The sequence below is a fragment of the Hakea prostrata genome, chromosome 9, assembly GCF_041222555.1.
Source record: "Hakea prostrata isolate BN-2017 chromosome 9, UWA_Hpros_2, whole genome shotgun sequence".
Classification (NCBI taxonomy): Eukaryota; Viridiplantae; Streptophyta; class Magnoliopsida; order Proteales; family Proteaceae; genus Hakea; species Hakea prostrata.
In genome coordinates, this window is record NC_142608.1 from 55,904,771 (window position 1) to 55,975,515 (window position 70,745).

Genomic DNA, 70,745 nt, shown 5'->3' on the forward strand with positions numbered 1-70,745 from the left:
TTCGATTGTATTAGATATATGGATTAGGATCGTTGGTTTAGTTTAATTAATTAGTTATCAAAATTTGAATCATTCCACTCTCGCATTACCATTAAGAAGTTGAATTCTATGTGGCATATCTCCCTGAGATCGACCCGTTAGCTACACATTACCGTGCGCTTGCAGTTACTTTTAATTTCACAAACAATGGTGATCAAGCTTTAGCCTCGCTATCATCCTTGACTTATCTCCTGAGGTAGGTTCAGAAATTAGCTTCTTGATTTCTATTTTTAGTTGCTTGTAGTTTTTAGTCAGGTGGCCATGCATAATCCTTGTGGAACTCACAATACTTATTCACGTCCCTATCCTTTAGTTTAGAATGGATTTTTCCAGCCACTTGAGGAGACCCTCACCTTTGATTTGTTTTAGAATCTCTAATTGGCTTGTATTGAGAGAAGTAAAGTTCTCATATTCCTACCTTTTCTTCCAATCTAAACGACCTCTTTGATCCCCATTCCTTTCTTAGTTCTTTGAACTCTGGGCATTGTCATTCCAATTCTTGCTTTCTTTTTCTACACCTTTTTAATCTCTCGCCTAGCCTCAATGACTTTAGAGATGATTGCTTGCTTGTGACACCTTTCTAATAACTCCGTATATGTGTCTGGCTTATCCTAGAGCAAATTCTCAAACAATTTGGGATGGATGATCCCTTGGTATGGGGCATGGATTGCAGCCATTTGTCCAGATCCTCAATCTCAATAAAGGCCTTGTTGAGCTGTGCTAGGTAATCTTTGATCGACTCCATTTGGCCTTTTTCGATTGCAAAGAGACTATCTTCAGTCTTCTTGGTGCTAATTCCACTATAGAATCATGCAATGAATGCTCAACCTTGCTGCTCGAAGTTGGTAATTGACCCTGCATTTAGACTAGTGAACCACTTTTTGGATTGGTCCTATACGAGAGGCCAGGAACACTTGGCATAGAGTGGCGTCATTGTTGCCTACCACAGACATCATTGACTTTAAGTGGATTATATGTTGTTGAGGGTCCTTTCTTCCATCGAACATAGTGAAGGTATGACAGTTGAAACATGCTAGCATATTTACAATGAATATTGCTTGAGAGAATTTGAGAATGGGTTCTAATTGAGAATTGCAAATATGTCATCCTTCCCTCAATCCTTGAGTTTTTTCAACTTCTCGTCCAGTTCCTTGAACCTCGTCTAGATAGGCTGCGTCCCACACACGTCCATCGGGATTGTGGTCACCCACACTTTCTTGAAGGTAAGGTGGTGTCGGGTTGTGTCCTCCATCTCGTCCTCTCAATCCCAATAGCCTATTTGTGTTCGGTTGTTCACTTCATGAGTTTCTTCCTGGACCCTTTAGGGCAGCTCATAGGTCCTTCACAGTGGGTGTTTGAGATGATTGAACACACTTATCAAAGCAGTTCCTCAAGGATGCTCATTTTTGTTCAACTGGGATCCATCATTCCCTTGCTGATGGTCTTGGTTCACCAAGTTTACTGGGAGAAAATGCTCTACTTAATCGATCTGAGATGGTAATATAATGCACCTTGGAATCGGATTCCCAATTATCCTGCCTCTAGGATATGACTGTCCTGTGTCTCCTGCTATGTGAACCAACTCCTCAATGAATGAATTCAAATTGGCTAGAACTCCAACACTTGTCAAACCACATACCATCCCCTGAAGTTAAGTCCGCGATAGTGATAAAGGCTAGGTCCGAGCGACCTGGTCGTAAGCTAGGCACCGGAGTCTCATTGTGGTTTTGTTCATTAAGCATCGGAGACTGTCATGGGGGATGATCCTGGGTTCCTTGTAGATTTTTCTTGTTTTGCTAGCCTCCAAACTTCAGACTTGTTCTCTTGGTAGTTGCCATGGCTTCTTGTATCGATTTCTAACAAACAACACCAACAACAGTTGCGTCCAAAACATGATCGCTGCTCTCATGAAGGATGGGAGCCTAAAAAACAACATGCTTGACTAGTGGTGGTCGGGGGGACGTTTATGATGATCAAGTCAGTTGTAACACAACAAATTGAAGAGTAACTCTGGGCATGTGATGCCTCGAAGCCTGAATGCTAAGAGTGAATTATAAAGAAGGTACCTCTTCATGGTGAACAATAGGGTTTATATTGGTTTAATTGAGTTAGCATAGACCATTAGATGCATTCTTGGTCCTTGATGGGTGATTGTTGGAGGTAGGGCTCTCTTTGTGCCATGGCTGTAGTGGTCTACTCAAACTTGGTAAGTGGCCATCGGATTTGATTGATCCTAGGCTGTAGGGGATTGGTTTCAAAAAGATCTCGGAGTGCTCACCACATTTCCCGAACTCTTTCCTAATAAGAACTCTTTCTTTTTTTTGGCCAAAACAAAAAAGCAGCAATAATATTAAATGAAAGAGTTTAGGTCAAAGGACCTATACAGATGAGAGGAATCCACAATAAACAAAGGTGGTAAACCCCACCAAGATCTGTCTAGAGATAACTTGCAAGCACCCTTAACAAGGAAATCAACAAAGCCATTGCAATTCTAGAAATATAACTAAAAGAAACCCTAGGAAAGAAAGAACAACACTTCAAAATATCTACCACTAAAATGAGACACATCCAATCTAAAGATGAGTGGAGACCCTGGAGAGCACTAACAACAGGTAGACAGTCTAAATGAATATGCAAATCAACCGCTCCTAAAGAGGAACCCAGAATAATGCCATCTCTAATTGCTTCAAGTTCAACTAATATTGCTAAAGCACTATGACCACATCTGCTTTGAGCCGCTACAAAACCACCATTGTAGTCCCACATGATGCACCCTCTACCTCCTTTATGTGAAGAACTATCCCATGATCCATCAACAAAAATTTGAAAGAGAGCAAGTTCTTCCGAAACGATATGACTAGGCCTTGAATGAGGATCCCCATGAGCCCTTTGAAGATCCATAATGTGAGATTGTATATCTGCACATAGATAAGAGAAAGTAGTCATTGTATGAATTATGGAGGCATCAATCCCTCTAAAAAGTGCAGCATTCCTAGTATTCCACATACACCAAGCTAATGCACTCTTCATCTGATTCACTAGGGTTAAATTGTCACAACCATTGAACTTTATTTTGATAAAATCCATCCAATCAAATAAATTTGTCCCTAAAAAATCAAATGTATTAATACGGAGGGGAGATAGTCTCCCAACACTCTTTTGCATGATGACAAAAAAACAAGGCATGACATACATTCTCCGAACCATGACCACAAATTAGACACAGAGGGGTAAGTGAAACATTTCTCAAGAAGAGGGAGCTCCCAATTTCAATAGCCTCATATGAGGATCGCCACAAAAATTGTTTAATCTTTGGAAGAGTAGGAATTTGCCAAAGAATTTTCCAATATATTGAAGAGGAGGAAGAAGAAGCAACATTACCTTGATCATCAGCCATAGCTAAGCATTGATAATAAGCAGACTTCACAATGAACTTACCATCCTTTGTTTTGTCCCATATCCAAGAGTCTAGAGTATTAGGAGACAATAAAGGGATTGTTAAAATAGCTTGAACTTCACATGGAGAAAATAAAGACTGAAGTAAAAGTAATTTCCAATGTCAAGTGTCTCAATGAATAAGCTCTTGCACCCATATTGGACTATGTCCCAAAGGGGCACTACTAATGCCATGGAAAGGCAAAGAGGGAAGCCATGGGTCCTTAAAAATATGCACATTAGCACCATTTTCCACTTGCCTAATAATGACCTATTTGAGAATTTCCCTCCCAGACAGAATACTTCTCCAACCCCATGAACAATTATTTGGGGCACGACATTCAAAAAATGGAATGTCTTTAATGTATAATTATTTTGCATGCATCACCTGGGCCCATAATGAGTTTGGGTTGGTTGAAAGTCTCCAATTCTATTTGCCAATGAGAGCTTTGTTGAAACAATGTATATCCCTGAACCCCAAGCCTCCATCTCTTTTGCTCTTACACAAGGTTTCCCATTTTACCCAATGAATACCCTTTCCTTGATCATTTTTCCACAAAAATTGTCGGATCCTTTGATTCATTTGTTTGCAAATTTCATTGGGTATGAGAAAACACGACATAGCATAGACAAGAAGAGAAAATGTTACTGCTTTGATTAAAATCTCCTTCCCTGCATGAGAAAGCAATTTCCCCTTCCACCCAGATAATTTAGAATCTAGACGCTTCAAAAATAAAAGAGAAAGTCTGCACTTTAGATTTTCCAATAGATGAAGGAAGACTCGGATATGTTCCATGAGAATTGACCTCTTTAATATCAATGGCAGAGACTATATTAGTTCGGAGGTCATGAGGGGTTCTAGTGCTAAACAGAACAACAGACTTTTTAGGATTGATGTGAAGGCCAAAAACTTGTTCATAATCTTGCAACAAAACATTTATTTGTGATGCATTAGAAATAGATGCATGGGAAAAGATCATGCTATCATCAGCAAAAAAGAGATGGTTAATTTCTGGAGCGAAACGGGAAAGCCTAAAACCCAGTAGTCAAGGGATACCAAGATTGGAACTGAGCCTCTGTGAAAAAGTCTCTTGGCAGAGGATAAAAATGTAATGGCTTAAAGGACAACCTTGTCTAATCCCTCTTTGTGGCACAATAGGTTTGGACAGGGCACCATTGATTTTGATTTGATATTCAACGGTAGTGATGCACTGCATAACCCAATGGACCCATTTAGAATCAAAACCTAGATGTCTTAAAGTAAGTTCAATGTATGACCACTCTAATTTGTTATAGGCCTTGCAAAGATCTAGCTTAAACCCTAAACCCTAAGAACACATTCTATTAGTGCATTGTTCGTACCTGCACATGGGTCCATCTGTTCTAGGCCAGGTCCAACGCCAATCACTCATATTTGTACCCTGGTCAAGACTTCTTATGATTTAGCATATCACTCATATTTGTACCCTATTTGCAATGTGACGAGGCATGCTTAATGTGATGACTATGATGATGATCGCTTAAACTAAACCCTAATTATGCATATCATTTTAAGTAAGACTTATGGCCACTAGGATCACCTAGGTTTGATGGATACATAAATTCAAGAAGAATAAGAATTATCTGAAGGTAGAGCATCACTTGAGGCTCTTCAGATATGTAATTTTTTTTCCACCCAAAAAAGAGAAAGATTTGAAAAAAAAAATTATTCTAAAGGAAAGAATCTATCATATTGATTCATTATTAATGGAATAATAACCTAAATGGTTGTACACAAAGTGAAATTTAGAAATACATAAACTAATTCAATATGATTTCCTTATTAAAAGTTGAAAAAGTAACCCTCATAAAATGTATTTGAGTGTAGATGAACTCCCATGAGGAGGATCCATCCACCAACCCCCCTCCAAAAAAATAAATAAATAAATAAAAACACCATACATCTGATTGCGGCCACCTTATCCGACCTCACGAGTGAGGCCCCCACAAGAATGTGTAGTGTGGTGGTGGAGGAAAGGATGAGATAATATCTAGAAGGGGGGAACAAGCACACCTGGAGAGCGCTACAACAAAGAGTTGTATGTTGCATTCGGGAAGGATGAATCACTCCCGAAAAAGAACCTATTGATTCTCTCCCAATTTGTTGGATCATAGGTGCGATAATTTACTTCACAGGCGAGATCTCTGGTTCAATCCAAATTCCATTTATTCATCAAAGAAATATAATCGCAAGTACATCTGCTACTAAGTCGTCAACACACAGATCTACATCTTCTGCAGCCACAGGGTTATGGAATTAACCAAGGTCTAAACTCAAATTTAAAATTTTAAATCACTCAGTAGCGTAGGAATACCAGGTGACACAAGGCACCCCATCCTTGCTCGGCTAGAGGATGTCTGATACATCCATAGCTGCAGACGATGAATCCCTTTTTTATATGGCTGCTCGAGTCTTCCATGTATTAATCACCTCCAAGAGTGACTTTGTTGAAGAACCCTCTTCACTCAACGCCTTTGCTGCATTATCCTTGAGTTCCCTCATCCTATTCCTAATTTTTATGCCTTCATCTCCTTCCATTAGACATTTCACCACTGTTGCAATCTCCTCTCGCCCCACTACTCCATCTTCTCCCTTTTTGGGTGAAAATGCCACCTTCATGTCCTGCACTAGCATAGCTGCATTCATCCTTTGTTCTGCATAGAGTGGCCAAGCAATCAAGGGCACACCATGTACGATGCTCTCCAAGGTAGAGTTCCATCCACAGTGAGTCAAGAATCCTCCTGTCGAATCATGGCTTAGCACTTGTATTTGAGGAGCCCATGAAGGCAATACAAAGCCAATCCCTTTTGTTCGGTCCAGGAAACCCTCAGGCAAAAAAGAAAAAGGATCTTTGATACTTCGAGCGTCAAAGAAGTTGGCTAATGCTCCCTTCCGAGTTGGGCTTCTAGCAACCCACAAAAATCTTTGCTCGCTTAGCTCCAATCCAAAAGCCAATTCTGTAAATTGTTCAGGTGAAAGGGTTCCACCGCTTCCAAATGACACAAACAAAACAGACCCATGAGGTTGATTGTCCAACCACTTCAAGCAATCAGATTCCTCACTTCCATCTCTAGAATCGCTTTGCACGAACGGTCCAACTGGGAAGACCAGTGGCATGGTGGGATCTTTACTTTCCTTGATTGCATTCATAGCATTTGGTTCCAAGTCCAGAAAGCTATTTAACATGATACCTTCAGCTAATCTAAAGCGTTTGCAATGGTGTAGAAACCATGTGTAGTCTTCGTTCTTCCTATCTAGAATTGGATCAAACAAATCTGTCCCATGAAGTGCAACACAACCAGGCAATTTTATTGGCTCTTGCAGTTCTCCAAACTCACAAGAGTACATCTCATCAAGCCTGGGCAAATGAAGATGCCATGACAACACCATCGCAGGCATTGGGCCGAAGATGTAAGGTGAAACCTTGAATTCCTTAGCAACGTCAAATGCATCAGTGCCGAACTGATCAACAACCAAGGCAGTAAGACGAGTGCTGGTGCATAAGACCTTGAACACCTCACGGAGGGAAGGAAGGGACCGACCAACCACGTTAGAGATGCGTGTCAGGGGCCTCGCGCTCTGGAGATCATCAAGGTTTGGAGGAGGGAGAAACACTGAATTGATGCTTTTGGGTATTTTTTGTAGGATTTCTTTTGCCGATTTAGAATGTTTTCCATCTGTAGGGATGATGAACGTGATAGAAAGGTGGTGGTGATGGTCGTGGATGAGTCGCTTTGCAAGTTCTGCTAATGGGATAAGGTGACCCATTCCTGGGGAAGATAGAATGGCGATGTGAGCTGTTTCCATTGAAACTCTCTCTGCAATTCTGTCGAACTCTATCCACAATGAGGAGAGCTTATATAGAGCATTAAGGATGCAATAAAAGATTGCTTGAATATCTTTCTAAATATCAGAATTAATTCTAGCTGGTATACGATTTGTAGAATATTTGATTAAGAATGGAAATCGACCATCATGAGCTGTGTCATGAGTGCAAGATTTGAGAAGATCTTACGGTTACCAGATATGAATTTAACAGGCTCGGTAAGGAAAAACATCCTCTGTGCCAATGCAGGGTTGGTTGGGTGGTTAAGATCCTTATTTCTCAGTAGAGAGGTCTTGGGTTCGAGCTTTGCGATGGCATTACATTTGCAGTATTAAAAAAAGCACCAATACCAAAAAAGAAAAGAAAAACATCCTCTGTGATTAAAGTTTAATTTTGAATTAAAAAAATTATTAATACTCTTTTAATATTTAAGTTTTCTCAGTCACTTGTTTAGCATAGATGTGCACTGCTATACACAGTAAAAGATGTTTTCTATTACTCAAAAATTAAAAGAGTATTGATGATTTTTTTTAATTCAAAATTAAACCTTTAATCACAACCTTGAGATGTGCAGAGTAGAGGATTTTTTTTCCCCCTCGTGTAACATGTGATGGGAAAATGGTGCAATCAAAAAGAAGAGAAAGGCCATAATGAATATATCCACCTACAAATCTGCAATGCAGGAAAGTTTACTCAACAATCATGAGTAGGTGAAGGTTTAGTATCTAAGAAATAAATGTTATGTATCTTTATCCAAAACTTAGATATAGAAAAATGCTTCTAAAAATAATTAGAACCAAAGATTTCTTTGATCTAACCTACATTTTGATCCAGGGTTGACTCTCTAGCTCTGAGAAACCCTAAAGCTCAGGTTACCTTTTGAGGCGGAGAGGACCTGGTGGTCCCCCACCTCTTCTTCTTCTTCTTCTTCCTCTTTTTTCTCCTCTTCACTTCTCATAAATCTTTCTCCTTTCTCCTTCTTCCTCTTACTCCTTTCTCTTGCCGTTCTTCTTTTCTTCTCCCCTAACTCCTTATTTCTATGTTTTTCCCTCAACCGATGTTTTTCTTAGTTTTTCTCTTCAAACCAAAGTTGCACTGCGCTTTGCTGTTTTTTCTTCCTCTCTCTTCATCTTTGATCTATGTTGTTAGTTTGATTAATTTGGTTTGGTTTGTTTGGAAGGACATGCACATCGATCTCTTTCAGTTTCAAAAAAAAAAAGGAAATCGATGGTTCTGAAAATGGTAGAGGTCAAAGATCCAGCTATTAAGCTCTTTGGGAAGACTATCCCCTTGTCAGATTTAGGAGTAAATCCCTTGGATTTGGAAATTCTAATGCCATGAGCCATGCTATAGCCTCAATAATGCTATTGGTCGCCACCATCGCAGCCCCTACAACTTCCTTTGCTAGAACCCCTGCCACAACATCATCCACCAAAAAATTTGGCGAACAAAAAGTCACCGTTGCCGAAGCACTTGCCTATTCACTCGAACTCAAGCGGTGGAACTCCCCTACACATCCAACTTGATCCAATAGTTTTTCACGTTGTAGCTTCTTCGCCCCTGTGGCATATTATTGCTCTGCCCTTGCAACGTGTCAGTCTCTGCCTTTGTGGTGTTTTTTCGCCTATCTAGGTACTTGTAATGGAGGATGCGTATTTTACATCTTTTTAGCTTATTAATTGTTGTTGTATTTACATCTTCATTTCTAAGGTTTTATTGGATTGACCCATACCTTAGCCTGGACGCCCGTCTATTACATGTATGATAGTATGGTAAACTTCCTCTCCTTAGTTTCGGATGTTCTTTTCAAACCTTGTGTTTCCGTGCATCTATCTTTCTGTATTTCTTTTTTCTTTTTTTTTTTATTGGGTGAGTTTTTGTATTCCTTTAAAATTCAACAAATGAAGTTTTTCTTCTTACCAAAATAAGATCCGAGCTTGAGATATACCAATTTTTTTTTTGGTGAAATATATTCCATATAGACCCTTGAAGGAAAAAAGATAGCCTAGTATAAATTCTCAAGAAACCAAGGATTGTTAGTGGGCCAAATTGTCCTATAGGGGTCACTAGAGTTAATTTGCCTACTTTTTTTGGGAAAAGCTTTGTATACTACCATGCATATACTAAATAGAGTTCCCACCAAAGCTATAAATTCTACACCATATAAGTCCTTTTATGGAAAAGAAGCCAGTATTGCTCACATTCGAGTGTGGTGGTGCATTGGTCATGTTTTCATTCCTAATCCTAATAGGAACAAGTTGCTATCCAAAACTAGAAGGTGTGTCATGATTGGGTATCCTCATCTTTCCAAAGGTTATAGGTTATATGATCCTGAAAATCAAGTTATAATTGAAAGCAGGAATGTTACCTTTTTAGAAGATCGTTTTGATAATTGGAGCAATTTTGATTCTGACAAGAGAGTTTTGGAAGAGTTGAAAGAACTATTTGGGTGGTGAGTCCTTAGATCCTATTGTTTCATTAAGTCCAAAGAATCATAAGAAACCTTTTCGTCCAATTAAAAGAAGTGAAAAGATTTCTAAAGCTCCTAATATGTCAGATTATTATTGTGAAATCCAGCCCAAACCTAGCCAAGACTCCCTATCTGTTTTGGGTAAAGAAGGGTTAGTTTCAATGTTACACCTTAAAGTTGGACCTTGATTTGATCTTAGCTTGTTGCTTGTAGAACCTTTTGGTTGATGATTTGGTGTCGGAACCCAAGCCCATGGACATTGTCGATGATGCCCCTCACTTGAGAGCATTGTCAGTGTTAGTTTTGAATCTGCGCACCGAAGAGGGGTGAATTAGTTGAAATACCTAATGAACTCCTGTGACCAATCTAAATATATTTCTCGAAACTAGACTTCTTGATGGACTTGTAGGAGAAAACCTCACTCAATTTGACCCCATATAACCCTCCAAATCCCTGTCCAAAGTTGCTGAACTATGTCTGGCAAATCCTGCTTGTGCATCGAAGAAGGTGAGCCTAGTTGGTGGACCTAATGAACTCCCATGCTTGATCTGAAAGTATTTCTGGAAACTAGACTTCTTGATTGACTCGTAGAAGAAAACCTCACTCCATTTGACCCTGTATAGCCCTCCGAATCCCTATTTGAACTTTGCTTTGTCCTGATTGGTCGATTGGACCAGTAGACCAATCCAATCGACCAATGAGTTCTGTTTTTGCTAATTAGGTCATGGCTGCTCTATTTAAGTCCAAATCTCGGGATTACTTTGCCTCCTATGCCTCCTAAGACTCTGGAACGAGTTAGAACCCTAATCTAATCAATTCCCTTGCATTCCTTGGTGATCTCTCACAAGACTTGAAGAAATCTTCATCCTCCTGCAGCAAAGGTATGTGTATACTCACTCTTTCTTCTATCTCTAATTTTCTTTCTTTAATTCTGTTCTTAGTTGAGATCAGGAAGAAGATGCTGCACTCTTGCAACCATCCACTCCATGATCTCATCTTGTTCCTTGAGATCTATGATCATCATCATGATCTCAACCCCAGCCAGTTGAATTCTTGAAACCCTAATCTTGAAACCCTAACTCTTGAAACCCTAACTTCTTGGATCAAACCAAGAACCCTTAGTTTGATCTTGTTAACATCCAATCAATGTGTTTTCTTTATTAGAATCATAACCTATCATCCTCTAGTTCATTATCCTTGATCCATACTATATTCCCTTCATGATCTATGTTTACCTTAATTTCTTGGATATATGTTATTGACCCTGTTAATAGCCAATCAATGTGTTTTCTTTACTAAATTGTAACCTATCATCATCTAAATTCCTTATCCTTTATCATACTGTGTTTTCTTCATGATCCTTGATTTAACCTAATTGGGTTAACTTTTTGGTTCCAAGGTTGTATCCTGGAAACTTGATTTGATTAATGGTTTGATGTCCTCTATTGACTTGGATTCTTCCATTAAAGTTTCCCCCTTATTTTGTACCCTTTTGAACCACCAAATTCGGATTCATATTCTAAAATTTCTGATTCTTGAAGGCTACTGTCTTTGTTGGTCGACTCATTGGTCGACTGGGGCAATAGACCAATCAGTTGACCAATGGGTACAACAACCCCATTCTAGGTCTGTTTAGATTGAATTGTGATCTTTCCTTCTATGTATCTTTCCTAACTTATTGTATACACTTGTTTAAGACTTTCTTCTCAGGTTTAGTCAAGGTCTTACTTGATTCCCTAAGTTCCTTTTCGAGTTAGAAGGTAAGGACAGTTATCTCCTTAACTACATAGATTGCATACTCTCTGGTTTCTATCTTATGAAACTATGAGTTTGTTTACTGTTTGTATACTTTATACTTCTGATTTACTACTGTGAGAACAGTAGCACTTGTTTATGTAATCTTTTTCATTATTCATACTTATATGAATTGGCTATTACTATACTGTTTAATGATTAGATCATGACTGTATATACTCTAGTATATTATTAACTGCTGATTGTGTATGTCATGTCTGATCTGAGATTGTGTCTGATTAGGTATGGTTTGGGATTGAGAGGTCCTTTTGACACTTCTGTCCTTGGACATTATCGGAAATAGTATGGGATGTTTCCGGGGTTGCCCATCGACGCTTTCCCGAACCATTGATTGTCATACCTATGACTGTTTAGTAGTGTTTGGCTGGGATGTCCACGTTATATCAGACCCGATTCAGAAGGGTATTGAGGCCGAATGACCCGTGGCAGCAATGGGGATTCACGGGCGCTCAAGACCGGTGAGTTATATCTGTGAGAGGACGGGAATCACATTGTGGGGGCCATTTATTGGAGGGTTGTATATGGTTAGACTTGGGCTCATGGGCGCTCGAGACCGGTGAGTTATATCCGTGAGAGGACATGAGAGCTTCCCGTTTACCATATGTGGATAACCAATAGGGTTGATGAGTCCGTATTTGAGAGAGTCGGATACGCTGACTCTAGTGGAAAGGATACCGGAAAGGATCCCGAGAGGGGAGGAATGGAAGTATCTGGACCTGAATTGATGTAACTGACTAGATGACTTGCATTGGACTAGGTACCTTGCTGAAGAGAGTTGAGTTGGAAGGTACCCTTTCACCCACAGCCTTTGGGGCTCTATATAAACTCAACTTCGTGCTCATTCTTGACACACAGAATTCCTCCTCCTCTTTCTCTCTCTCTCTCTCTCTCTCTCTCTCTCTCTCTCTCTCTCTCTCTCTCTCTCTCTCTCTCTCTCTCTCTCCCTGTTATTCTGTTAAGCAGCAGTGAACATAACCTAATTATACCTTGAGTAAACCTTTCTGGGGTGCAACCTTAAAGGTTTGGGCTGACAAATCTTGGGGTGAAGACACTTTTAGAACCCGTATTGCACAATTCGGGGTGTCTAAATACCTTAAAGAAAGTACTTCATGTACGTTTCAGCTCTAAAGGAGTATTGTGATTACAACAATAGTTCTGGTGTGCATGCAGATCCCTCAATCGTTTTACAACAAGTTTAAGGTACTTAGAATTTTCTACTATGGCTACTGACGTAGTCAACACAACCGTTGGAAAAGAGACCAACATGAAGGACTTTGCAAACGTAAGTGCACATGAGAAAGTCATGATAACCAGCACTCCTCTTCCATCTCTGCAAGCTTCACAACCACCAACCGGAAAGTCAGATTTTGACAAAATCGAGCAGTTCAAAGGTGAGAACTTTAAACGTTGGAAGCAAATGCTATATTTCGCACTTATGGAGGCTGGGATAGCATTTGTGCTGAGTGAACCCCAACCTGATAAGTCAGGTGATCCTACATTCGATCAGAAAAGGATCGAATGGTTCACTGCAGATTTCAAATGTAAGAATCGCATTCTAAATGCATTGTCAAATGAGTTATACAATGTGTATAGCTCTTTTGAATTTGCATATGAAATCTGGGAGGCATTAGTCAAGAAGTATACTCTTGAGGATGCCGGTAACTTAAGGTTTGTGGTTGAAACCTTTCTGGAGTTTACGATGGTCGATGGGATTAGCATCTCTGACCAAGTAAACAAGTATCAAGTGTTGGTGGGGAATCTGGCAAAAGAGAATATCATTCTGCCAGATGCCTTTGTGACCAGTGCCTTTATACATAAGCTTCCTTCCTCTTGGAGTGCCTTCAAGGTCTCAATGAAACAGAAGAGGAAAGACTGGGCCTTTGACAGTGTTGTGGTTCGGATCAGAATAGAAGAGAGGAACCGACTTAGGAACGAATCTAGTAGTTCCAATAAGCCTAAGGCCAACTTGGTAGAGACTGAACAGAAAAAGAAATTTAATAAGTCTCTGAAACCCAATCAAGATGCTACCTTCAAAAAGAAGAAGAGAGCATGCTTCAAGTGTGGCAAACCTGGGCATTTCATTAAGGATTGCAAGGTAAAGAAGAAAGGAGAATCAGAGAAAGCAAGGGCTAATCTGATTGATTCTGAAATCTACACTGCAATGATAACAGAGGCTTTTGTAGTTGAAAAGTCAACATCCTGGGTGATAGATACAGGTACTACCAGGCACATTTGTGGAGATAGGAGCTTCTTCTCCAAGTACTCTGATGCTGATGACAAGATCTTCATGGGAAATTCTCAACCAGCCAATGTAATCGGAAAACGACAAATCACCCTGAAGCTTACCTCTGGAAAAATTCTGAAGTTGGAGAATGTTCTCTATGTACCAGATATAAGGCGAAATCTGATCTCTGGTCCGCTCCTGAATAAAGCGGGTTCAAAATGTCCTTTGAAGCAGACAAAGCAGTTCTCTTGAAAAATGATGTATTTATTGGAAAAGGTTATCTAAATGATGGCCTCTTTGTATTGAGTATTACTGAATTAATAAATACTTCTGATTCTGCTTATGTTTTTTGTTCTTTTGATTTATGGCATGGTAGACTAGGTCACAGTAGTGCACCTTATATATCTCAATTATGTAAGTTGGGCATTATACATAGTGTTAAACCACCACTGACTAAATGTCAAATTTGTGTTGAGGCTAAATTTACAAAGAAACCTCATAAGTCAGTGGATAGGAAAATGAATTTGCTAGAACTAGTGCATAGTGATTTATGTGATTTCAAATCAAAAGAATCAAGAGGTGGTAATAAGTATGTTATCACCTTTATAGATGACTGTTCTAGATATACTATGATATATCTACTGAAATCTAAGAATGAAGCCTGCAATGCCTTTCTGTCTTATAAAGCAGAAGTAGAGAATCAACTTGGAAGAAAGATAAAAAGGCTAAGAACTGACAGAGGGTCAGAATATTTCAGCCTTAGTAAATTCTTTGAAGAGAATGGCATTATTCATGAAACCACTACCCCATATCAACCAGAATCTAATGGGATAGCAGAAAGGAAAAATCGTTCATTAAAAGAGATGATGAATGCAATGTTAATCAGTTCTCGCTTACCACTTGACTTGTGGGGGGATGCAATTTTAACTTCATGTTATGTTTTAAATAGAATTCCCCATAGGAAAACTGGAATGATACCATATGAAAAATGGTATTTAAGGAAACCAAGTGTAAAACACTTGAGAACATGGGGTTGTTTGGTCAAAGTGGCCATTCCAGAACCTAAGAAGTGAAAAGTTGGTCCAAAAACCATTGACTGTGTGTTTTTAGGATATGCAGTACATAGTTCTGCATACCGTTGCATGGTTATAAAAACCATAGAAGAAATTTCTGAGGAAAATTCAATAATTCAGACAAGGGATGCTGAATTCTTTGAAAGAATATTTCCTTTTAAATTTCATAGACTTGATAGCGAGTCTGGAAGTAGTAGTATGAATCATGGAAATGATTTGGCTACAACCGCTGATTTATCTCATGAATTGACACAAGACAGTGGAAATGAGATAATATTGACTCCAAGTGGAAATGAGGATCCTATTCGGAAAAGCAAAAGACAAAGGAAAGCTAAATTTTCATCTGATGAGTAGATAGTCTATCTTATAGACAATGACCCTCTCACTTATAGTGAAGCAGTTACTTCTCCGGATGCTGTCTTTTGGAAGGAAGCTATAAAGAGTGAACTAGATTCCATCATACCTAACCACACTTGGGAATTGGTAAATCTTCCTCAAGGTTCAAAGGTGTTAGAAACCAAGTGGATATTTCGAAAGAAATTGAAATCTGATGGTTCCTTAGATAAGTTTAAAGCCAGACTTGTAGTCAAAGGTTTTAGGCAAAAGAAAGACATAGATTACTTTGACACCTTTGCACCTGTAGCAAGAATAACTACAGTGAGAGTTCTCATGGCTATTGCATCTATCTACAATTTGGTGATACACCAAATGGATGTAAAAACAGCATTCCTAAATGCGGAATTGGAGGAAGAGATCTACATAAGACAACCAGAAGGTTATGTATCTCTTGGTCAACCTAATAAGGTTTTTAAATTAGTCAAGTCATTGTATGGGTTGAAGCAAGCACCCAAGCAATGGCATGAGAAATTTGATACTGCTCTCATTTCAAAGGGTTTTAGTGTCAATGATTCTGAAAGGTGCTTATATAGTAAGTTTCAGCAAGGGAAGGGTGTTTTTATTCTACTTTATGTAGATGACATGTTGATCATGGGAACAAGCCTAGAAATAGTTAATCAAACTAAGAAACTGCTATTGTCTTTATTTGACACCAAAGATTTGGGCAATGCTGATGTAATTCTGGGAATTAGAATCATCAGAAAAGAAAGAGAAATTATACTCTCTCAAGCTCATTATGTGGAAAATATGCTTAAGAAGTTTGGTTTTTATGATTCTGGTTCGTTCAAAACTCCTTTAACTATGGAAAGTAATTTTCAGAAAAATATTGGAGAACCAATAAATCAGAAGAGGTACTCACAGATTATTGGATCTGTAACATATCTGATGAACTGTACTAGGCCAGATATTGCTCTAACAGTTGGAAAATTGAGCCAGCATACTCATAATCCTAGTAAAGAGCATTGGCTTGGAATTGAACGATTACTTCGGTATCTCAAGGGTACTATGCATTATGGACTTCACTACAGTGGAAATCCCTCTGTCTTGGATGGACACTGTGATGCTAATTGGATCTCAAATTCAAGAGAAACACTAGCTACAAGTGGATATGTGTTTATGCTAGGTGGAGGAGCAATCTCATGGAAATCAGTTAAGCAATCATGTGGAACATCTTCTACAATGGAAGCAGAATTTGTAGCTTTGGAAAAGGCTGGAAGTGAAGCTGAATGGCTTAGAAACATGATTGCAGATATACCTCTATGGCCCAAACCAATGCCACCTATATCGCTGCACTTGTGACGTAAAGCAGCTATAGGAAGAGCCAAGAATTGGGTATATAATGGCAAAAGAAGACATATACGTCTTCGACATAATCTTGTAAGGCAATATATTGATGAAGGAACAATTGCAATTGATTACGTGAAATTAGAGGAGAATTTAGCTGATATGTTCACTAAAGCTATGCCTACAAGAGCTTTTAATGAAGCACTTATGGGAATGGGATCAAGACCTGTGACATAGGTCATATGACGGACACCCAACCTATGTGAAGAGGTTAAATCCTGAATTAGGTTCAAAGGGTAAGCAACGAAGTCACTAGATGACATGTTTGTACTACTATACCCATTCTGAATAATTATAGTAAAGTAGTACCACCATATTGTTGATAGGATGAGTAACTGACTCTTAATCAAGCATAGCTCACGAAATGTGGGGGTGTGTCAGATGTGGTGCACACCTAATGCTGACCTAAACAGATATAGAGGGTGAGGCCACCTTTAGTTGGAAATATTACACAGGTAAAGTTCCTTAAATATCTGTGAGACCAAGATTCGAGACAAGGCCGATAAAAATGTCTATTTTTCTTTATAAAGGGGGTGTTAAGAAGGTCGACCAATTGGATATGAATGGTGAAGTAGCCAGCTACACTGAAGAGGATAGGTTCAAGAAGTCAGACTTCACCGGTACTCTGTAGCGTGCTTTATCAGATCTAGTGTAGATTCAAGTCCGAAAGACATCTACAACGAAGTGTCCTATTGTGTCTAATGTGTTCACTGCTGCTTGAGTCTTCAGCCTTTGTATTTGAAGTTTTAACCATTGTGGGGGATTGTTGTAAATATGTTTAAAACTTTATATAAATATTTTATTTATTTTAATTGTGTCTTTTATCCATGGTTTTATTTAGTCCCACATCGGGTTGAGAGGATCTGATTATATGGTTTATATATAGTAAGAGCCCAGGTATTATTAATTTGCCTGAACCCTATAGTGACCCTGTCATGATTATATATATATATATATATATATGACTTGGGACTTGGGACTTGGGACTTGGGACTTGGGACTTGGGACTTGGGACTTGGGACTTGGGACTTGGGACTTGGGACTTGGGACTTGGGACTTGGGACTTGGGACTTGGGACGTGGGACGTGGGTCGTGGGCTTTGATCCGGAAGGCCCAGTTTGTCATGGGCCCTATTCTGGAAAGCCCACTACTGAGCGAATACGTGGAGATGCCATTTGAGTGGCACTCTCCTATAGGGAGGTCAACTGGAGGTACCTTGCTGAAGAGAGTTGAGCTAAAAGGTACCCTTTCACCCACAGCCTTTGGGGCTCTATATAAACTCAACTTCGTGCTCATTCTTGACACACAGAATTCCTCCTCCTCTTTCTCTCTCTCTCTCTCTCTCTCTCCCTGTTATTCTGTTAAGCAGCTGTGAACATAACCTAATTATACCTTGAGTAAACCTTTTTGGGGTGCAACCTTAAAGGTTTGGGCTGACTGATCTTGGGGTGAAGACACTTTTAGAACCTGTATTGCACAATTCGGGGTGTCTAAATACCTTAAAGAAAGTACTTCATGTACGTTTTAGCTCTAAAGGAGTATTGTGATTACAACAACAGTTCTGGTGTGCGTGCAGATCCCTCAATCGTTCTACAACATGACATGCGTCGGTACTTATGCCAAATGGTTGTGAGAGAGTGTGTTGACTTAACCCCCTACCATGGTTTGTCCGAGAGGGATGCCCGGACCCACTACCAACAGGAGCCGTATGCGTGACCTACGCAAAGAAGTACGGTGCTCTGACTTAAAGCATGTCTACCATAGAGACCAACATACATAGAGTTTAGATGCATACATACATTATTTGTTTCATATTGCATTGCATCTTGTTATGGTTTGCTTCCATGTTATTTATGTTGTTATGGATTAACTACCTTACTGAGTTTCTTTCGAAACTCATTCCTTTTTATACAATCTGTTGTTAGACTTCTCTACAAGTTTGGATTTCTTTGACGGTACGTATGATAAAGCACAAGGTGAAGGAGATGAAGACTGAAGAGCAAGAAGAGCTAACTGAAGATGTGGATTAGATTTCTTTTGTTTCTTCTAGACTTATTGTGAAATCCAGCCCAAACCTAGCCAAGGCACCCTATTTGTTTTGGGTAAAGAAGGGTTAGTTTAAATGTTACACCTTAAAGTTGGACCTTGATTTCTGTATTATTATCTTTGAAAGCCTTAGGAAGTCATGCCAGACCTTTCCCTTAGGGTAGGTCTGTAATGTCCAGCCTTATCCCAACCTTGACCCGGCCCGGATCTGTTATGTTTGTAGGTCCGAAGACCCGAAGTGGGGGAATAAGAGACTTGTAGACCCTTTTGGTTGATGATTTGGTGTCGGAGCCCAAGCCCATGGACATTGACGATGATGCCCCTCACTTGAGAGCATTGTCAGTGTTAGTTTTGAATCTGCGCACCGAAGAGGAGTGAATTAGTTGAAATACCTAGTGAACTCCTGTGCTCAATCTGAATATATTTCCCGAAACTAGACTTCTTGATGGACTTGTATGAGAAAACCCCACAAAATTTGACCCCATATAACCTTCCAAATCCCTGTCCGAAGTTGCTGAGCTATGTCTACCAAATCCTGCTTGCACATCGAAGAAGATGAGCTTAGTTGGTGGACCTAATGAACTCCCATGCTTGATCTGAAAGTATTTCTGGAAACTAGACTTCTTGATTGACTCGTAGAAGAAAACCTCACTCAATTTGACCCTTTATAGCCCTCCAAATCCCTGTTTGAACTTTGCTGTCCTGATTGGTCGACTCATTGGTCGATTGGACCAGTAAACCAATCAATCGACCAATGAGTTCTGTTTTTGCTAATTAGGTCGTGGCTGCTCTATTTAAGTCCAAATCTCGGGATTACTTCGCCTCCTATGCCTCCTAAGCCTCTGGAACGAGTTAGAACCCTAATCTAATCAATTCCCTTGCATTCCTTGGTGATCTCTCACAAGACTTGAAGAAATCTTCATCCTCCTGCAGCAAAGGTATGTGTATACTCACTCTTTCTTCTATCTCTGATTTTCTTTCTTTAATTCTGTTCTTAGTTGAGATTAGGAAGAAGATGCTGCACTCTTGCAACCATCCACTCCATGATCTCATCTTGTTCCTTGAGATCTATGATCATCATCATGATCTCAACCCCAGCCAGTTGAATTCTTGAAACCCTAATCTTGAAACCCTAACCTTTGAAACCCTAACCTTGTGTGATCATCCGGAGAACCTTTTGTAACCTCCCATGTGAGGGAAACCTCATGGTCATATTTATGTTAATCTAAATTTGACCTTCTATGATTTTCTTGTTTTAATTGACCAATCATTAATTCCCTTACATTCTTTGATCTCAACCTTTTCCTGTGAGCCAAAAAAAGGTGAAACCCTAACTTCTTGGATCAAACCAAGAACCCTTAGTTTGATCTTGTTAACATCCAATCAATGCGTTTTCTTTACTAGAATTGTAACCTATCAATCTTTAATCCTTTATCCTTGATCATACTATATTTTCTTCATGATCCATGTTTAACCTAATTAGGATTTCTAAATTATTCTTTCTTCATTCTTGTTCTTGATTGAGATCAAGAAAAAGATGATGCATCCTTGCAACCATCTATTCCATGATCTCATTCTATTCTTTGAGATCTATGATCATCATCATGATCTTAACCCTAGCCAATAGATTCTTGAAACCTTAACCCTAACCCTTGAATGATCTTTCTAGAAACCTTTTGGTAACCTCCCATGTGAGGGAAACCTCGTGGGCAATGTTTCTATTAACCTAAACTAGATTTCTTGTTATTTTCTTGATAACAATCATTCCCTCTCTTTCCGTGATCATAACCTTTTTATGGGAACCATAAGGTTGAAACCCTAGTTTCTAGAGTCAAATCAAGAACCCATATTTTGACCATGACTTGATGATTTTATCTTCCCATATGATTCTAATACATCCTAGGAAGCTCCCCTTCGAATTTCGGATCAATCCGACTTCAAATGAAGAAGTTATGGCCAAAACAGTTTTCATTATCTCGTACTGACTCGATTGGTCGACTGGGTCAGTAGACCAATCAATCGACCAATGAAGACAGTAGCTTCAATTTTTGCTCAGTTTGATTCGTTTGCTCTCTAATCTTTTAGGCATCTTTCCTAATGTTATATCTATGATTGTTAGGGGTTTATTTGCTAAGTTTGGAGCCTCTCTCTTTGATCTTTGGATTATCTTCGGCGATAATCAAGGTAAGGACAGTTAATTCCTTAATTACATAGATTGCATTCTCTCTGGTTTCTAATTGTGAAACTATGAGTTTGTTTACTGTTCTTATATTTTATACTTCTGATATACTACTGTGAGTACAATAGTACTTCACTTATGTATTCTTTTAAGCTTATATGAAATGCTTATTACTATATTGTTTAATGATTAGATCACGACTTTATATTCTCTTCTATATGATGAACTGTTGATTTTGTATGTCATGACTAATCTGAATGTGTCTGTTTAAGTTTGGTTTGGGATTGGGAAGTGTCCTTTTGACGCTTCTGTCCTTGGACATCGGAGGGAATAGTATGGGATGTTCTCCGAAGATGCCCATCGACGCTTTCCCGAATCAATGGATGTCATACTAGGGCTGTCTAGCAGTGTTGGGCTAGGATGTCCCCGTTATATCAGACCCGATTCGGAAGCGTATTGAGACCGAACGACCCGTGGCAGCAATGGGGATTCACGGGCGCTCAAGACCGCTAACCAACCCATGAGAGGATGGGAATCACATTGTGGGGGCCATTTATTGGAGGGTTGCATATGGCTAGACTTGGGCTCAAGACCGGTGAAATGATCCGTGAGGGGACATGAGAGCTTCCCGTTTACCATATGTGGATAACCAATAGGGTTGATGAGTCCGTAGTCCGGGACTATTAGGACTCTAGTGGAAAGGATACCGGAAAGGATCGCCCAAGGCAAGGAATGGAAGTATCTGGACCTGAGTTGATGTAACTGACTAGATGACTTGCATTGGGCTAGGCTTTACCCTGACATGCGCCGGTACTTATACCAATTGGTTGTGAGAGAGTGTGTTGACTTAACCCCCTACCATGGTTTGTCCTGAGGGATGCTGGACCCACTACCAACAGGAGCCGTATGCGTGACCTACCCAAAGAAGTACGGTGCTATGACTTAAAGCATGTCTGCCATAGAGACCAGCATACATAGAGTTTAGATGCATTCATACATTATCTGTTTCATATTGCATTGCATCTTGTTATGTTTTGCCACATGTTATTTATGTTGTTATGGATTAACTTGCCTTACTAAGTTTCTTTCGAAACTCATTCCTTTTTTTTTGTACAATCTGTTGTTAGACTTCTCTACAGGTTCGGATTTCTTTGACGGCCCATATAAGGAAGCGCAAGGTGAAGAAGATGAAGACTGAAAGAGAAGAAGAGCTGACTGAAGATGTGGATTAGATTTCTCTACATTCTTCTAGACTTATATTTTACTTTACTTGTATTAGCTTAGAGCTTTATTTTGATTTCGATCTACCTTCCGCATATGTTTATGGAGTATAATTCCGCTATACTCTACAGTTTCCTATGTATTTGGTATCATGTTTTCCGCACTCTGATATTCTATTGTGATCCTTCTGAGATCCTTTCTTGACTTTTATTATAAATTACTTGAACATTATGATTTGTTCTTGCTTTTGATTATGTTATTGTGCGAAATGGATATGATCGTTCCTAAACTTGATCTTTTGGGCTGTGGATCACTCCCTTGGGTATGCCAGTTAGAGTACCAGCTTGGGGGATGTGACACTTATCTTTTGCTTTACTTGTATTAGCTTAGAGCTTTACTTGGATTTCGATCTACCTTCCGCATGTGTTTGTAGGGTATATTTCCGCTATACTCTGGAGTTGTCTTTTGATTCGGTATCTTGTTATTCCGCACTCTAATATTCTATAGTGATCCTTCTAAGATCCTTTCTTGACTTTTATTATAAATTACTTGAACATTATGATTTGTTCTTGCTTTTGATTATGTTATTGTGCGAAATGGATATGATTGTTCTTAAACTTGATCTTTAGGGCTGTGGATCACACTCTCGGGTATGCCAGTTAGGGTACCGGCTGGGAGGATGTGACAATTATGTTTATTCAGATGAAACTTTTGAAAGAATTAGTGTTAATGAAGTTGTTGAAGATCCAATGAACTATTCTCAAGCTATGTCAGATATTGATTGTCATCATTGGATTAATACTATGCGAGATGAAATTGATTCTATGAATAAGAATGGTGTGTGAAAATTAGTTGGTAAACCAATGAATACCAAAATTGTGGGTTGCAAATGGATCTTTAAAAGAAAGAAGGATATGAATGGGGTTACACTCAAGAGTATGGGGTTGATTACACTGAAACTTTTTCTCCTGTTGTGCGAATACAATCTATCCGTGCCATTTTGGCGTTGGTTGCATATTTTGATTTTGAACTTTATCTATTGGATGTGAAAACAACCTTCTTGAATGTGAATATTGATGAAGACATTTTCATGGAACAACCTGAAGGTTTTGTTTCGAAAGAAAATGAAGGAAAAGTATGTAAGTTAGAGAAACCAATTTATAGTTTAAAACAAGCTTCAAGGTAATGGAATTTAAGGTTTCATATTGTAGTTACTAGTACTAGTTTTATCCAAAACACTACTGAAGCTTGCATTTATGTGAAGAAAGATGGAGAAAATGTTGCATTTCTTACTCTTTATGTTGATGACATTCTACTTGCTAGAAATGATATTGCTATGTTGGTGGAAATTAAACAGTGGTTGTTTGACACATTTGAAATGAAAGATTTGGGTGAAGCCTCATATATTTTGAGTATCAAAATTGAGCAAGATCGTCAAAATAGAACTTTGAGTTTATCTCAAGAAAAGTATATTGATACCTTACTAAGTAGGTTTCATATGACTAACTGCTTTGATGGAAAAATTCCTTATAATTATCTTAAACCTCTTTCTAAGGAAGATAGTCCTAAGTCTAAGAATGCCAAATTGAATGATTTATTATTTCCTTATGCATATGATGTGGGAAACTTGATGTATGCGATGATTTGTAGTCGTCTAGACATAGCATTTGCAGTTGGCATGATTAGTCGTTTCTAAAGTAATCCTGGGAGAATGCATTGGGTTGGTATGCAATGGATAATGAGGTAACTTAAGCAAACAAAAGGCTTTAGATTGGCTTATCATTCTAATAAGCTTGACCTCATTGGATATTCAGATTCTGATTATCAAAGGTGTGTTGATAGCAAAAAATCTACCTCTGGCTATGTGTTCATTTTGGGTGGTGGTGCTATTGCTTGGAAAAGTAAAAAACAAGAATGTGTTGCTCACTCAACAATAGAAGATGAATATATTGCTTAAAATGCAGCTGCCAAAGAAGGTGTTTATCTTTAAAAGTTTTTGTTAGAATTATTGATAGTGGATTGCGTAAAGAAACCTATTCCACTTCTGTGTGATAACAATTCTGCAATGTAATCACAAAAGATCCAAAGTGTCATTCTCGGGCCAAGCACATAGAAGGTTGATATCACTATATTCGTGATGTGATTACAAAGCAAGAGGTTGTTGTTGAGAGAGTGCCATCTAAGTCAAACTTGGTTGACCCCTTCACAAAAGGTTTACAAAATGTTTCCCTTTTGGTGTATTTAAAAAACATGTAATGGATTTGGGATTGTGTTATGCCAAGTAGGAGACTGTAGGAATTATGTGGCCAACACGTGTTATTATATTACTTGCACATTCACATTGGACGCTTGTAAGGTTATTTTTAATTTTATGTGGCATTTATTATTTATGATGATTTATGTGGTTATTTGGTCCATTGGATTGTTTGGACTGATTTTATGGATGATCATCTAGTTTGAACCACTTTGTAGTCCTTGACTTGATCGCATCCATCAAAATGTATTATTTTCTTAATATACATTATTGGACTATAATGGGTTTGAGGGGTGCAAGTTAAATTGCTCAGACTATAGGAGATATGAAGACTAGTCTCTCTATGGTTAGTACACTTCGAATCCGTGGAGTCTATCCATGTAAAGATTATATGTACGTTGAGTGTTGATCTTAGTGAATAGTTCTCCATTGCCAATGACTTGACAATTATGAAAGTGTATGCGTACCTATAGACTGCCTTTTGAAAGGATTTATCGATAAAATGGTTTTGCAAAATTGATTTTATATATATTAGTAAAAACTTATTTATTTTCTTCTCTATTTTTTGCAAAACCAATTTTGTTTTGTTTTATTTAATGGCAGTTATGTAATTTTGTTCCCTAATTCTGTTGGGGGCTTTTTAGTAATTGTCAATGTAAGCTTTAAGGGCATTCTGGATATAAGCATTAGAGGGCTAACATCTCACTTAGGGTGGACTTTATGGTTTGTCATTTCCACCCTAAAGATATAAATATCTCAAGGTCACATAGGCAAAGGAATTTTAATTTTTTAGAAGCTCAAAATACCAAGTGATGGTATACCTGTCCAGCTAGAGTGAGCACCTTGATTGCTTATGAGATCCTTGGAAAAAAAAATCCTCTGCTGTGCACATCTCCCTGCTGTGCACAGCAGTGCGGCACCACAATTCGACACGTGGTGTATTCTTAATAAATCGCTCAGATTAGAAGGCAGGGTTTTAAGTGAAACCGACCCACCTTAACACCCATTTAAAGAAAAAAAAAATCCATTTTAGTGACCCAGTTAAAAGTAAGAACCATCCTTTGACTCAGCCAAGCTTTCCTCCATATGCTTATCATCAACGAGTGTTACTGGAGGATTATCCCCTGCCTTTTCTTCTTTCTCTGTCATCAAGCTTGAATCGTGCTGATCAGCATTGACTTCAACTTGGGATTTATTTTCCTGCTCCAACTCATGTTTTGCATTCTCCACATGCTGACTATGAGTCATTGTTTCAGACATATGGATCTTGGAAACAAGAACTGGGGTTCATTCATATGTTTCTAACTTGTTTCTTTTGCTGCTCACTTTCTCACTGTTTCAGAAACAGAGTGTATATATATACAAAAACGAGTTACAAAATTCAGATTTCATGGAGTTCTAACAAAAATCAAGATAGGGAAACTGAATCCCAGATTTTGAACGAAATGGGGTTTAGAGGAATAAAAGAATCATAACCAAAACCTCAGATTTTGAACCCCATATTCACAAACGAAGGAGAAGAAGAAGAAGAACGGGTTTATCAATCAGAGAGCTTCGAATAAACAAATTCCTCCAAAGGTACCGTCCATTAGCCATATCAACTAGTGTGGTGGAGAGGAAGATCGATCAGCGAGTGTGGTAGAGAGGAAGATGAGAATCAACCTCAAGGGAAAACAGATCGATCACTCGAAACCTAGAAACACAGCAAATCAATCTCTCTAAAGCTCTTCTTCCACCTGCAACTGCTACTGGGGCGACAGAGGAGGAAAGGGAACATCGCACGGTAACACAATGGGAGAAAAATGAGAAAAAATCTTGGCATCCATATTTAGAAGTGGGTCACGAAAACGGGGTTTTTTTTTTTTTTTTTTAATAAATGGGTCATAAGGTGGATCAGTTTCACTTAAAACACTGCTTTCTAATCTGAGCCGTTTATTAAGAATACGCCACGTGTCGAATTGTGGTGTCGCACTGCTGTGCACAGCAGAGGATTTTTTTCCGAGATCCTTGGCATCAAACGTATTTCTTATTTTGTTGTTCATCTTCAAGTTTCATCCTTCACTTTTGCTTAAGTGGTGCTAGATCTTCCTTTTTCTTTTATATCATCTCTACAAGTTTGGAATTTATTTTCAAAAAGGTATATTAATTCTATCATGATTTTGTCTAATAGTAATTTCTTCTTTTAGAGATTAAATATTCTTGATTCTTTGTTTTAGCTAGTTTTTCTAAAAGAACAATCGGCAATTCTGGCAAAGGCAGTGATAGTAATTTGGGCACAAGACTTGGGACTCCCAAACATTATTATTGAATGAGACAATTGGGAAGTTACCTATCATCATGTTTATCAACAGAGGGAAGCATGTCGAAAAATTAGGACCATAAAAAAAGACAGCAGAGCTTTAGACCATGCTCTTCAAGAACGACATGTGGTTACAAATCGACTGGCAAATGAAGGAGCTAAATCCGGACAGAAATTTTGGAATATAATTGTAACCCTCCATTGTTTTTAACTAGGTGTGGGTTTTATAATGCTTTAGGTTATAAACAAAATCGTGGTTTTAAGTCTAAATAAATTGTTCTTATACCAAAACAAAATTAAAAAAAGGCCACACTATATTTATTAAAGGTTCGGAAAAAGTAACATACTAAAATATTAGATCAGCTCCCCATGAGAGTCACCTTGTTAGACCTTGCAGGTTAAACCCCTACCAGAATGTGTAGCATGGGTGGTGGAGGGCAGCACATGATGATGATATTCGTGTCTCTTTGAGGAAAACTGATTCCAAGTCGTTTTATATATCAAACAATCCCTAATATCTCTAGTGCATATACTGCTAACATGTCAACACATGGAGTTCAAAATCGTCTGCAGCCAAAGGGTGTAGAACTCAATCCAAGGCTTAAACTTAAATTCGAAATCCTTGCTCAGTTGAAAGATGGCCAACATATCCATAGCTGCAAATGATTTGAACCCTACATGGCTGCATGAGTCTTCCATATATTAATCACCTCCAAGAGTGATTTTGTTGAACTACCATATTCACTCAATGCCTTTGCTGCATTATCCTTGAGTTCCCTCATCCTATTCTTAATTTTTTCCCCTTCATCTCCTTCCATTAGACATTTCACCACTGTTGCAATCTCCTCTCGCCCCACTACTCCATCTTCTCCCTTTTTGGGTGAAAATGCCACTTTCATGTCCTGAACTAGCATAGCTGCATTCATCCTTTGTTCTGCATAGAGTGGCCAAGCAATCAAGGGCACACCATGTACGATGCTCTCCAAGGCAGAGTTCCATCAACAGTGACTCAAGAACCCTCCAGTTGAATCATGGCTTAGCACTTGTATTTGAGGAGCCCATAAAGGCAATACAAGGCCAATCCCTTTTGTTCTCTCCAGGAACCCCTCAGGCCAAAAGGCAAAAGGATCTTTGATAGTTTGATCAAAGAAGCTGCCTAGTGTTCCCATCCGAGCTGGGCTTCTAGCAACCCACAAAAATCTTTGCTCACTTAGCTCAATTCCAAAAGCCAGTTCTGTAAATTGCTCAGGTGTAAGGGTTCCAGCGCTTCCAAGTGACACAAACAAAACAGACCCATGAGGTTGATTGTCCAACCACTTCAAGCAATCAGATTCCTCACTTCCATCGCTTGGATCGCTTTGCACGATTGGTCCTACTGGGTAGACCGGTGGCATGTTGGGATCTTTGGTTTCCTTGATTGCATTTATAGCATTTGGTTCCAAGTCCAGAAAGCTATTAAACATGATACCTTCAGCTAATCTGAAGCGTTTGCAATGGTGTAGAAACCATGCGTAGTCCTCGTTTTTCCTCTCTAGAATTGGATCAAATAAATCTGTCCCATGAAGAGCAACGCAACCTGGCAATTTTATTGGGTTTTGCATTTCTCCAAACTCACCAGAGTACGTCTCATCAAGCCTGGGAAAATGAAGATGCCATGACAACACCATCGCAGGCATTGGGCCGAAGATGTAAGGTGAAACCTTGAACTCCTTGGCAACATCCAGTGCGTCAGTGCTGAACTGATCAACAACCAAGGCAGTAAGACGAGTGGTGGTGCTTAAGACCTTGAACGCCTCACGAAGAGAAGGAAGGGACCGAGCAACTGCATTACAGATGCGTGTCAAGGGCCTCGCGCTCTGGAGGTCATCGAGGTTTGGTGGAGGGAGAAGCAATAGATTGAAGTTTTTGGGTACTTTATGTAGGATTTCTTCTGCTGATTTAGGAATCTTTTCATCTGTAATGACGATGAATGTAATAGAAAGGTGGTGGTGATGGTGGTGGATGAGTCGCCTTGCAAACTCTGCTAATGGAATGACGTATATATAATATTAAGATTGCAATAGATATAATTCAATCATTTCAGAATTAGTTAAAAGAAGCCTTCCACACCACTCACGTTAATGGTGGAAGGTTATTTTATAACTTGTTATTGTTAGAAATCAAATTCAAAATTTAAAATATGATATTCATCTCAGTTCTAGTTTAATACAAACTATAGGAGATGAGGATAAGATTAGATACCCATCTTCACGTTAACTTTTTTTTTTTTTTGGATATGAGGTTCATCCGGGCCAGCTTGCACGCACCACGATTTACATCATCAAAGGAGCTTCTTTATATTAATGCCGCCGAGTGGGTGCGAACTCAAGACCTCCCTAGAGAAGTTGGATCTTTAACCGCTTTAACATACCATTTTTGGCAAACTCTTTATGTTAACTTTGAAATACTTGAATTCGAACTTGAGTTTGAAATTCATTTTATTACAACAATAAAAATTTCTAAAAACATCTTTCATTTTTCGGGAATTAATTCTAGCTAGCTGGTACAAGATTTATAGAATATTTGATTTAAGAATGAAAACCGGCTGTTATGAGCTGCCTCATGAATGCAAGATTGGAAAAAAATCTAGGGTAATTTTCATCTGGACCCCCTGAGGTTTAGTGTATGTCATTTTTAGTCCAAAAAAACCGAAACTTTGCATCTGCCTCCCCTGTAGTATGGAAAAAGTCAATTTAAGGACAAATTATCACTTCTAGGACGAATTTGCCCTTTTTTTTCTTAATTTAAATTTTTTATTTTTACATTTTACGGGATTAAAAGTTATTAATTTACAAAATCAGACCTTCCTCTATTACCCGATTCCCAAATCTCTGGTTCTTCTCTGTCATCAGAAGTGAGTTAAAGGTTCTTCGATAAGGAGGAGGTCAACTGGCAGAAATTGCATCTGAAAAAGGCCGATGGGTATCAAGCTTTTTCAAACTCAAAGAAAGTGTTGATTCATTTCATTTCCTTTCTCTTTCTTTCTCTTTCTTTGTTTGTTTCGTTTCGATCAATTGAAAAATGATTAATAAGGTTTTTTCTCTTCTTCAGGAAAGATTAACCGTTTCCATTAGCAATGGATCATTCTTCCGATTTATCATAAACGGTTAAAGGTTCATCCTAGAACAAGGTCAATCGGTGAGTAGACTTCTGACAACCGATGGAGATCCGCCGTTTTCATCACCATATGAAGCTCTGTTAACCGATTTCATTCCTTTCTCGTTCTTTGTCATTTCGATCAATTGACAAATTGAGAAGATGATTAAAAGGTTCTTTTTTCGGAAATCTGCTCTAACCTCCATCGGTAATGGATCATTCTTCGTTTATCGAAACGGTTAAAGGTTGCACCGATTAAAGAAGTCAACAGATTGATCCACAGCCGAAGGAGATTTGCCTTTCATCATCGGTAAGTGTTAATTAATTTCATTCCCTTCTCTTTCTTTGTTTCGCTTCGAGCAATGGAGTGATTTGGAGTCTGCGATTAATGCAAAGTTATTTACAGGATTTCTTAGGAGTTGAGATCGCAAGAGGTTTTCTTGTAATGGAATTGGTTCCAACCGATACTTACCCATGGGACCGCTTCAAGAGTCGATGGTGACGGGCAACAACGTTAATGCGGACGGGGTGCTCCATGCTTCCTTGCTGGGAGCCGTGCAGATGCTTCCTCGGATATTTCAAACTATCCTCTTGGTTACACGGCCCCCCGCCCAACAGTGGAGATTACGCCACATTAATTCATTCCAATCTTCAACTAAGATTTGGAAAATAAAGATTTAGAAGCGGTAGAACCAGGGATTTGGAAATTTGGGAATCAGGTAATGAAGGAGGGTCTGATTTTGTAAATTAATAAACTTTAAACCTTTCAAATGTAAAAAATTTAAAAAAATGAAAAAGGACAAATTCGTCATAAAAGTGATAATTTGTCCTTAAATTAACTTCTTCTATACTACAGGGGAGGCAGATGCAAAGTTTCAATTTTTTAGGACTGAAAAGTGACGATGAGACCAAACCTCATGAATGCAAGATTGGAAAAAAATCTAACAGTTACCAAATATGAATTTAACAGGGTTGAGTAACATATGTTGGGAAAATGGCACAATCAAACCTAAGGGATGGCTCAGTTGATAAAAAGCAACGCTGCTTCTAGGTAAGTGGTCAGAGTTCGATCCCCTCAGGGCCAAGGGTGTAGCCCCTCCGTATATTATTTAATACCCCATCCCCAACATTTAAAAAGTTGCAAGTTCCCCAAAAAAAAATGGCAGAATCGCAAGGGGTTGCTTAGTGTCCTTCGTATGGAGTTGACAATGATTAGGGGTGGAATCTAGGAGGCTATGGAGCGAGGATTTAGAAAGTGGCCTTAAAATAAATTTAAAAAATAAAAAATAAATAAAAAAGCACCATCAAAGGGTTGCTTAGTTGGCAAGGACTAATACCTTTATGTGAAGAGGCCATGAGTTCAAATCTCCGTGCTGATATATGTTGGGGGATATGGATGCACAACCATGAACAAAGAAATACCCAACAAAATAAACTCGAGAAATTTGACGTGGTTTGGCAAAATTCTGCCTACGTCCACCGAAAAGAAAGAAGTTCCACTATTTTCAGAAAACCTTATACCATTCTCACACCTAATAAAGTACTACCCTTTGCTTTCCCTTAATCCCTATAGAATACTAGTATTTTGTTTGCCCCCAATCCTCTGCAAGTATTAATTCATCTATGTTATCCCACATAGACTATTTATAGGGGAACTTAAAACCCTACTCCTTATATAATTACAATTTTACCCATGTACAAGTAATTGATCAAAAACCCTGATCCAATTACAAATACAACTTAAAATATAATTATATAGACCAACAAAATACAAGACACCCAAACACAACAATCCCCAGTTTGGCTTAAACTATTCAAACCACATTAAAGGATATTGTTGCCAATGTCTTTTTGCAATCAATTATGGCCACACCCCCATGCCTAGGGTGTTCCATACAACTCATCACTGCCATATGACTTTACATGGCCCCACTTCTCCTATTGCTATAGCCATCTCCAAGAGATCACCTCCACTCACCAAGTCCAAAGCGAAGGTCACCCACTTCCTTCCCAAATTTGCCCTTGTTCAATGCATGAACGACATGCAAATTCCATTTGCCCATACCCCTTACTCGAGGGTCAACTGAAGCTCCACCTATTTCCTCACTCCCTACAAGCTTGTACAATTCACCTGATCTGCGCCCATTGTATCCATCATCAACCTAAAGAACCTGACCGTTGATCCCTGTACAAATCCACAAGACTAATACCAATAGAAGAACAAATCTCCTCGATCTATCACTTCCACTGAGTTTGGAGTGCCCCAAAACCCTAGGAACATGTAACTTTGTACAAAACACCTTTACGCAAAATCCTGCAAAAACATTACATACACTACCCATCCAATAATATACACATAATATAATGTTTTTTCCCTTTTTGTTTTTCTCCCACCAAATCTATATATATTTTTTTTTTTTTTTCTAGACCTCTTTCTTCACATTCAACTTAGATTTTTCTTTGCAATTTTCCACTTTTTTTTTCAATGGAAACATCACATCAGAACCATCCTTGCTCGTTTAAAACTTCAAGCCAAATGCCAACCGAACTCAAACCAGAACGGCCACTGATTAAAGTGGGCAAAAAAAAAAAAAAAACTCTTTGCATAGAAGAACACAAAGAACGAACACTCCACAATCTCAGCCAGATTGCCTTCCCCCTTTTTTTTTTTCATGATCAAACCCAACGTATTTTCTTCAACTGTCTCCATGATCCTAAACTAAGATCGTCCCTCCTTGTTTTCAACCCAAACAATTCAAAAATGATAATAAAAAATAATAAAAAAAAAATAATTATACTCAAAGTAGAAAATTGTAATTTCGATCAATCCGTCAAAGCCTTCTCCGTTCCCTTTGTATTGTTCTTCTCCTTCTAGATTTTTGCACACCTTCGACAATGATCCACCGAACCTTTCTCTGATACCACTTGTTGGGGGATATAGATGCACTACCACAAACGAAGAAGAAGCAAACAAAAATACACATGAGGAATTTAATACGATTCGGCAAAACCCTGCCTACATCAATTAGAGAGAAAAGAAGTTCCACTATTTTTAGGAAACCTCACACCACTCTCACACCTCAATGCTACCATTTACTTGCCGTCAATCCCTAGGAACCCAATCCTAACCTTGACCTAGAAACCCTGTTGTTTGTAAGTCCGAAGACCCGAAGTGAAGGAAGAATACAACTATGGGCCCTCTCAGTAGAAAACATGGTGTTTGACCCCAAACCCATGGAGATTGATGATGGTGCTCCATACTTGGAAGCTTTGGCAGTGTTTGGTAATAAACTGCACCTTGAAGAAGGAGAAATTAGTTGATGGACCTAATGCACTCTTGGTCATGATTTGAAGGCATTTCTTTGACCTAGACAAGTCAATTGTGAAGTAGGAAGAAGCCCACTTGAATTTGAGTTGATTTAGGCCTCCATTTCCCTGTGTCAGGCTTATTGTCCTAGCCTGGTCGATTGGCCGCCAGGCTGCCAGCTGAATATAGAATCCGAGAATATCTTGCTTTTAGGTCTTTTGATGCTCTATTTAAGTAGACTTTGTGTTTCCTATCCTCCTTTGTTGCTAGAACTCTTTGAGAATGTGGGAAGCCTCTCTCAAAGCCTCTCCTTGGTGGTGGTGAAGAACTCTTGCAAGATCTATAGTTCATCTTCTCTTGTTCATCTTCAAGGTTAGTAATCTCTTGCTTTCTTTGATTTACTCTTGTTTGATCTAGTTCTTACTACTATGATTATGAAGAAGGTATTGCAACCTTGCAAACACCTCTTCTACAATCTCCTTTGATTTAGAATGAATCTCCATTCATTCTATTGATGCTATGATCATCATACTTGATTCTAGTCATATTTCTTATGATTTCTTCATGAAAGCATGATCATTCTTCTAATCTGATTTCTCTAGCATATTAGATATGAGTTTATGTTAGTATTCATCTCTGATCCATTGCTAATGATCCTTCATTCTCCTTTGCATCCATGGTTGTTTTCATTGAAAACCATGCTTTTGATCAAAATTAGAAAGTCATGTTTTCAAATAGAAAGTCATGGTCTTTATCCTTGTTTGATGTTTAATCTTTGCTAGATAGTCTTAGAATAATGTTCCTGAGATTCCTTTGAAATTTCAAAGCGTTTTGAATCCCGGAAGTAGGGTTTCGGATAAAAAATTCAGTTTTGGCTTAGGGCACTGGTCGACTGGATCAGTCAACAAGCCAGGCTGCCAGGCATGGACAACATTGTGTCCTTCGTCCGATTTGATCCGTTTGACCTCCAATCTTCTAGGGCTTTCTCCTGATGTTGTATCTATGCTTGTCTAGGATTTATTTGCTAACTTTGGACTTGATCTCTTTGATTTCCAAAATATCTTTGAATCCATTTAAAGTAAGGACAGTTGTTTCCATAATTACATAGATTGCGTGAATCTTAGTTTCTATTTTGGGAATTGCTTAGATTTACTACCATACTTGTATTCTCTTAGTATGATGCTACTGTTGTAAGTACTTCAAGTATAGTAGTATGTTGTTCATGTAATTCTTTATTATATGAATCATGAATGTATACTTATTCTTGTCATTTACACATTCGATTAATCATGGTTATATGTATTTTTCTATATGATGAGATATCAGTTGTGTATGTTATGGCTGAATTGGGTATGTGATTGATTAGGTATGATTTGGGATTGGGGAATGTTCTTTTGACATTTCTGTCATTGGACATCAGTGGGAATAGTATGGGATATTTCCAATGGTGCCATTTGACACTTTCCCAGATTATTGGTTATCATACCTAGGGCTTATCTAGAGGTATTTGGCTAGGATGTCCCTGTTATATTAGACCTGATTCGGAAGGGTATTGAGACAAAGTAACCCGTGGTAGCAATGGGGATTCATGGGCATTCAAGACCGGTGAGTTATAATCGTGAGAGGACATGAATCACATTGTGGGGACCATTCATTGGTAGGGTTGCAAATAGTAGACTTGGGCTCATGGGCGCTCGAGACCAGTGAGTTATATCTGTGAGAGGGCATAAGAGCTTCCCGTCTATTATTTGTGGATGACCAATAGGGTTGATGAGTCCGTAGTCCGGGATTACACTAACTCTAGTGAGAAGGATACCGGAAAGGACCCCAAGAGGGGAGGAATAGATGTATCTGGATCTAAGTTGATATAACCAAGTAGATGACTTGCATTTGGCTAGGCTTTACCTTGACATGCACCAATACTTAGACCAAATGGTGATGTGAGAGAGTGGTGACCTAAACCCCAGCCATGGATTGTCTGAGAGGGATGCAGGACCCATTACAAACCGATGTTGAGTGATTTGAGACCTTCCCAAAGAAGTATGGTGCTATGACTTAAAGCATGTCTGTCAATAGAGACCAGCATACATAGAGTTAGATTCATACATGCATTGTCTATTTCATATCATATTGCATCTGCTATGTTTTGTTATCATGTTATTTATGTCGTTGTGGAATAACTTGCCTTGCTGGAGTTCTTTCGAAGTCACTCCTTTTTGTGCAAATATCTTTGTTAGATTATCCTGCAGGTACTGAAGAATATGAAGGCCAGTACTACGAGGCGCAGGCCGATAAAGCATACTTCACTCAAGGTGCTAGCGGTTACAAAGATTACATTGAAGATCCCTCAAGTGATCATGCTATATACCAGGATTAGCCCTACTTTGGAATGGAAGCGACTCTGTTTAGTTTCTTTAATTTATGTTTATGAAGACATTCTGAATAAGACGGAAGAGACATTAGCTAAGTTCGATTACTTCTTTTCTTTCCTTCTTTTGAGAATCGGTTGTAATCTTTTTCCTTTTAGTATCGAGCTACTCCGTTGTAGTTGTGGAGTGACTTTTCCACACACTCTACATTTTGATTATTATATATTGGTATCATTATTCCGCACTCTAATTATATTGTCTTTCTGTTCTTCTTATCTTGATTTCATATTTTATATAATATTACATTAATTATATCTTGTTCATGATTATGTTATTGTGTATGTGGGAGGTTGGTTTTCTCGATACTTGATCTTCGGGGCTGTGAATCACACACTCGGGTATGCCAGGTAGGGTATCAGCTGGGTGGATGTGACATGGGTTCCCCAATCTCTTATAGATATTGATTCATCTAGGTTATCTCACAAACACTATTTATAAGAAAACCTAAAACCCAAATCCTCATATAATTACAATTTTACCCATGTACAAGTAATTGATCCAAAACTCTGATCCAATTACAAATACAAGCCAAACTATAATTATACAGACCCAAATAATATAAAACACCCAAACCCAACAATACATATATTATATTATAAAAGCTATCTTGAGGATGTAGCCGAGTATGCATAAACTAGCTTGAATGAACCTCGGATCACCCAAAGAAAAACATGAATGAAAGAGAAAAAATGCCCGCATACCCTATTTTATAAAACCATAAAAGTGGATGAAAGGGGAATCCCTTCACCCATTTTTCTTCTTCTCTCTGCCGAAAATCATCCACCACCTCCCGTCCACCAGCCGATCACCAGAAATCACCCACCATCTCCCACACATACACACAAAAAAGAGGAAGACAAATAAAGAAAGAAAGCTACGCAATTGGAAGCAGATGAATCTATAGGAATAGAAAACCTGATATACCCTTGTCTTCTTCCTTCACCTCCCATTCTTATTGAACCCAATTCATTCTAACCCTAGGAAGCTCCATGTAGTAAATCTCTAAGTCCTGAGAGAGAAGACGAGCATGTTACTTCCTCTAACATTGCACTAAGAAGAAAATGAGAACTTCCTTCTGAGCTTGGATAAAGTTTGTGAAATCCCTCACAACCGTAATCCGGAAATCTATATTGTAGGTCTCAAGACCCGAAGTTAGGGTAAAAGATAGTTGTGGACCCTCTCATTTGAACCCACTGGGTCCAGGGGCGGACCCAAGATTGAATATTGGGGGGGGGGGCAAAAGAATGGAAGTCTAGATTGGGAAAGCACAAATGTTTTTCACCACACATATTGTGTGGGCCCTTATAAGACCTATTGGGGGTCCCACCTATGAATTATTTATTATATTAAGGAATGTCCACATATATTTGTGGGGCCCACACATATTTTGACAAAAATAGGTAAATCATTGATAATGATATTTTTTTTCCAACAATATATAGGTAAATTAAAGCATCAAGTACAAAAGAAATACACATGACTTCCAATCCTAAAATGTCAGATACAAACCAAATTTTTTTTAGGTAAGAGATGCAAACCAATGGTAGGTTCCTTTATTAACTGTTAGCATTTTATTTACAATATAAAATCAAATAAAGAATAACAAATATATATATATATATATATACACACACACACACACAAAATAAATGAATTGAGAAAGAGAAAGAGAACTAATTGTGGAGAAATTTTTTTCCCAAATTTTCCTTAACTCACGTTTATAGAAAGGGAAGAAGAATAAATAAGAAGAAAGAAACGGAAGAGAATAAATAGGAAGAAAAGAGGAGAGAGGAGAGATGAGAGATATAAGAGAATAAATAGGGATTGAGGAGTTAGTTTCTATTTAGGAATGAAATTTTTAATTTCTAATAAGAATTTTTTCAAAATTTTCCTTTAACCCACGTTTATAGAAAGAGAAGAGAATAAATAGGAACAAAAAGATGTGAGAAAGAAGAGAGGGGAGAATAAATATGGATTGAGGAGTTAGTTTTTAACTAGGGATAATGAGTTATACCCATTATTTTACCTTTAAATTTTGTTCTCAATATTGAGGGGCAGCCAAATAATGACATTTCACATATGAGAAGAGAAAAAAACTAGAAAAATAAAGAAAATTAATATAAAATATGAAAAACTAATGCAATTATAAAAAATTTAAAAAAAAAGTTTAAAATCCGGGGGGCCATGGCCCCCCCGGGCCCCTTGGTGGGTCCGCCCCTGACTGGGTCTTACCTAGAACCAATGGAGGTTGATAATGGAGACCTATTATGGAAACCCTGAATGACTTTAATAGAAGATGTAACTTGAATGAAGATGGACTTGGGAGATGGACTTTGAGTACAGTATTGACACTTTTGGAAGGTCCTACACAATCAGGTAAGACCCTTTTTTAAGTTGGAAGAGGACCCAAGTGGACTTTAGAAGACCAAAATTCAGCATTTGACCAAAAGGCACTGCCTTGGTCCTGCCTTGGTCAATTGCCTTGGTCGCCCCAAGCGACCAAGCTAAGCGACCAAAGCTGGATAGGGCAGAATTGTCATTTTTGAAAAAATTTGATTTTTTGAGCCCTATATATTCAAACTTCGATCTAATTCATACCACTTTGCCTCTTATCCGTGAGAGATTCCTCCATTGGATATTCTTCTACAAGGTTAGTATTCACATATATTCTCTCTAGATTAGCACTCTCTACTATTTCAACCCATTATTGTGATTGTGAAGAAAGTCTTATACTACTGTTGTCACACCCCGCCCGCCGGCCTCGGTTACCCGCCCGACAACCCGTGGGTGAGATCCGTCACAGGATCCACGGTTTTAGTCTATCAATAATTATAAATACAAATACATGTAATCAAGAGCAAGAATAGTGCAATAATTAATAAAAAGGTTAGAGGAGTCCAAATACTCCAATAAATATCCAAGAAATAGCCAAAGGAAAGAATCAAGAATCAAATGTAATATCGAGTTCAGCGGAAGCAAAATAAATAAACTAAATAATCTTCTCTTTTTAGTTTCTTTTCCTTGATCTAAATAATATTTCTCATGAATAATAAGGAAAGGGGGTCCTCCAATCTTCATCTATACACTCCTCAAATATCCTGGCAATGCCTCCTTCGGCCATCAATGGGTTGCTAAAAGTGCACACAAGCATCTTCAAGAGGCTCCATGCTCTACAAGTCCATGTACCACTGTCTGTCTCACATCAGCTTCATATGAGAAGACTCATTCATATGAATCATCTCCAACTTCCGACGTTGAGCCACCATCTGTACAACTCATATAATATATACAATGAAAGGAGTGAGTTCTAATGAACTCAGTAAGGAACAGACAATTCTCATATATATGTCAATACAATCCACGAATGCATATATGAAATGATATGGATGATATGCAGAAATATGAATGCTACTAAGATCTAATTATGCAAATCTCTAATAGCTGACATGCTTTAAGATATACACCAGCCCTCCTTTGGGTAGGTCTAGTCTCTTTGATCCGGCAAGGACTGGTTACCTCTGTAGGGATCTTGGGCAAAGGGGTAAGTCCACACGGGCTCTCAAACCATGGTGGGATTAAGTCAACACTCTCTCACCACGACCATTGGCAATAAGTACTGGCGCATGTCGGGGTTTCTAATCCAATGCAAGTCATAATGGTAACATACTATATGGAGTCCAGATACTTCCCCTATGGCACCAACCAACTCGGTTCAGTATCCTTCGCAACCTAGGAGTGAGAACCCTCACGGACTGGCTACCGCTGTTGGACTCCACTCCTTAACCCTATGGTCATCCACATATTATTGGGGCGGATGCTCTCATGACTCCTCACGACACCCGGTCCGTTCCTTGGACGTCCATGAGCCCAACCCTAACATATGCAACCCTACCATTACATGACCAATAGTGGACCACTGAGTCTCCGTACGGACTGGTTACCGCTGTAGGATGAAACATAGTCACGTCACCATTGTCACGAGTCACCCGGCTTCAATTCCCCTACCGAAAGGGTAATAGCATGTGGGGTACCTAGCCATGCAATTCTAGACTCTCCTAAGTATGTCATCCAGTAATCATGATAGTGCTAGAGGCATCAGTGAGCATGTGTCCCATACCACAGCCCTCTGATATCTCCAGCCAAGATATCCCAATGGAATACCTCCTCCATCACAACTACACTACATCACTCTTTATCATACCATGAACAGTTGTGCAATATCATAAAAGATGAAGTACATCAAAGAACACCACTAACAGCAAGTATACAATAAGATTCACATGCTTTATACAATTACAACAAGTTACATTATCAAAGAATAGTAAATAGAACAGCTGAATCATTATGTATATGTAATTGTATATAAATAAGAATGCATGTCCTTACCTATAATTTAGTAGAAGTCCTCTAACTTGCAATCCAAAAACTATTATAAGACTTTTATTTGAAACAGAGAACACCTAGGCATAGGGTTACAAGAATGTATAAGAGTCAAGAGTCAAAACAATTCAAAAATCAAACCAACACAATCACTGGAAACCAGCCGGTTGCTTGTGGCGGTTGCTTAAGTTAAGCGACCTCCACAAGCGACCGCCCTTGTTTCAGACAGTTACCAACTCCGAAAATTGGACTTTTGATCATCCGATTTCAATCCGTTTTGGGATGATCTTGGTCCGAATTTCAAGCTTAATAGGTCTAGAACAAAGGGGTAACAAGAAACCCTAAAATTAAGAAAGATTTATTACCCAAATCATTCTCCTTGATGAGATCCATCTATTAAACAAATGCGGGGATTCGTTTCTGGATAGGATCTCATTAAGAACATTGGAAAGGGATTACAATAAATCAATTGGGTAACCACTAACAAAATGGGGATGGGTTCATATCAATCAGAGGTTAAAAAGAAGAGAATAGCAGATGGAGATTCATTACCTTAATCAGAATTACCAAGAATAGAAGAGAAAAGGTTCCATATCATTAACAACACTTCGCCCACCTTCCAGCAAGTTTCCACTGCCGCCTAATCGCCCAAAATAGCAATCCCGAACATAATAATGGTTTAATAAGGCGAGGGATGCTATTTATAACGAATAGGGGCAAAATAGGGCATTTTCCCGCAAGCAGAACCGGGCGGTCTCTTGGTTTAATCAACTGCCACTAGCAACCACCCCCAAGTATATTGCTATACAAGGGTGCTTTGCTCAGGGGGTTGAAACCCAAACACAACCTAGCCCTAAACAACACATGGGGGATGTCTTTCCTTCATTCCGGACATCTCCAAACACCACTTGCCTTCTACCAAAGATCCAACTTCCCAGTAAGGTAGGTTCTTCAACAAGAGAATCCAGATCCATGGGTTCTGGATATGGATCATGGACTTCTATTCGAACACTCCACAATTTAATCCGACTAGACCTTCGGGTTCTCGGACCTGCAATACGGATTCCGAGTTAGAAAAAAGGGGTTGTTACAACTGTAATGATGTAATCTCTGATCCTCATAGTCTTAGAGTGAATTCCCATTCACTCTATTCTTTGTGGATAACACGGTGTGATTTCGGTATTAAACCTAGTATAATCGACATTGTGAGAGAATTTGTGATTTTGAAGAACAAAAATCAAGTTGGAAGGTGAGGAATGACTAACCATGTTTTGTAGTATTAAGTACTGCTATTTAAATTCTATTGGTGATATAAATTGTTTTAAATTGATATCTATCATGATATACTTGTGTGTGACTTTGCACAAACGGAAGGTAAGGTTGGAATGATTGAGATTTACTCTTTATTTTGAATTTTATATTATAGATATGAAAACAACATCAGAATGTATGGGATGAATGATGTTGTATGAGATTACTTCTTTTATTCTATTTTACTTACTAGGGTTGTGGGTTAGCCCATTACCCTAGTGACCTTATGTGATTGCATCTAGACCAACTACATGAATGATAGGTATCTAGAAGTGTTGGGCTAGGAATTCCTATGAGTACTACTACCCTTCCGGTAGGGGTATTGAAGCCAGTTAACCCTTGTTGCCACTGGCTGGGTCCTATGTGTTAAGCAGGCCCACTATCATCATAGCTTGGTAGAATTGCATATAATAGATAAGGGCTCATGGGCGCTCAAGACCAGTAACCAGCCCGTGAGAGGACATGGAGAGCATCTTGTCCATTATATGTGGATGACCATTGGGTTAAGGAATGGGATCCAACAGATGCCTACCATTAAGGATTCCATTCATAGGTGAGAAGGTATCGAACCAAAACGGCACTAAGCATGAGCGGAGATATCCGGACCATATATAGTACATGACCATAGGACCTTGCATTGGGCCTAGGTATAACCTTGACACACGCCAAGTTTCATACCAAATGGTGATGTGAAAGAGTGGTGACCTATACCCCAACATGGTTTGACAAGACTTTACCCAACAACCGTGGAGAACCCAATAGACGTCTCTTGTTGAGGGAGAGTGAATAAGACCACCCGAAGGAGACTGGTGTTTTCTTAATTCGTGTCTACCTTAGAGACTTCATGGTAGAGTTAGGAACATGTCATCATAACTATACCTTATCATATTTTGCCATTTATTTTATTACCATCTTGTGGACATGATGTAGATGTTATGGTTGATTGCATGACATGAATGTTAGTTAACCTCACTGGGTTCTGTGGAACTCATTCCTTCTTTGTGTGTGATTCTTTAGAATTTTTGATGAGCACATTTATGTGTGAAATCTTAGGGCATAAAGCATGCATTTTATACACTTAGAGTGGAGTTACCTTGGGTTTTATGTTGTTTTTGCAGATTTTAGGACTTTTCAAGATTTAAGCAAATATTTGGAGTTTTGGGCTTGAATCATGCTATTTTACACATCAAGAAGTTCATTCAAATTCTCAAATGCGAAAATGGGCCTAATCTGGAGCATGATGGGCTAGAGATGTGTGATTATGGGCCAACTCCGAAATATTGAAGAGATAAAGAAGGCAAATCTGATCTACGGCTGAGATTTTAAATCAAATCTACAGAGATATTATTGAGAGAGTCCAATGGAAAAGAGTCCTTGCATACCTCAATATCTTATTTCCTATCTTGGATTTAATTAAAGAAAGAAAAAGAGGAAAAAGAATTATATTCAGAAAGAAAAAGAGGAAAAATCCCGTTTTTGAATGTCTCTGTCCAGTTTCGATCAAACCCTTCATTGAACGATCATCCGATGTCCGATCGTGCTGATATTTGGAGGAGAGCTTCATGACTACTTAAACCTCAAATCCAACGGTGGAATTATGCATCTGATCTCTCTAAGTTGGTGCGATTACTACGTCAAAACCCTAATTGGCTGAGTCAGATAGAAACCTTGAGTTTTATTCAAATTCAGCCGTGCTTCATATCTCATGTAAACTCTATAAAAGGAGATCATATTCCATCAACGGAGGACATGTTCTAGAGCTTAGTAGAAGCATTCTTTATTCTCTCTTCAGTTTATTTAAATTTTCTCTAGTTTCTTTGCTTGCATTAGTGAGATTTAAATTTCTAGATTCAATGTTTAGGTTTAATCTTTTTATGTAATGCAATTTAAGTTCAAGTTTCAATTTTTTTAGATTCGTTTTTCTTTGGGTCTAGCATTGCAAATTTAGATCATTCTAGATCTAGATCTGGTTGTTAGGGTTGGTTGAGATTCGAATCGTTTGTTCAATTCGCAAGTAAGTAACATTCTTTATTAATCTTCTCTCCTCCCTCCATTCCCGCTTCTATCTACCCCTCCATATTCTTAATTTAGGATTTACTTTCAGCATTATTTATTGTTCTCCCTTCCCCTGGATCCTTGATCAGAGATGCCTACAGTCGTGCCTCTCTTTGGTTAAGGTTTCCTTTTCCTTTTATTGCTTTGTTTATTGCTTTGTTATTTACTTTCTGTTATTTATTTTCTGCCTATTCATTCATTATCTCGGACCACATAAACGGAGCAAGCCTACAGTCGTGCCTCTGCTTCTGGTGACGGGTGGTGTTGCATCTGCATTTTAGCTATTTCATTTTCCTTTTATTGCTTTGTTTATTTCTTTGTTTATTGCTTTGTTATTGTTCGCATTTTTTTTCCTGTCTTTTATTTATGCATTGATTGTGTTTAATTTATTTTTCGTTTCAATTCGATTGCATTTGACATATAGATTAGGATCGTTTAGTTTAGTTAATTAGTTAACAAAAACTGAATCATTCCACTCTCGCATTACTATTAAGAAGTTCAATTCTAAGTGGCATATCTCCCTGAGATCGACCCGTTAGCTACACGATACCGTGCGCTTGCGGTTACTTTTAAAATTCACAAACAACTTTCTACAGATTATGAGGTCCCCTTCCAAGTGGAGGATTTGTCGCAAGGAAGCCTTTTGGAAGGTACAGTTGATGAAGAAGTGGAAGTGCATGAAGCTTCATGCTCGTGCCTCGACTGCTCCTACAGACCCAACTTTTAGTGATAGAGACCTCGCCATCCTTAGGAAATCTCTACTATCTTTCATGTCACTTTTCTATATTTACACTTTGATTTTTTTGGGAGAGGCGAGGGTATCTTTTACCAAGACTCTTGAATATTTTCACTACAGACACTCTTTCTTTCTTGGAACTCTGATGTTATAACTTTTGATTTGAAGTCTTAGATAATTGTAACTAGTATTCAGATTTGATAACTTTATACTTGAACTTGATTTATTCCTGTCCTTTTAATCATGTTATATCATATGTTGTATGGAATTGTCACTGAACCTAGGTCTTACGGTGTATCACCCCACGGGTGTTCAGCTATTGACCGGATCCGGCTATGTTACATCCACCCAGCTGGTACCCTACTTGGCATACCCGAGTGTGTGATCCAACGCCCCGAAGATCAAGTATCGAGGTAATCAACCTCCCACATAGACAATAACATAATCATGAACATAAATAATCAATGTGCAAAGTATAAAGGAGAGATCCAAATAAGGAAGGAATAAATCATATATCATTAGAGTATGAAAGACAATCAATGAATCTAAATCATAAAGTAAAGTGAGACAGAATCTCACTCTACAAACAGCGGAAAAGTAGTTCAAAAGTCAAAAGAAAGATTACAACTGGTTCTAAGACAAGAAAGAAAGATATTACAAACTAAGCTAGAGTCTATTCTACTTTATAAAGAATGTCTTCATAAACATAAACTACATCAATGACGCTCAGACACTCCCACTCCACAGTAGGGCTAATCCTTGTAACCAGTAAGACCACTCAAGGAATCCTCAATGTAATCTTCATAGTTGCCAACACTTTGCGTAAAGCACGCCTCTTCAGTTTGCGCTTCCTCATATTGACCTTCATAGTCGTCAATACCTATAGAGTAATCTAACAAAAGATATTGTACAAAAGGAGTGAGTTTCAAAAGAAACCCAGTAAGGCAGTTAATCCATAACAACATAAATAGCAAGATTTCAAAGCAATGTTAGATGCAATATGATATGAAACATATGATGCATTATGATTCTAACTCTATGTATGCTGGTCTCTATTGGCAGACATGCTTTAAGTCATAGCACCATACTTCTTTAGGAAGGTCTCAATCACTCATCATCAGTTGGTAATGGGTCCTTCATCCCTTGGGATTTTCCATGGCTGGGGGTTAAGTCACCGCTCTCTCACATCACCATTGGTCTAAGTACTGGCACATGTCAGGGTCAAAGCCTAGCCAAATGCAAGTCTCCTACTTAATTACATCAAGTCAGATCTAGATACGTCCATTCCTCGCCCCTGGCGATCCTTTCCGGTATCCTTCACACTAGAGTCCTCATAGTCCCTGACTACGGACTCCTCAACCCTATTGGTTATCCACATATGGTAAACGGGAAGCTCTCACGTCCCCTCACGGGTTGGTTACCGGTCTTGAGTGCCCGTGAGCCCAAGTCTATCCATATGCAACCCTACCAACAAATGGCCTCTTTCGAGTATCCACAATGTGATCCATGTCCTCTCACGGATTGGTTACCGGTCTTGAGCGCCCATGAGTCCCCATTGCTACCACAGGTCGTTCGGTCTCAATACCCCTCCAATTAGGGTCTGACATAACGGGACATCCTAGCCAATTACTACTAGACAATCCTAAATATGTCATCCAACAGTTTAGGAAGGTGTCCAAAGGGCATCTCCGGAAACATCCCATAATATTCCCGTAGTTGTCCAAGGACAGAAGTGTCAAAATGACACCTCTCCTTTCCAAACTATACTTAATCATTCACAAACATAAATCCATAATATCACATATATGGTAACTTCTTATATGGAAAGAAATCAATAATAACATCCAACTTGCATATAATTGGTAAGTAAATCATACATGAATTAATTAGCATAAACAAGTAATGCTACTGTAATCAAGATAGTTGCATCAGTAGTAAATTTGTGTAAGAATCTATTTACAGAAATAATTCAAAGAGATTCAAATATAGAAACTAGATCATGCAATCTATGTAATTAAGGAAATAACCATCCTTACCTTATATAACTCGCAAAGGATCTTGGGGATCAAGTAAGACCTTGTCTAAACTTGGAAAGAAAGTCCTAAACAAGTATATATAACATATTAGGGAAGATACCTAAAAGGAAAGATATCAAAACATCCAAAACAGACTAAATATGAGGTTGATGTCCTCATTGGTCGATTGATTGGTCTACTGCCTCAGTCGACCAACAAAGACAGTGGCCTATAAAATCAAAGATTTTTTAATACAAAACCGAATGTGGTGGTTCAAAAGGGTACTAAACAGGAGGAATATGTGAGGATAGTATGCTAGTATATAGAGGACTTCAAAACCCTAATAATATCAAGTCTTCAAGTTACAAATTAGGAAACAAAAAGTTACCATAATTAGATCAATCATGGTTCTTGAAGAATTCATATCAAAATCATGGACGAGAAACTATAGGATGATGGATCACTAATTTGATAAAGGATTCATGAAAAGCATACATAGATCTTCTAGAAAAATAGATCTAAGAATGAAGAACATCAATCTAAATAAAGAAAGAGGATGAATACATGTTTTCCTTCAAAAGCGAGTGATGATGTTGATGAAGATCATCCACCAAGCTTTAGATCCTTAAGAAAAGAGAGGGAATGAGTATAGTGATGGTTGCAACAGAGATGCAACATCACCTCTACTGTCCTCAAACATAAAAGGAAAGAAAAGTAATGGAGAATCAAAGATGAAACATAGAAGAGGATGATCACATACCTTTTTGTGTAAATGCACGAGTTTTGACGAAGATCCGTCAAGAAAATTACCAAGGATGCAAGGGAGATGACTTGCAAGAGGGCTCGATTCGTTCCAAAGAGTTTGGAGGCAAAAAATACAAAGTAGACTCGAGATTGGACTTAAATAGAGCAAGCAAAGACCTAATCAGCAAATTAGATCTCATTGGTCGATTGATTGGTCGACTGGCCCAGTCGACCAATGAGTCGATCAATCAGAACAGCAAGTCCAAAACAAGGAAATGAAGGCTCAGATCAAATCCAAACATGAAGGGGTTTTGCACACACACTAAGTGACTTACCTAGTAGGTAGAAATGCCTTCGAACCAAGTCAAAGAGTACTCCATGTCCATCAACTAACTCCTTCTTCATCAGGGTGCAGTTTCCATAAATGGAACACTGTCATCAACACTCATGGATTCTAAGCCAGCCACCAAGTCTTCCACTGGGATGGCCCATAGTTGACTTCTTGCCTTACTTCGGGTTGTTGGACCTACAAACAACAGGGTTTCCGGGTCAAGGTTAGAGCTGGGTTTCACAGGGTGGGGTGTGACAATGATTCCATAAATATCAAAATAAAGTCCAACTCACAATCAAATCAATTATCATTCAAACAAGTATGCAATTTACATAATGAAACATTATCTGGAATTACAGAAGTATAACATTATAGAAAAGTACTATTACAGTAGCTAACACTTGTATACGAGTTCTAACATGACAAAGCATGTAATCATGTTAATTGTGAGTGAACGTACTCACCTTATATTCAATTCATAATCTCCAAAGAAAGAGGTCAGAGGTGTGAAACCCCGCATAAACCCTATTCCGAAAATCTATATTGTAGGTCCGAAGACCCAAAGTCAAGGTAGAAGACAACTATGGACCCTCTTATTTGAACCCATTGAGTCTGACCTAGAACCAACAGAGGTTGATAGAGAAGATCATATTATGGAAACCCTAAGTGACTTTGAGAGAACATGTAGCTTGAATGAAGATGGACTTGGGAAATGGACTTTGAGTACAACGTTGACACCTTCAGAGGTCCTATGAAGTCAGGTAAGACCATTTCTTAAGATGGTAGAGGACCCAAGTGGTGGATTTGGCTTTCAGGAACCAAAATTCAGCAATTTGACCTAAGGCACTGCCTTGGCCGATCGATTTGGTCACCCCAGGTGACCAAGCCAAGCGACCAAAGCTTTCCAGGGATAGAATTGTCTATTTTAGGGAAAATTAGGTTTTCAGAACCCTATATATTCAAACTTCGATCTAATTCGTACCACTTTGCCTCTTAGCCTCTGGAGAACATGAAAAGAACTCTAGAGCTTCCTCTTCAAGACCAAGGTTGATTCCAAGCATCTATGGGAGATTCCTCCATTGAATCTTCTTCTACAATGTTGGTATTCGCATCTATTCTCTCTACTATTTCAACCCATCGTTGTGATAGTGATGAAGGTTTTATGCTACTGTAATGATCTAATCTCTAATCCTTATAGTCTTAGAGTGAATTCCCATTCATTATATTCTTTTCATGGAAAGCACGGTGTGATTGTTTAACCTAGCATGATGACCATAATTTGTTCTTACTTGATTTGTTTGATTTCTAATCTATGTTAGATCTATTCCTAAGTTGTTTTCTGATCATGATCTACTGATTTCTTATCTCTAAAGTGAATTCCCATTCACTCTAGTCCTTCTATGAGAATCCGCAGATCAAGCCTATTATGTGATTTATTAGATCTTCACTCCAATGACCTTGTTAGATGTTTAGATCTTCATAGATAATCTCCATCTGTTATTTTAGAATTTTTCCTATTAATTTCGGAGTTTTCCGATGTCGAATGAAGAGTTTCCGACAAAAATTGGAGTTTGATGTCTGTACATAGGGGACCTACTTTGGTCGCCCCATGCAACCAAAGCCCAAGCGACCAAAGGGTGCTAGGACAGTAACTTCTCCCTGTTTTGCCTCCCTCTCATCTCCAATATTATGGTTTGTTCCTTATGTTCTATAATTGTTTGTTTAAGGTTATTTTGATGATTTTGGACTTGCCCTCAGATCTCTTTCTTCAGAGTTTACGAATTGAATACAAGGTGAGTACATTCACTCACAATTAACACGATTACATACTTTGTTATGTTAGAACTTGTATGCAAGTGTTAGCTACTGTAATAGTACTTTTTCTATAATGTTATACTTCTGAAATTCCATAGTATGTTTCATTATGTAAATTGCATACTTGTATGAATGTGATTGGTCAAATTGTAAATTGGACTTTGTTATGATATTTATGGAATCATGATGTGATGTGATTGCCTAAGTTGTGGTTGTGGAATGGGGAATACCCTTTTGGCATTTCTATTCATCAGACACCAGTGAAGGTGGTATGGGGCGCATTCCTATGGTGCCCCTTGGAAATTTTCGTAACTACTGGATGTCATACCTAGGACTTGTCTAGATGACTTTGGATAGGAAACCCCGTCATATCTAACCCCTTTAGCAAGGGTATTGAGGCTGAGTGACATGTGGTAGCAATGGGGATTGTGGGCACTCAAGGCTGGTAGCCAACCTGTGAGAGGATGCAATCATATTGTGGGGGTCATTCATTGGTAGGGTCGCACATAATAAGCCTGGGCTCATGGGCGCTCAAGATCGGTTACCAACCCGTGAGAGAACATGAGAGCTTTCCGTTTGTTAAATGTGGATGACCAATAGGATTAATAGTCCGTAGTCTGAGTTGGTTGGGGCCATAGGATACGATGACTCTAGGGAGGGAAGTACCAAAATGGAATACCTAGGCACAGAAGGGAGGTTATCAGACCAGAACAGACTATCTAGTGCACGAAAGGGAGGTATCTGACTCCGAGTTGATGTGACTTAGTAGAGGACTATGCATTGGGCTAGGTATAACCCTAACATGCGCTAATACTCATACCAATGGTGGAGTGAGAGAGTGGTAACCTAAACCCCAGCCATGGAATATCTGAGATGGCTACCTTGACCCAATTACCACGGAGAACCCAAGATACTAAGATGCTTGAGGGAAGAGTGACTGAGACTACCTAGAGGAGTATAGTGTTTTATCTTAATGTGTGTCTGCCACTAGAGACCAGCATATATAGAGTTATAAGCATACTTGCATCATTGTTTCATATCATTTGCATCATGCTTGATTCTGAACTGTTTGTAGTTGTTTATTGTGATTGAACTACTTGCTGAGTACTGTTGTCACATCCACCCAGCCGGTACCCTATCTGGCATACCCGGGATGTGATCCACAGCCCCGAAGATCCATAGTCCAGGGACCACATCATCCACATCGATGATAACACAATTATGAACAATCAATATTAAACTAGCAATTGATAATAATAGAATTCGGAAATGAGATACCAAAGATAATCAGAGTGCTAAAGTAAATATCTTATCAGATAAATTAAGAAGGCAGTGGGCAGAATCCACTCCTTCAATCAAGCGCAAAGTGAGGTCAAAACTGGTAAATTACAAATCCCAAGTTATGAAACTAAATTTAAAGTTATTACAATTCCTCCAAGTTTAACTGTCACAAAAGAAGGGGGAAGGCAGCTACGCATAAGTCTCCTCCACAATAAATAAATTTTCTTCAAAAGTGAAGACCATAGAGATCCAACATGGCTGCTCCCAAACTATCCAAGGGCTAACCCTGATACGCCGAAGGATCTGCTTCGGTACCGTCACCGAAGTCTTCATTGTAGCTAGCCTCCGGATAGTAGTATGAGGTATCCGGGTTCGCCTCAAGGAACATACCATCAGAGTAATCACCTGTAGAGTAATCTAGCAAATATTGCAACAAAAACGGAATGAGTTCAAAAGAACTCAGCAAGGTAGTTATTCCACAACACATAAGCCACAAGATAATCATAAAATGATGCAGATGATATGAAACATATGATGTGATATGATTCTAACTCTAAGTATGCTGATCATCTAGGGTAGACATGCTTTAAGCCGTAGCACCATACTTCTTTAGGTAGTCTCAGTCACTCATCACCGGGGGGAATTGGGTCCTGCATCCCTCTCGGACAAATCCATGGTTGGGGTTTCGGTCACCACTCTCTCACATCACCATTTGGTCCAAGTATTGGCGCATGTCAGAGTAAAGCCTAGCCCAATGCAAGTCATCTACTTAATCATACAATGTCAGTTCCAAATACGTCTATTCCTCCCCTCTCGGGATCCTTTCCGGTATCCTTCACACTAGAGTCACGGATATTACTCACTGGACTCATCAACCCTATTGGTCATCCACAACATAGTAGACGGGAAGCTCTAGCGTCCCCCTCACGGATCATTTCACCGGTCTTGAGTGCCCGTGAGCCCAAGTCTAGCCATTTGCAGCCCTACCAATAAATGGCCCCTTTCGGGTAACCGCAATGCAATTTATGTCCTCTCACGGGGTGGTTACCGGTCTTGAGCGCCCACAAATCCACACTACTACCACGGGTTGTTCGGTCTCAATGCCCTTCCGATTCGGGTCTGATATGATAGGGACATCCTAGCCAAACGCCACTAGACAAGTCCTATGTATGTCATCCAATACCCCGGGAAGGCGTCGATGGACATCTTCGGAGAACATCCCATACTATTCCCTCCAATGTCCAAGGACAGAAACACCAGAAGGGTACTCCTCAATCCCAAGTTATACTTAAGCAATCACATGCCCAAGTTCATCATATCAATTCACAAGATATAACATCGTAGTAAACATTCGATTCATGACATTGACATAATTCATCATATATATTGAAATTGATAAACATAATAAGACATTGAAATAAAACTAATGTAAACACAAAGCTACTGTTGAAAGACATATGTAACAAGTCTAACATGATAAGAATATGAGATAGAGACTATGTTCATTAGGTTAGGAACACCAAGTCAAAATTTCACATCCTATGTAATTATGTCGATAACTATCCTTACCTTGAATTGGAGAGGAGGATGGTCCAAGATCACAAGCAAGTGGCCCAAATAGTCTTAAAACCCTAAACAAGCATATATGAAGGGTTAGAGAAGAAATCAGAACAATCGGAGATCGAACGAATCAAAACTAGGCAAAAGCTGCTGACAGCAACTCTGTTGGTCAATACATTGGGTCGATAGTATCGACCAACAAGCATCGACCAAAAGAATTTCGAACGACAAAGTCGGCTTTTTGAGTTTTGGCCCAAATTTGGTCTTCCGGGTCTCGGATCGATACGAAACTTGGGGAATAGTCTAAGCACGATATAGAGACACTAATTATCAAGGAATTAACATAATCCAATGATCCATTTAGAAATCCCCAAATTGGCATATCAAGGTCAAGAGTTGTTAATCATGGCATTGGCTATATCTTAATGCAAATTGGGGGAAAACATAGTGGATTAGGTAAGGAATCACTTAGGAGCAATATTGAAATCATATGCAAGGTATAGATTAGGTTAATCATAGGCTTCATCTCAGTTTTGGTAAATAAAGCAAGTTGGTGAGTAATAAATCATGGAAATGCATGGTTAATGATCAAGAGGTAAGTAAATCATAGCAAGATCAGAGAAAACATCAATGTATAAGGTATAGAAGACTCATGGCAAGGTGTTTGCAAGGTTGCAGCACCTTGGCCATGGTCCAAACAGTAAAATAAGAGAAAAGATGAGTGAAAAAGTGACTAGGAGAGAGAGTCATACCTTGAGAGTAGAGCAAGAGAGTGGAAGTGAGTGGTTGGCAATGATCAATGGGGAAGATGCTTCACCATTACCAAGGAGGAGTTCTTGAGAGGCTCTTCCACGTTCTCAGATGTTGCAATCGTTGGAATAGGGCTCCAATCTCGAGGAATAAATAAATAGAGTAAAGAATATTCCAGAGAATCTTTAAACCTAGGTTCAGCAATACTGTTGGTCGATACATTGGGTCGATAGTATCGACCAATAGTATCGACCAATTCATGTTTCTGCAAAATTTTTCAGAATAGTTCAGCAACTTTAGGTGTGGACTTGGAAAGCTATACAAGGTCAAATTGCATGGGGGTTTTCTCCTACAGTACACTCAAGAGGTCTAGTTTCAGGGAGTACCTTCAGATTGTGCACAGGAGTCAGTTTGATATCTCAACTGTCTCACTCTTCATCAATGCGCAGATTCTAACTTAACACTGATAATGTGCTCAAGGAAGGAGCAGCATCATCAATGTCCATAAACAGGAGTTCCGACACCACGTCATCAACTAGTAGGGCCCATAAGTCCCTTCTACCACCACTTCGGGTCTTCGGACCTACAAACACAACAATGACCGGGTCGGGTCAAGGTTAGGTAAAAGCTGGATTTTACAACTGTTGAGCTCACCCTTTGGGGGATATGTTTTTAGATGACTTTGCAGGTTCATAAGAGATCCCATGCACCAGTGCGGAGGACCCTTCCTTATATGACACAGCTGCAGACTCAGTGGGAGAAACTGGTGACCAGTGGTATGACCCGTACACCGGTCTAGACCACTTTGATGGCTCTTATTGATAGCAGTAGACACCATCTTATTTGCCGTTGGGATCATGAGTTAGATGCTTATCCAAAGATGCTCAAGGTGAAGAAGACGAAGGTTGAAAAAGAAGAAGACGAAGAACCTATGGAAGAATTAGAATAGACTTAGTCTTTTATACTTTCTATTTAGTTGTAATACATTAGAGTTTTGACTTAACTTCCGCATTGATCTATAGAGTTATTTTCCGTTATACTCTACAATTATTTCTCTGATTGGTATCATTTTATTAAGCACTCTAATATACTTTTAGATTTATTCTGAGATCTTTCTTTGATTGTTTCTTAATATAATTACACAATGATTATTATTTTCTCTTGATTATATTATTGTGCTATGTGGGTATATGATCACCCTAAACTTATCTATGGGACTATGGATCACACATCCGGATACTGCGGTTAGGGTATTAGTTGGGTGGACGTGACAATATGCGCCTTATGGCTTCTGATCCACGTGATGGAGGAAATGCTTCAAAAATAGGATTGAAGTGAACTATTTGGTCCAACTGACGAATCAGTGTGGCACGTTTTCCTTTCTTGTCAATGGACCAAGAGGATTTGGGCGACAAGACCTTTAGGCCTTAGGACAAAGCACTTATCCATGGTCATTTTCAGTGCTTATAATAACATGCTACTATGTCTGGTTTGAATGGAAATCTAAGGCCTATAACATCAAAGAACCATCTCCAATAAGGGTAATGAATAATGTTAGCAAATGCATATATGAATTGAAGCTAGACCTTAGAGGACTTAAAGAATCAACCAATACCCATACAATCATCCTGCAAAAGATGAACCCTTCCCCTTGCCATGTCCTACTTCTTTCTCTATTATTATTTCTAGAAATAAAAGTATTAAACTCGAAACCCACACCGAAATTGCGTCTTTCTGGTCTTTTTGGAGATGAGGGGCAAGCGCCTTTGAGAATCAAAGGTAGGATCGAGGAGCTAAGTGATGTAAGTTTCAACTGCTGACCCTGAGTCGTTTTCCTCGACTCAGACTAAGGGCATAAGTTTGAGTTCATGCTTTTGTAGTTGCTGCTTTAGTTCCCCTTGACCTTCAAGCCTTGACTAACCTCCAACACTTTGGCTCTTGTCAATTTCGCATTGCTCTACCATTGCTCTACCATTGCTCTATCTAGAAGTTCGGGAAGTTCTTGGTCTAAGAGGTATTGACATCTCTCGCATACCTCCCATTGGAACTTCTGAGTTCTGACCAATGACGAGACCCCTCTCACAAATATTACAGACCATTGCGAATCTCGTTCATTCCTTAGTTGTTCCTTGGAGAATTCCTCCCTTATTCACTACAAGAAAAAGTGGCAATTGCCACAAAACTTTTGCCACGGAAAAAAGATACCGTGGCAAAAGGTCACATATTGTCACGGGAGTAAAGTAACCATAATATTTAAGGGATTATATGCCACGGAAAAACAATTCCGTGGCAAAAACTCAGTATATACCACCCTTAAAAACCCTCCGTGACAATTGTATATAACAATTACACTATTTGCCACGGTAATTTATTACTGTGGCAACAACTTCATATATACCACCGTGCAAAAAAATGGTAGAATACTTAAATCATTTGCCACGGTAGCATATTACCGTGGAAAATAGATTGACTAAATCCAATTATAATAAGGCTTAAACCATTTGCCACGGTAGTATATAACCGTGGTAAATAGATTTACTAAATCGAAAATGGGTAAAAAAACTAAACCATTGCGCGGTAAGCTTTATAAAAAAAAAAACCCCCGCTATAATAAAAACCCAAAAAAAATCAACCAAAATAAAAAAAAAAAAACATTTTTAAAAAAAAAAAAAAATATTGTTTTATAAATAAAGAGAAAATATATTAGATACAAAGAAGAAAGACAAGATGAGTTCAATCAGAACTAATTCATTCAGTTGAGTGCATTACATATTTATAGTAGAAGGAGCATCTACTCTGATATGGAAATACAATATATGATTCTTGCACACAATAAGATATTCTTGATATGGAAAGATAGATTGCCGTCCAAGATAGAAGGTGCATAGAATGGAAATATTGACTGCCAATATTGTGTAATGAGATGGTTGTGATCTTCACCAATATTGCATCCTGAGGTAATTGAGATCTTCAATTGGAAGTACATTCTCTTTGGGGTAATGGACATCCATAATAAATATTATTTATAACACTCCCCCTTTGATGTCCATCAATAGATAATGTACCTCGTTAAAACCTTACTAAGAAAAACCCTGTGGAAAAAAAATCTTAGTGAAGGAAAAAGAGTATACATATCTAAATATTACGTATTGGTAGCTGCCTCATTAAAAACCTTACCAGGAAAACCCAGTAGGACAAAACCTTGGTTAAGGGAAAAAGAGTGCAGCACGTATTTTACTCCCCCTGATGATAACATCATTGAGTATCTTTGAATACGTACATTCCATTGTCATATACCAACTTCTCAACAATTGAAGTAGGCAACGCCTCAATAAATAAACCTGTCAAGTTATCACTTGAACGAATTCAATGAACATATATTTCATCATTTCATTGAAGATCAAGAGTGAAGAAGAATTTTGGTGAAATATGCTTCGTTCTATCTTCTTTGATGTATCATCCCTTCAATTGAGCTTTGCATGCAGCATAATCTTCATATAATATTATCGAAATTCCTTCTTCTAGTAGAAGACTACATGCTTCATGAATGTATTGTATCATTGATCTTAACCAAATATAAAATAGCTAACATTCACTTGAAAATAAATAGCATGTTTGAGATCTAGTTTTATATAGATCAGATAAATATCCTGCATCTGCAAAACTAGTAAGTTGATATCCACATTCATAAAATTAATATCATGTCAATAATTTCTTGAATATACTGAAATATATGTTTTATAACATTTCAGTGTCTTCGTATTGGAGAATAAATAAATTTTGTTAATACACTTATAGAAAATGCTACATCCGATTGTGTATTATCAAGATACATTAATGCCCCAATAGCACTAAGATATGGTACTTCAGGACCAAGAAATTCTTCACTGTTTTCTTGGGGTCGAAATGAATCTTTCTTTATATTGAGCGATCTCACAACCATTGGGGTACTCAATGGATGTATTTTATCTAGATAAAATCTCTTCAAAATATTCTCTATATAAGTTGATTGATGAACGAATATTTCATTCGTCAAATGCTCAATTTATAAATCAAGACAAAACATTGTCTTTTCAAGATTTTCATTTCAACTTTCTTAAAATAATCTCTTGCTTTTGGAAACTCTTCAGGAGTTTCGATGATATTTAAATCATCATCATATATACATACTAAAATTAGATCCATATCCTTTAATAAAGGCACAGTAATAAATTGGATCATTTTTATATTTTTCATTTAGTAAATATCTACTAAGGAGATTATATCATATATGTCATAATCATCTCTGAAACCTTATTGAACAAACTTCCTAGGAATTTTTATGTGCTTCAGGCATTTTGAATTCTTCAGGGATTTTCATATATATTTCACACTCGAGTGAGCCATATAAATAGGCTGTAATAATATCCATTAGACGCATGTTAAAATTTTCATATACTGCCAAATTAATAAGATATCTGAAGGTGATTGCATCCACCACAAGAGAACATGTTTCCATGTAATCAATGCCAAGCATCTGCGAAAATTCTTGTGCCATAATTCATGCTTTATATATCACGATTTCATTATTTTTCTCATTTCATTTTTCGCAGAAAACTCAATTGTACCCCACTGGCTTTATACCTTCAGATATTGGACTACAAGTCCAAAAACTTTATTTTTCAAGCGAATTCAATTCTGCTTGAATTGCGTCTCTACATTTTGGCCAATCATTTCTTAATTTATATTCATCAACAAATTTATATTCAAGATCCTCGTCTTGATGTATTATTTCAACAATAACATAATATGCAAAAATGTTGTCGACAACTTTATCTTTTCGGTTCCATCTTTTTCCTGCAATGACATAACTAATCGAGATCTCTTCATTATTTTCAGGTACCTGAACCTCTTCTGGGGTTTTATAGAAAGTTATGTCTTCAGGATCTTTATAATCAATTGTCTCCATATTATGACCATCTTGATCATTTGCTCCTTTCATTTTCTAAGATTTTATCCTTGGAACCAATTGATCTTCCACGTTTTAAACGTAGTTTAATTTCATTTGCACTGATAGATTATCCTGCTGGGACATCAATTCTAATTGGAGCATTTACAGCTGGAATATGAGATTTAGTAACTCTTAGCAGGTCAGCAAATCTGGCAGTTGATTTATAATATTTATTGCATTATCCTTTGAACTTCAAGTTCACAGTGCTCAGTGCGAGGATCTAATGAGATAATGATAATGCATACAATCAATCTCTTTTTCCAACTGTTTATTCTCTCCCCCTCATGTTGGAAAAACTAATTCATCAAAATAATACTTAGCAAGTATTGCATTATATAAATCTCCTATCCTTAGCAATATATTGAATTATATAAGGAGATTTATATCCAACATATATTCCCAACTTTATTTTGGGACTCATCTTTGTGCGCTTATTTGTGGTGGAGCAATTGGAACGTAAGCCGTACATCCAAAAATTTTAAGATGAGAAATATTTGGTTTCTGACCATAAGCCAATTGTAATAGGGAGAATTTATGACAACCTTTTGGCCTCATGCATACAAATGATGCTTTGTTCTCATAAACAATGGTTTAGCAATTAATTGGAGACAATTAATAAATAATTTTACCAAACCATTTTGGATATAAACATGAGTAACAGGCTATTTAACTGTGATCTCAGTTGTTATACAATAATCATAAAGCCTGAGATGTAAATTCACCAGCATTATCAAGACAAACTGTCTTTATCTTATAATTCATAAATTATGCTCTTAATCTCATTATTTGAGCAAACAATCTCGCAAACACCAAATTGCGAGTTCATAATGAACATACATGTGACCACTTTATAGATGCATCTATTAAAATCATATATTATCTGAATGGTCCACATGATGGGTGAATGTGCCCATACATTTCACCCTCTATACGTTTCAAAAACGTAGAATGTTCAATCTCAACTTTAGCTGGTGAATATTTAATAATAAATATTTCTTGAGAACAAACAATACAAGAAAATTTACTTAATTGAAGAATCTTCGGGTTCTTCAATGGATGACAATTGAATTTTCAATAATTTTTCGCATCATACTTGATCCGGTATGGTCCAACCGGTCATGCCAAATAATAAAATTATTGGAATCAATGTTCATTTGATTTACCCAAGCATGTGTTTCAACCATGCGATATTCGTGTAGTACAAATTGAGAGAAATATCTAATACCTTTGTATAGATATTTACTTATATCATTATTTGTAGTCTCAATCTGATAATCATTTTGGCAAATAGCTTTGAAACTTAATAAGTTTCTTTGAGACTTACTACAAAATAATTAGCCAATTTTATCTCCCAGATAATAATAGATTAGCTCTTTCGGAGCTTCCAATCAATGTTGTACTACCGATTTTATATGAACATTGGCTTCCGTATCATCAAATAAGAGAAATATGTATATTTTTCTCTCAGTATAATATGCGTCACAACATATAAGAGAATATTCACATTCTTCATCAAAATGAAACAAAATATATTAAAAGATATATAGAAAGTCAATAAAAAAAAATTTATAGAAGAAAAAGATTAAATTTAAGATAAACTAACATATGAGATGAGATTTGAAGATAAAAGAATTACATAATCAAATCTTCAACTATTATCTTCAAAGAAGTTTGTAGCATCTAGATGTGTAGTATTTGTGAGGCCATTAAAATCATCACTTTAATAGGCAAAAATTGCTCAAGTATCATGATTTTGAAAAATCCAATTTATCTCCACATTATTTTTATTTCTTTAATTAAGGCTTGACAAAACTTAATTAAATATTGTGGAGTATAACAGATACATGTCTAATAGCTTTCATACCACATCGGTAAGAATTATTATCTTCACTCCTTGAATTATTATATTGAGAATCCTTATTATTCTCTTATTTATTTCCATAATAATGACGGTAATTATTCCGTCTTTTGTCTCATCCTCTTCCACAATCATGACCATAATTTTAATTTTGCCTTCTTTTAGACATATCATGAATTGTTGCATTCACTTCAGGGAATGGAACAGAACCAATAAGACGAGCTTCATGACTTTTCATTAATAGTCCATTATTTTATTCAGCCACAAATAGGCATGATATCATTCAGAGTATTTCTTAAAACTCCTTTTACAATATTACTATTGTAACAACAAATCTGAAACTTGAAAATTTGCTGGGATATTTTCATGAATAATATTTTCTCCTTAAAATTTCAAAAGAGAATTAATTTCAAAAACTACAGAACTGTATTTATTTACAGTTTCAAATCTTGCAGTTTCAAATCTTGCAACTTCATGTGCATCTGCAGAACTGTATTTATTTACAGTTTTAAATCTTGCAACTTCAAGTGCATCTGCAGAACTGTATTTATTTACAGTTTTAAATCTTGCAACTTCAAGTGCATCTGCAGAACTGTACTTATTTACAGTTTCAAATCTTGCAACTTCATGTGCATCTGTAGAACTGTATTCATTTACAGTTTCAAATCTTGCAACTTCAGTGTTGCAACTTCAGGTGCATTTAATAATATTTGTGGTGCAAAGCTAGCAACCACCATATACAATAAATAAAACCACAATCGTTAAAGCAACATAATATCTTATTATTTGATTGATTCTTAGATTCAATAAAACACATACCTTTTATCATGATGCACTTACATTTCAAGATGGACAAGGTAAACTCCATTGTTTACAAAAACGTGCGAGGAGATCGATCATTATTTTCACTTTGGAATAGAAAACATAATGACACATTGTCTGCTGTCTTTCTTCTCAAAACGCAATACTTCGAGCGGATTCGTTCTTCGAGCGGAATCGTGCTGATAACGTGTTATAAAATAAAGAGAAAATATATTAGATACAAAGAAGAAAGACAAGATGAGTTCAATCAGAACTAATTCATTCGATTGAGTGCATTACATATTTATAGTAGAAGGAGCATCTACTCTGATATGGAAATACAATATATGATTCTTGCACACAATAAGATATTCTTGATATGGAAAGATAGATTGCCGTCCAAGATAGAAGGTGCATAGAATGGAAATATTGACTGCCAATATTGTGTAATGAGATGGTTGTGATCTTCACCAATATTGCATCCTGAGGTAATTGAGATCTTCAATTGGAAGTACATTCTCTTTGGGGTAATGGACATCCATAATAAATATTATTTATAACATTTACCAAACATATATATATATATATAATACTTAAACCATTAACCCCGGTAATAAATTCTGGCGGGAAAAAATTATAAAAAAAATTTTTTTTAAATAAATAAAAATAAACAAACTTAATTTTTTTTATAAAAAAATAAAAAATAAAAAATTTTTGGGGGGGGGTTTTTTTATATTGTATATAACGGTGTGGGGTGAGAGAAAAAACCACGGCAATACATTATTTTTGCATTATTTAAGTATTTTTAATATATTTTTTTTTATAAATATTTCTCCTTTTTCTTTTTTTTTTTTTTTGCTGCTTCGGTTGTCTGCCGTGGGGTGTTAGTGTGGTGGTTATATTAAAATATTAATCTATTTGCTACGGGAGGTGATTACCGTGGCAAATAGATATAGCAAAGATTATTTTAGGCGCCTTCCACTTATTCTCGCGCGAAGCTGATAAAACAGGATTTCTTTGATATTTCGTCGGTGATTGCAGTGGAGAACCAGCGCACGGAGCTGAGAAGCTTAGGTCGTGGTGCTCGATTGTCTTCCCGTCGGTGATTGCAGCGCTTAGTCCTTCGTTTCAACCCCTGAGTTGCCGATGAGGTTTAAAAGGAGTAAGGTTTGCTGATCATAAGACCTTGTACATTTTCGAATCATTGGCTCTTAGTTATTATTCTGAAATCTCCAAAAAATTTGAGACGAATCTCACAAAGGGTCTCTATTATTCTGAAATCTCTGTCTCTCTCAGGTAACCTCTTACTATATTTTCATTTGACATACCTGCAACTAACTAGATTTTTTCAAAAAGGTAAAGAGGGATTCGGTTTTAATCAATAATGGATCTACTGGCTTCTTCTGCAAGTGGTTTTAATATTTAATGTGGTCATTATTGATTCCTTTAAATGATTTTCAGGTAGCGAAGAGATACAGAGAGATGAAAAGAAACTCTCCATAAATTTTGAGAAGAATCTCATGAGTGTCTCTATTATCCTGAAATCTGTGTCTCTCTCGAGTGCAAATGTCAATAGAAGTTCTAATATTTGAGATTGACGTGATTTAGAAGATACTGTACAAGTAATTGGTTAACCCTAAAAAGGTATAAGTGTATCCTTAACACTGCTAAGTGAATCAGTGTCTATAATTTTCTACTGTGATGTTGCTTTAACTTGGCTTTGATTCTAGCTCTTGGTCCTCGTTTGAAGAATAGCTTGAATGTAGCTAAGTTAATTTGAAATCAATAGAGGTAGTCAATCTGACTTAGCACCATTAGTTTTCACACTTGTATCCTAAATCTCTTGATTCACCATTAATGAAAACATTTTTTGAGTTATCCATGGTGGTTCACTCAGAAATTTTTTCACTATTAACTAAGAGCCAATGATTCGGCGATGGTAATGGATTTCAGTTTTAATCTGATGTGGTTCCATATTTCGAATTTCAAGTGTCACGGTAGGTACAAGTGCTCAGGACTATGTAGATGCCTTTGAGAAGCTTCTAAGATTGAATTTGCCTGGGAAGCAGGTGAATATTTCTTCTTATTTTTCAGTTTTTTTAACACTCCTTTTTTGTTTATTTTTTGTCTCATTATTCTTATGCCACTTTCATCTTTTTTTTTTTACACTCCTTTTTTGTTTATTTTTTGTCTCATAATAATTGAGGCGAGTATGGTTCTTTTATTTTTTGTAATGAAAGACTTCATCTATGAATCTAGCCTGAATGCATGACTCCACTCAAGTTGTGAAGAATTACATTGATCTCTTATTTTTTGGTGCTCTTCGCTATGGTCACTCTCTTTACTTCCAACCTTCTATCTCAGTGCTACAGGTGTGGAGATCCATCTACTGGAAAAGGAAATTACAACTTACATGGATGCTGTCAAAGCCAACTTAGGTAAACTTTTCAACCCAGATTTAGAAACTTACTTTTTTCAGAAGAACTTGTTTGTTTTAATTTTAAAAATTCTTTAACTACAGGGGGAAGAAGAGTGGCAATTTGTGGAACAATTCAATATTTGAATATGTTTGAGTTTGCCATAGGTTACACAATTGCTGCCTCAATAAGCATGATATGAGTTATAATTAAACATAATTAGTTTTTATACATCACTGTAAAAATTGTCATGTATTTATCCTTACGTCACTACCATATGTTTGTCAAAGTTGGCATGTTTTAATCCACAGATCAGTAAATATACCTAGTTTGGAGAAAGAAAAAAAATATGGGGAAGAGCATATGAATTTTGGCTTTCATAGTTTCTTTTTCCTCGGATGGGCGGTTTGAAGTGTTCTGATGCTATATACTAGTTTTTATATCTCACCTTAATGCTATACACTTACTGCCATGCATGAATTAATGTGTATTCCACCATAGATTAATTATGAATGAAACTCAATTTTGCAGAGAATGGGAACTTCAGAGGGAGCTTAACTGGTGTTAGCATAGAAGCTGATATAACACCCATGAAAAAGATGTGGCTAAGTGTTCAAGCTCTTGGAGCTGTTGCCTTTGCTTATTCTTTCTCTGTTATCCAAATCTTCTTACAGGCTTTGGATACTTCAGTGCTTATTGGATTTTTGATATTGCCAATGTTGCAATTGTGGTTCATCTGATTGGGGCATACCAGGTGATTACCTAAAGTCCCTATAAGCCTTCACATCTGTCAAACACAGCAAATCACACCACTAAACATTAATTTTGCAGGTTTTTTGTCAACCGCTGTTTGCATTTGTGGAGAATGAAGAGAGAGAGACTTGTGTATTATTGGATACAGAAAGACTTGGGAAAGACACGGCAGAAAAGAGGATGGTGGGTCATTCGTGGCAATATCATTTGGGACAACAACGGCATCTTCTTGGCTGCGCAGGCCATTTCCTGCTATAGCTCTTCAGCTCTTGCTGTGGAACTTGAAGCAATCAGGAATGGAATGCTATTGGCTCTACAGCTCAACATTGATAATTTACTTGTGTCATCAGATTGCAAAGTTGCAATCTTGGCTCTTCTCAGCCCATAGATTGGTTAAGCTTGGGCTTATTACAGGAGATTAGAAAGTAATCTTAATCTTTTCGGCATTTGGTTTTTAGGCATGTAAATAGCTAGAATGGATATTTAGATCGGTTGGGTTCATGGCCATTGACAGTTTACTTCCCAATTGAGATGTTTATTGCGGAGAAGAAGATAGGAAGATGGACAAGTAGATGGCTTGGACTCCAGCTACTCAATGTTTCTTGTCTCTCTATCACTGTAGTTGCTGCATGTGGTTCTGTTGCAGGAGTTCTTACTGATCTCAAAACATATAAAGTGTTTGGGTCTAATTGATTATTGATGGAAAGAGTTACCATTTTAAATACATCGATTAGTTTTACACATATGGCTAAGCAATGGTATTTCTGTACATGTACTGCTATAGTGCTGTACTAAAATAAAAATTAAAAAAAATAAAAAAAACTTATTTGTGACGGTAGGAAATTTCCATAGCAAAAAACAAGTGTGGCAAAGCAAACTATTTGCTACAGAAATCAGGGACCGTAGCATATGATGAAGTATTTGTTTCGGTGCTTACCGTAGCATATAACTAATTATTTGTCACGGTAGATACTGTAGCAATTACCAAAGTATTTGCTACGGTAACAAATTACCGTAGCAAAAGATAGTAGAACCGACATCACCCAATTTCCGTCGTAAACCGACGAAAACTTACCGTCGGGTAAATTCTTTTGCTAGGGTTGCAGGGCTTTTGCCACGGTAATTCAATATTGAATCTCTGTTCTCCTGACTGAACCATTTTCGGTCATTTTTCCTATTTACTTTGGCTACCTTATCCTATTTTTGTCCATTTATAAGTTATATTTCATTCACCCACTTTACTATGTACGGGGATATCCAATGAGCTCCTAGATTGCGTACAAGGGTATGTGTGGGCCCTTTTTTTTTTTGTATGAAAACATCCAATATGTCAGAACAATAAAACTTGACTCGAGGACTCTAATATAGGCGTTGGCAACTGCATTCTTAGAAGCATGGAAAAAGCAAGAGAACAAAAAATACAAATCCACGACATCTGGTGTCCATAAAAAAGAAATTCGTGATATGCTGCAAGAATATAGCAACTGTGCATGTCAACCAAATCTGATCCCCATTTTTGCAGATTTATTTACTACTATTACAAAGTACAAACACAACCTTGCGCAACTTTAAATCCTACACTTTCAAACAGTTGCCAATGATGAATGTTAAAGCGGTTAAAAGCCCAACTTCCCTAGAGGGAGGTCTAGGGTTCGCACCTATTCGGCGGCATTAATATTAAAGCTCCCCTGAGGATATAATCGAGGTGCGCGCTAGCTAGCCCGGATGAAACCTCAGATCCAAAAAAAAAAAAATACTACTTGCCAGCTTGTAACTACACTCTTTAAGTATTAATATCAAATCTTTTTATTATATATATATAAAGAGACTAAAATTATTAAAAAAAAAAAATTTGTTACTGATTCATTTTATACTCTCATTAGTACCATCAAAGTGCATTAGGGAGGGATGATAACCTAAACGTCCAATCACATCATAGTAGATTGGAGATCCATTTGCAAAGGATCATTTTTGCCAGATATTGTATGAAATGTTCTAAAGTTTGAAATTCAGAAGTAGACTTATATATACACTAAATTTGAGCAGAAGAATGCATAGTGAGAAGTTCACTACAAGAAAAAGTGGCAATTGCCACGGTAAAAAATAACCGTGGCAAAAGGCCATCTAAATTGTCAGGTAGATAAGTTAACCGTAATATTTAAGGGATTATATGCCACGGAAAAAAATATCCGTGGTAAAAACTCATTATATACCACTGATATATATGACGGTAAAACCCTACCGTAATAATAGATCAATTAAATACTACGGTAATAACCGTAGCACATAGACCATTTGCCACGGTACTAAATTACCGTGGCAAATAGATTAACTGAATCGATAACACTTGAACCGTTTGACGAAATAGGGTAAGGACTAAATGCACTTAGATTTTTGCCACGGTAGTAAGTTACCGTGTGATGCGTCCAAAATCTTCTCAGCCCTTGGATCTCCACGTGATGTCCTGCAAAACGAAAGCGTCAGATGTGGCCCGACCGCCGGGGGTCGGGAGTCCACCTCCGAAGGCTAAGTCGAGTTGATGAACTTAATCACAAACGGCTCCGCTAGAAACACGAGCTAAGGAATGAAGAAGCGGGAAAGGTGATCTAGATAGCAGATCGCTGATAGTTTAGGTCTATCAGTATGTATCTGAACCTGAGTCTCAGATAATATTCTTTTTGATCGATTGATCCGTCTTCTCACCTTGTATGGTAGTGAGGTTTATATAGAGTGTACCTTCGAATCTCCTTCGTTGGATGCACTTGAGCCTTCTTCGGGTAGTCGTTGGATCTTATCAGTTAGATCCGTTGAGCGATAGACTTCTACTAGTTTGGGCTAGTAGAGGACTCCTGAGATAACCTTTAGGTTATGCGATGGTTATCCCTTCGATAATGATTATCCGCAGCCGTCAGTTTGAGTCTGCCATCATTAGGGTGATTACCCTAATCCATAAGTAAGATTAGGGCACGCTTGCAGCCGAATAAGCCCTCTTCTTCGACAAGCCATCTTCCGGATCCGGTTCGCTCGGGAGCGATTCGGTTTTTCTCCGTCTCGACCGGGGTCGAGGGTCGGACCAGGTATGAACCCGGTCCGATCATAAACTCTCCATATCACGAGCCCCCCAGACCAAGCGTTCGGTCGATCCCGAGGGCTTGGTTTTTAACTGGGTTCGTCGTCAGGTGATGATCTCTGCGTGCTTCATTAAATGTCATATCACATTTAATGCGGTGGTCACTTTTCCTCGAGCGTTGTGAGTGTAAGGCCACATATCTCGTTGCAGTTGATCTGTCATGGCTCACGTCATCCAAGCGACGGTTTCCGAACGCCTATTTCGGATTCGTGAGTTCAAACTTTCAAAACGTCTTTCAATCTTGATCGTTGATTTTGAATCAATCTCGATCGTTCAGATTCCCGAACACTCGTGCGGGAGTTTTAAAAGCGGTTCGTTGTCTTCGTAGGTTTCATTCTTCCTGTCTAGAATTTTAACCTTTGTTGTACGCTTCGCGCCTTCCTGCTCTCAAGCTTCCGTCTCCTTGAATCGGTAAGTTTCTTGGTCTTTTTCTTTTTGTAGTTCTTGAAACGAGTAATGGCGGACGATAGGGCTTCTTTAGTACCCCATGTTGGTAATAGCGGTGATGCTTTTGCTTCTCCTACTCCCGAACAGTCGGATAGTGATAACAAAACCCTAACTCGTCCTCCTGGCGGGGAGTTCGCTGAAGTTTCTCAAAGAGGTTTTGAAAGAAAAACCGAAACTTCTCCTGTCCTTCTCGAGTCTGGATCTTCCAAGATTGTCGAGTCTTCTAGGCAGACTCAAACCTCCGGGTCCAATGGTGGACTGGCTCTGCATTCCCTCCATTTACAATGAGGAAACCCTTCTTTCAGCTGTCCAAGATTTTGATCTTCCTTCCTCATATCGAGTTAGGGCTCCCCACCCGATGAGAGGGTTGATTCATCCCTTTCGGGTGAATTTTCTCTCGTATATAGATGCACTAGAAAGCGGGGTTCGCTTTCCCTTTTTAATCCTTTGTTCTCCGTGAGTTTTGAATCAACTGGAACATTTGTCCCGAAATGCTCCTCCCCAATAGCTGGCGTCTCATCGTCGGCTTCTTGGGTTTGTGTTTTGAGCTTGGCATTACGCCATCTCTTTCTCTTTTTGTACATTTTCATGTTCTTTCTATCTCCCATCCTCCCGGATGGGTTTTTCTTTCCAAACGCAATAAGGCTGAACTTGATTGGAGGGGCAGCATCCTTGTCAAAGGAACTTGCCCTTCTAACCACAAAAGATGGCGCGAACGATACTTTTTCTATCGAGCGCCTCCATCGGATCTTAACTTCCCAACCACCGGAGGAGGTTTACTTCTTCATCCGAGAGTAACCGGGGCCTTCCCTTATCCAGAGAAGACGAGGCGGCCATCGGGAAGATCAAATCCATTTCGTGGTATCAAGAGATACATGGATATGAAGTGGAGTATAACTCCATCCTTCGATCTTGGGGCTTGGCTCATTGTGAGCTTCTAACCATCATCCTTTGATTTGACCGAAGTGATATGTTTTGAATTCGACTCTTGTCCTTCTTCGTTGCGGTGCCTCCCGAGAATGAACCACGAAAGCCTGCGGGTGAAGGTCGCTAGGGCCGTTGTGACAGCCGAGCAACGATCGCCCTGGGGTCTTGACCGTAGATCAAGAGGCTTCTCTTCCCTCTCCCGACCCCTCTTATAGGGGTATCGGGAATATCGGGCTGTAGGCGATGCTTCGGGTAAAGGAAAGAAACCAATGGTGGAGAGGTCTAATGTCTCTTCCTCCGCCCGAACCAAGAGGAGGCATGACACAATTGATGCTCCCTCCAATAAAAAATCCAAAGCTTCGACGGATGGTGAGGAGGTCTTCACCCCCCAGTGGACCCCGAAGATGACCGATAGGGTTACTCGGGATCCCGAGAAAGCTGCGAGAATGGAGCTCCCTCGGTCTTGCTCCTTCGATCGCCGGGAGTTTGAAGCCCTGGATGACACCTCCCTTGTTAGTCAATCTACAAGGTACCGGTCTTCTTGCTTACTTATGTTTTCATAATTTCTTATGACTTCTTCTGATATCTTCCGCCTTCCCAGGAATGTTGTGTTGAGCTTTTATCAACACATGGAAGCATTGAGCCGGGTTGGTCGCACTAGCTCCTTGCTTTGCAAACTTGTGAAGAGAAATTGGCCAAGGCTAATTCTCGAAATAGACCAGTGTGACTGCAGCTACCGTGGAGCTGCAGAAAAGCATGAGGAAGAAGTGATCTCCCTCAAGGAAGCCCTCGAAGCTTCGAAAATTCGTGTCACTGCTGCCGAGCGCGAGGCCAGGAAGCAAAAGGCAACTGCCACGTTGTTTGGTGACAGCCTTGAGATCAAAAGTAGGGAGCTCGAAGAACATCTGAAGTTGGCGATCCCTAGCAAGCCTGAGCATATAAAGCCAGAGCTTCGGAAGGAGTGCATTCGGAAATACCTGAACAGCGTACCTTTCTCCGAGTTGCTAGGTCTCTACAACATTTAAGCTTATCGCATGGGGCAGAACGACGTTTGGGAGCGAATCCTTGGATCGATCCCTAACTTTGACACTGCTCCTTTTCGTGAGGTATGCCACCAAGAGGTCTTCGGGAAAGTTGGTATGGATCTCCCGGACTGGGCCCAGGAAGAAGATGATCCTTTTCCAGCTGACCCTCAATATGAGGCATACCTCAATGACGAGCCGGCACTTCCAGAGGAGAAATCACAAGCCGAGTCTCAAGTTGTTGTTGTAGAGGATTCAGCCAATGCCACTCTTGAGGAAGGCTCTTCTCATGGTCTTGAGAAAAGTCCTCCCGACCAGGGTCCCTCGGGCAACAAAGAAGAAAAGGCTTAGGGAGTTGTCCTTTTGTAAAGATTTACCCTCAATTTAATGAATAGACATTTCTTTTTTCATGTTGGCCTCTAAATTTCCCCATCTCCTGCCGGAATCTTGCCTTGAATATCAAAGTATTAATGATAAAACTTATCACTTAACTTTTCATTCCTCGCCGAATAATAATCTTGTAGAAATATTGTGAAGATGCGTTTTGGGAAGATGCATTAATCTTCCCCACTACTTCATTTATTGCAAAGTCCGCACGTTTCCCTTCTGCGAAGTTCAAACGTTTTCCTGCTTTTGTATACCATTCACTGTTTCCAATGAATCGGAAATACATCCGTTATTTTAATGGCAGTGCGACGATTGGAGGTATCTCTACATCAGGTGCTCGCTTCCACATGTTTCCATGTGGCATCCCTTAAACCGTTGATCTTGCTTTTTGCGGATTTCGAAGCGTCATTTCGATCTAGGTCGTCGGTTGTCCTTAGCCTTCAACCGTCGTCTTATACCTGAGGCTATTTAAAGCCTTCGTGGGTACTCTCCATCTATCCTGACTTCTACAAGTTAGATTTGCTAAAGTGCCAAAGCGACCTTTCGTCCTTCGGCCTGCTTCCGTATTCCTCGTACTCCAACAACAGCTCTATCAACTTCTGAACAAGTGAGTTTTTTGATTACTCATCTCCTTCCCCACTTCCCCCCTGAGTAAACTGCACAGTAGTTATACTTGGGGTTTAGTTTGTTGGTTTGTCAGAAGTTTTAGAAAACTAGGGTTTCCCCGCTGTTGCTGTCGTTTATTTCTGTCTTGATACGGCTGGTTTTTTTTTTTTTTTTTTTTTTTTTTTTGCATAGTGGCTCCCAAGATCAACCCGAACTTTATCAGAGCAAAATCTTGCAAGAAAATTCAAAAGTCTCGAAGTAACTCACTCGGGTTTCAAACCGACGCCTTGCAAAAGGAACTCACTCGGATTTTCATCCGATGCCCCGACTTAAGAAAGTTCGAAAAATTTCCATAAGTGTTGAAGGACGCATACGAATTTTCATCCGATGCCTTATAGTTGGATCTTGTTCTTGAATGTGGTGTATGATGCCCCCCAATCAAAAGATAGTTTGTTGAAAGCCAAAAATTGCATTGATTGAGTTGAAAATGATTATATCGCGAACAAAATTGAAATCATCCTCAAGGATAAAACTTTTTGAGATGCCTCGCATTCCACGAACGATCCAACTCTTTCTGGGAATTGATGTTCTTCAGCCTGTAAGCTCCTGAACCGACTGGTTTCACAACCATATAAGGTCCTTCCCAGGAAGGGTCCAACTTTCTTTGGTGACGCGGGTCGGAAGCTAGGGTGTTTCTCAACACCAGATCTCCGGCTAAGTACCGACAATTCTTCACTCGAGTATTATAATGAGACGCTATCCTTCTTTGATAATGTTGAGTTCGTGCTATTGCCTTTGCCCGAACTTCGTCCAACAAATCAAGACTATCAAGCAGTCCTTGTTCATTTGCTTTTTTCCTCGAATTCACGATCCCGTAACGTCCCCGCCATTATCTCC

General features: G+C 38.4%; 1 protein-coding gene, 1 long non-coding RNA gene and 2 pseudogenes across 8 annotated transcripts; 2 read left to right on the top strand and 2 right to left on the bottom strand.

Annotated features, from left to right (window-relative positions):
* Positions 1-5,908: 5,908 nt before the first annotated feature.
* On the bottom strand, positions 5,909-11,166 carry LOC149005628 (hydroquinone glucosyltransferase-like). 2 transcript variants are annotated; one of them, XM_089168717.1, is made up of 3 exons: positions 11,153-11,166; positions 8,932-8,939; positions 5,909-7,311 (listed from the first exon to the last, which is right to left on the bottom strand). In XM_089168717.1, the coding sequence occupies exons 1-3, from the start codon at positions 11,164-11,166 to the stop codon at positions 5,909-5,911; spliced, it is 1,425 nt and encodes a 474-aa protein (XP_089024843.1). The 2 variants fall into 2 exon arrangements, with proteins under 2 accessions (XP_089024843.1, XP_089024845.1); XM_089168719.1 differs by lacking the exons at positions 8,932-8,939; positions 11,153-11,166 and having other exon boundaries at positions 5,909-7,333.
* Positions 11,167-15,909: 4,743 nt separating this feature from the next.
* Positions 15,910-16,617, top strand: LOC149005629 (secreted RxLR effector protein 161 pseudogene; annotated as a pseudogene).
* Positions 16,618-27,335: 10,718 nt separating this feature from the next.
* Positions 27,336-33,032, bottom strand: LOC149005630 (hydroquinone glucosyltransferase pseudogene; annotated as a pseudogene).
* Positions 33,033-61,156: 28,124 nt separating this feature from the next.
* LOC149005631 (uncharacterized) lies at positions 61,157-64,086 on the top strand. Of its 6 annotated transcripts, XR_016175581.1 has the most exons (5): positions 61,157-61,321; positions 62,150-62,228; positions 62,524-62,597; positions 63,108-63,330; positions 63,408-64,086. It is a non-coding gene; the product is annotated as an uncharacterized LOC149005631 (long non-coding RNA). The 6 variants fall into 6 exon arrangements; XR_016175577.1 differs by having other exon boundaries at positions 61,157-62,228; XR_016175578.1 differs by having other exon boundaries at positions 61,157-61,803; positions 62,150-62,597.
* The last annotated feature ends 6,659 nt before the right edge of the window (positions 64,087-70,745 follow it).